Source organism: Vigna angularis, chromosome 2 (assembly GCF_016808095.1).
Source record: "Vigna angularis cultivar LongXiaoDou No.4 chromosome 2, ASM1680809v1, whole genome shotgun sequence".
Lineage (NCBI taxonomy): Eukaryota > Viridiplantae > Streptophyta > Magnoliopsida > Fabales > Fabaceae > Vigna > Vigna angularis.
The window spans coordinates 31194521-31257695 of record NC_068971.1 but is presented as its reverse complement, the minus strand read 5'-3'; the positions used below and the strand labels follow the sequence as shown (position 1 = coordinate 31257695).

The window sequence follows — 63175 nt, the reverse complement described above, 5'->3', positions numbered from 1 at the left end:
ACCCATTTTTTAACCTTTAATTATATTCGACCAAAGTTTTAAGACCAAAAACATAGTAGTTAAGCAGTAAAGTACAAAGAATTGGAAATTAAATTGTCATTAAAATAAACCAAGTAAAGTGTGTTCTCTTGTGAAGATGTAATTTGAAGAAAAATGAGTTATTAAATTTTAGTGGATTTGAAGGTAAAGTTTTTGTGTTTCTTTTAAGGGATTTAGAGGTGAAAATGAGTAAATTTAGGGATGAAAGTTTGTAAGTGAATTGATTGGTGTGATAGATTAAAAATAATGTTTTAATAGACTCTAAAATATAATATTATTATTTTTTCCTTATAGTTAAAATTAATGTATATTTTTTATTTTATTGTTATAATTATTATTATTTAATAATATAATTATTTTTGTTATTATTACTTATTATATACGAGTTCTTTGTAACGGAAATAACTATGGATATGAGAGATCTGTTCCACCACATTGAACTCACATAATTGAAGATTCTTATGTATATATATAAATGTTCATGCCTTAGAATGATATAACATGAATTTCATTGGTGAAGATTCATCACCACCACTTGTTCATAATCATTCTTTACTTCTGGTTTGTATTCAAAATTGATTCCATGCATGTTCATGGTTACACAAAACCGATTTTTTAATATCCGAAAGAGAAGACATGGTAAACTCGTATATGTGTGTTTAATTAACTTGTGCCTTCTTCATGATAGTTTATTTCTGGGTCGTTATACATGTCAACTTCACGCTGGCCATCAAGCATGATGTGCTCGTTAAGATATAATATATTATCTAAAAATTAGGTCAAAGTCATTTTGATTTTTCAGTGCCCAAGAAAGCAAGTTGGGTGTACAAGTTTAGTAAGCTTTTTGCTTCTCAGATAACAGTTGACTACTCATTGAGCTTTCAGTTTTGGGTTACCTCATCTTTTCTTGTACATCATCAATATTACCAAAACCATGTAACTTATCAAATGTTACCATTATACATAGAATGTCACAAAAGTCTCCAACGTCTCCTCCAACTTTGTAGACTTTCTATAATACATGTTTTTAGTATTAATTTTTCATTATCATCTTCAATTATTGACATAAGGTTGGGAAGCTAGATTAAACTACAATTGGGATTGTTTTAATGCACAGAAAGTTACTATTTGAAAAATGCGCATTATAATTTTCAAATTATATTTTAAGTAAAAGTTAAAACAAACGTATATCTAAATTATGCTTTGAGATTTTTCAAACGAAGAAAACACTGAATGTAGGTGGGAATGATTTTGCCTGCGCCACAAAAGGACAATCGATGTTCTGGAATATAGACTTTTAGTGGTGTCTATAGTTGATAGATATTAGGCATGTGTTAACAAATACACCAAGGCATAATTTAAAAGTAAACTTATAAGAAAAAAATATTACATTAAAGTTAACCGTTAATACCATAGAATTTAAGAAAATATTTCATCAATACACTTCTCATATTATCTGATTTGTAAGTATTTAATGAAACATATTGAGTGCGTATTGGTGTATTTGAGTAAGTGCTTTTAATAGTTTATTTTAAAAGCTCAAAATCATAACAATGGTTATTTAAATAACACAATATAGGAAGATGTTCTATTTGGGTCAGTGCTTTCCAAAATTACTTTTACTTTAAAATTGATTTTGAAGAAAGATGATTTACCATAAAAACTATTTATTTAAGATAACTCCAACTTAAAAATATTATTTTGTCAAGATGTCGGTGATCATCTTACATCAATAACATGAATTAGAAAAAATAAAATCATATTTAAACTTAAAAATAATTGATTAACCCAATAAAGTGTTATAGATTTAAAATAATCATTTCAATATTACTTTTTGAGGATTCAATGTGAATGTAAACACGTCTTCAAAATCATACTACTAAAAAGGATCATGATATTTTAACAACAAATTTTAATAATTTTTTGACAATGGGTCATGTGTCATTGCTTTATTGGTCTGTTTGAATTTGTTTTCAGAAAAATATTTGAAACGAACCAATCATAAGCCACCACGTCTGTGTTGTCAAAAAATTGTTAAAAAAGAGTTGTTAAAAAGATATTTTCCTACTAAAAAACTATGGTACTGAAACACGATCATGGTATTTAAAGTTCATTTCCAAAAGTATTGATCTTGGAAGGAACAACTAATAAAACAAAATATAAGGTTAGGAAATTTGGGATACCAACCACACCAAACAAGCCCATCTTTGTTCATCTTCTGACTGGGTTCCTTTTGTCTTTGGTCTCTTTACTAGTGGCCTACCTCACCCACACAGATCCACAGAGTATAAAAAAAGGAAAAAAAAAACAATAAAGTCTTAAAGATAACACGTATTTTATTAGTAGCTTGGACCGTTGCCAATGAACAACTACCTCTCACCTTCACATTATATTTATTTTCTTCCGTTGCTATGTTTTCAACATCTAAGCACATCACCTACATCATACATATATACCTTGCAACTTTCTCTGAAGGGAACTCAGACCCTTGTCATATTGTGTGAGGGAGACCACAGGTATGAGAAACTCCACATGTGTTCCTGATGATGCTTTCAACATTGCATGCTCTACTCTTATATTTTGATGATCACTTATTTTCAGCTCACAATATTAGTTTTTAGAATAGCCCTCTAGAGTGCTTCTGTTACATGTTTCTATTGCTTTTTCTGTAGGCTGATAAGGAAATGGCTAATGAAAATGGTTTCCAGCTTAGTGTGAAGCTAGGTGAACCAACTCTTGTTCCACCAGCTGAAGAAACAAAGAAGGGTTTGTATTTCCTATCTAACCTTGACCAGAACATTGCAGTGATTGTGAGAACTGTTTATTGCTTTAAAACTTCTGAGAGGGGGAATGAGAAAGCTGGGGAAGTGATAAAGAATGCATTGAAGAAGGTTCTTGTCCACTATTACCCTCTTGCTGGGAGACTCACTATAAGCTCAGAGGGTAAACTCATAGTGGATTGCACAGGGGAAGGTGCCTTGTTTGTAGAGGCTGAAGCAAACTGTTCAATGGAAGAGATTGGTGACATCACAAAGCCAGACCTTGGAACTCTTGGTAAGCTGGTTTATGATATTCCTGGAGCAAAACACATTCTTCAGATGCCTCCTTTGGTTGCTCAGGTAAGTTTTATGATTTATCATTGTCTTATATTTTTGTTTTCCGTTTCCTTGAGGAGTTAGTTTGTTTTTGGGTACATAACTCTCAATTGTTTAGTTATAAGCAAATACTAAAGAATCTATAGAGATATGTCATCTAGCCTTTATCAAGTTCTTGGTAGGATTTATAAATGAAAAAATGTGACTATTTTGAATGTCTCATATATAAAAGTTACCATCACTATATTTGTTTGGCCAAATTTAAGAGATGTTAGTGTTTGTGACTAAAATTGATTTTCGACTATATCTTTTCTTTTCATGCTAAGAATAGGCACCTTATCCATTCTGCAAGTACTGGAGCTTCTATTTCAGAAATAATAACAGTAATAATCCGTGTCAGAACTTTAACGAAACAATTCATTCTCACCAAGAAAATGATTGAGGAAATGGCCCGACACTTGTCATAAAATATTGCAGTTTTGAAAGTGTGAACTCTATAATCCAGGTGACCAAGTTCAAATGTGGAGGCTTTGCTCTTGGGCTGTGCATGAACCACTGCATGTTTGATGGCATTGGTGCAATGGAGTTTGTGAACTCTTGGGGACAAGTAGCCAGAGATTTGCCACTCTTAATCCCTCCAGTGCTGGACAGAAGCATCCTCAAGGCAAGAAACCCACCAAAGATAGAGCACCTGCATCAAGAATTTGCTGACATAGAAGACAAATCAAACACTTCTAGTTTATACGAAGATGAAATGGTTTACAGGTCCTTCTGTTTTGACCCTGAGAAACTAAAGGAGCTGAAGATGAAAGCAATGCAAGATGGGGCTCTTGATGCATGCACAACATTTGAAGTCCTTTCAGCGTTTGTGTGGATAGCAAGAACCAAGGCACTGAAAATGTTACCTGAGCAACAAACAAAGCTTCTTTTTGCTGTTGATGGAAGGGCCAAGTTCAACCCTCCTCTTTCAAAAGGGTACTTTGGAAATGGAATTGTCCTAACAAATTCTGTGTGTCAAGCTGGGGAACTGACAGAAAAGCCTTTGTCATATGCTGTGGGGCTCATTCAAGATGCTATCAAGATGGTGACAGACAGCTACATGAGATCAGCCATTGATTACTTTGAGGTGACAAGAACAAGGCCTTCCCTTGCTTGCACTCTTCTGATCACAACTTGGTCTAGACTTTCCTTTCACACCACTGATTTTGGATGGGGAGATCCAGTGCTGTCAGGCCCAGTATCACTGCCAGAGAAGGAAGTGATCTTGTTCCTCTCCCATGGCCAAGAGCGAAGAAATATAAATGTGCTTCTGGGTTTGCCTTCTACTGTCATGAAGATTTTCCAAGAATTGATGCAGATATAATTAACAAAGTATATGTTATTATGTCATTGTGTTATTTGTCTTAAGCTTATTATTAATTATTCTCTTGTCTATGGAAGAAGGAAGTATTTGTTGTGATTATGAATTTATTGGTACCAATCAATAATTGAAACTTTATGTCTTGTTCGTGAATTTAATTTAAATTTTTGTGATCAACATCGTTTAAGTTGGTTTTTATGTGACCCAAGTTTATTTTCTACAAAGTATAGTTGTATTGTATATATGGCCGAGTACTCTTCTATCTTAATAAGATTAATATTTTTTAGGATAACTATCTTAATAACATTAATATCCTTTTAGGATAACTTAGTCTATAACACATCTTACGTTTGCCTATCATAAATTAGGTGTTACTACGAGAGAGTTATGTGCTGTTTATCGAGAGCTAGGTGTCATCTACCAAGAACCATATATAATCTATTGAGAACTAGATGTCGTCTATTAAGAGTCTAGTGTTGCCTACTAAGAGCCAATTGCTGCCTATCAAGACTAGGCATCGTCTAAGGAAAGCTAGGTGTCGTCTACCAAAACTATGTGCAGCCTAACAAGAGCTAGGTGATGCCTATTAGGACTAAGTGTCACCTACCGATCACTGTGTTGTTTACCAGGATTACGTGTCGCCTACCTAGAGCAAGATGTTACCTATAGGACTAGGTATTGCCTATTAGGACTATGTGTCACCGACCGAGAGCTAGGTACTGCCTACCAAAACTATGTGCTGTCTACCGAGAGCTAGGTGTCACCTACCAAGACTATGTGTCACATATTGAGAGCTATATGTTGTTTATTAGAACTATGTGTCACCTATCAAGAGCTATGTGTTGTCTATCAGAACTATGTGTCGCCTACCAGAATTATGTGTCGCCTGTTAGAACTAATGATGAACTACCCAACCACAAGTTGACATGTTTGATTACTTCTATACTCAACCACAAGCCAGCCTGGATGACCACCACTACATAGTCATAAGTAGGCCCGGTCCACTATCTTTCAAACTATCAAAATTAACGACGTACTACTTTGTAATTTATTAGAATTTAGATCAAGCAATTAACTCATGAGGTAAATGGATCACTAAACTCACTCATATTCATATAAGTAAGGTCTCACAAATTATTATCCTATAAATAGTATAATCATACTCATTATTACAATATTAACGGTTATCTGACACACTCAACTAACTTAAACTTTATAATATCTTTGATCTATGACATGATAATATCGTTACATATACATTTACCTAAAACATATCAATTTAAAAGATAAATACTTTTCTAGATAAAATATAATTTTTTCATACGACCATATAAAAAATTATTAAATAAAATATAATATTTATGAAAACATGCATTTCAGAATTTCTTACACTCATTTTTTTAAATCCATTGACGGATACAATATTGTAAATTTCCACATGGCACCGGTATTAATCATGACACGTGTAAGAATTAGTTACTTGATTCAATTTATCTTGCATGATAATTTGTTTTACCAGTATGAGTTTCAATTTGCGTTCAGCCAAATTAAAATGGCATGATTCAATTCATCAATGCAAGCCCATTCAAGTCAAATTGTTTACGAATTGTGGGCCCCACGATTAGAAAGTCTCATGCGCACAATTTTCTTAGTAATGAGTCATGATTCAATCATTCAGCAGACACCAAGTATGAATCAACCGGATTAAATCAGCCACCGGTTGAACGAAAGTACTCCGGCCCATGCTTGATCAATTGCACCGTCTGACTCAATTAAATTCTTAATAGTGATGCAGGCTGTTCAATAATTGCAATTCACCTGTGAGAAAAAACAAATATATAAAAATTCAATCTACAATTATTTAAATTTATTTTATTCTTAGTTTATTTAAAAGAATTTATCTTCAAATTCATATTTTTAACTTTTTAACTCTAATTCATTTAAAATTCAATATTGATATGATAATTTCTAAATTTGAAAAATTTTGAAATTTTGAAATTAAGTTTTGTATATATTTTAAAGGTTTAATTGCTTCCTTTGTCCCCAGTTTGGTTGAATTGTGTCAAATTCATCCTCATTTTTAAAAAAGTTTCATTGTCATCCTCACGTGGTGTAGAAGTGTCAATTGAATCCAAACATTGAAAAAATTTGTGTCAATGTAGTCATCTCCGTTAAATACACACTAACTGCGTTAAGTGGCTGATTATTTGGCACTAGAGAAGTAAAACGTGGCAAATGAGTCACAGTAGTGGTAATGACGTGTCAATGAGATATTTGAGAACATGGAAATAGGTTATTGAATTGGGGAAATTAAAATCAGAATTCATTTAGGGTATTTGTATTTGTGAACGAAGTGCGATTGGGGCTTTTGAAAGCAGAACGCGTTTGGTGATTTGGAAGCGTTTGGTGATTTGGAAGTGCGAAGTGGGTTCCATTCGAAGGTCCATTCGAAGGTACGTGTACATTGCTTTCGTTGGGTTTATGGTTGCTTTGGTGTGTGTGTTTGCTTCGTGTGTGTGTTTGCTTTTGTTGTGGTCCCCCATAAACTATTATCTCTGTTTGTTGTTGTCCCCCATTATGGGTGTTGTGTGTGGTCCCCCATTGTAGGTTAAAGTCAATCTTTATGCTGTGTTTAGGGTTCAGTACAAATTTGTTTTAATTGTTTATGGTCTGTTTAAAGTGCTTTGTGGAAGTGTTGTACCCTGATGGGTTGACAGTCGTATCCTGATATGTAAATGTAGTGTTATTTTGGTCAATTAAATGTAGTGTTATTTGGGTAAAGTTAGACTGACATGATTTTTTATATTAGTTTAGGATGCCTAACTGTGATGTCGAAGTGGTCTTTCACCATGGGGGCAAATTTGTGAATGATGGGTCATTTAAATATGAGTTTGGTCAAACATCTACTTTAAAAATTGACCCAGATAGATGGAGCTACTTTGAAATTATGTCCATTTTGAAGGAGATGGGCTATATTAATGTTAAAGAGTTGTGGTATTCAGTGGGTGGTGGTACTGTGTTAGAAGGAAGGTTAGAACTATTATCTGATGACAAGGGTGCATGTCATCTGGTCAACCTTGCCATTTTGAATGGTCAATCTCACCTGTATGTTGTACACATGGTGTCAGATCCTGAGTACGTTCATATGTTGGGGGAGGGTGACAGTGATAATCGTGTAGAGGTAGAGTGTGAGGAAGAGTGTGAGAAGGCTGTTTTGGGGGAGGGTGTACAGGCTGACAATGATAATTGTGTGGAGGCAGAGGCTGAGGGAGACACTGATGGGGCTGTTTTGGGGGAGGGTGTAGAGGCTGACAATGATAACATTGTGGAGGCAGAGGTTGTGGGAGAGGATGTTGGGGCTGGTTTGGGGGAGGGTGTAGAGGCTGTTAATGATAACTTTGTGGAGGCAGAGGCTGAGGGAGAGGATGTTGGGGCTGTTTTGGGGGAGGGTGTAGAGGCTGACAGTGATAACTTTGTGGATGCAGAGGCTGAGGGAGAGGATGTTGGGGCTGTTTTAGGAGAGGGTGTAGAGGCTGACAGTGATAATTTTGTGGAGGCAGAGGCTGAGAGAGAGGATGGGGGACATGATGACTATGATGTTAGAAGTTGGAATGGAGATGAAGAGGATGTGTTGAGTGAAGATTATTTATTAGTTATTTTCATTTGAAGATAAATGACAAGTGCAATATTGTTTCTACTGCATCAAATTTGAATTCAGCTGCATTTAGCTGTCTGCACTCAGCAGATTCATGAATATGCAGGTATGAACATTGGACGCTCGTCGCTCAGGACGGTCGTCGCCAGGACGCTCATCGCCCAAGACGCTCGTCACATAGCAAGGGCACGCTCGGTTCATCGCAAGCGGACGCTCGTCGCTCCCTACACGCACAAGAGGACGCTCGTCCAGAGAATATGAAATGGACGCTCGTCAAGACGCTCATCCAGAGAACATCAAGTGGACGCTCGTCGCCAGGACGCTCATCGCCCAAGACGCTCGTCACATAGCAAGGGCACGCTCGGTTCATCGCAAGCGGACGCTCGTCGCTCCCTACACGCACAAGAGGACGCTCGTCCAGAGAATATGAAATGGACGCTCGTCAAGACGCTCATCCAGAGAACATCAAGTGGACGCTCGCCGCCCAGGACGCTCGTCGCCAGGACACTCGTCACATAGCTAGCGCACGCTCGGTTCATAACAAGCGGACGCTCGTCGCCCCCTGCGCGCACAAGGGGACGCTCGTCCAAAGAATATGAAGTCAACGCTCATTCCAAGTTCATTACTCGCATTGGAAAAAAATTTACTGTTGAAATGGTGATTAAGCCTCTGTTTTTACTGATTTCTACTGTCCAATTCTCTTAAGTAAGATTCGGTTCGGTATGTAATAAAGCAATGCAATAGCTTTGGACAATCATAATGAATTTATCACAAGTTTTCAAATTACATAAAGAAAAAGCATTTGAAGTGAATTCTGCTGTTATATTCAATGTGCATTCGAAGCTCTGATTTTATACTCAACTTTCATTGAATCTTATATTATTTATTAGTTATTTTCATTTGAAGATAAATGACAAGTGCAATATTGTTTCTACTGCAACTGATAACTGTGTACAGTAGCCATTAAATTGTTGCTGTCATCAAATTTGAAGTTAGCTGTCATCAAATTTGAATTTATTTTATTGGCTGCATGTTATATTTGGAGAGTTTACTTAGCTGTCATCAAATTGTTCCTGTCTCAACCATATCACTACAACTTAACTATTGAAAGAACATCCACCTTCTTCAACAATATCACTGCCAATTAGCTATTGAAAGCAGAAATTGAGATTTTTCATTCATTTTCAACAACTGTCTAATACAACACATTGTCTAATACAAAATAGTCATGGAATTTTAAACAAGATACAAACAAGGATCACATTAATAAACCCCATAAAACATAGCATCCATGTTAATTGCTTCTCCCATTTCTGAGAAACCATAGCAGATTTCTCCAGACTAATAATTTTCCTCCTTTGCCTAGCAATAATAGTATCCCTTTCATCCAAATTAGCTTCATTGCACCATTTAAAATAATTGCATCCTTGAAGTTCTTCGTTTCGAGTCCGCTGTTCAAAACATCCAACCACAAACATTTCATTACTCAAAAAATAAACTAATCACTAAAATGAAACTACAACCATTGAACAAACCTTGTAATTAGGGCATCCCCAAAATTGTTTGCCTTCGTTCTTCACAGTTTTCGCCACTCTTAACACAGCAACTTCCCCACAATGACATATGTTAGTTTGAACCAATCCTCTGGATGAAACGGCACGACAGCTCCCCCATGAGCAAGACGAACAACACTGATGAGTCAATGACATTGCCACTTCCTAAGCCAACGAAAAAACTTCCACAAAGCACTTTAAACAGACCATAAACAATTAAAACAAATTTGTACTGAACCCTAAACACAGCATAAAGATTGACTTTAACCTACAATGGGGGACCACACACAACACCCATAATGGGGGACAACAACAAACAGAGATAATAGTTTATGGGGGACCACAACAAAAGCAAACACACACACGAAGCAAACACACACACCAAAGCAACCATAAACCCAACGAAAGCAATGTACACGTACCTTCGAATGGACCTTCGAATGGAACCCACTTCGCACTTCCAAATCACCAAACGCTTCCAAATCACCAAACGCGTTCTGCTTTCAAAAGCCCCAATCGCACTTCGTTCACAAATACAAATACCCTAAATGAATTCTGATTTTAATTTCCCCAATTCAATAACCTATTTCCATGTTCTCAAATATCTCATTGACACGTCATTACCACTACTGTGACTCATTTGCCACGTTTTACTTCTCTAGTGCCAAATAATCAGCCACTTAACGCAGTTAGTGTGTATTTAACGGAGATGACTACATTGACACAAATTTTTTCAATGTTTGGATTCAATTGACACTTCTACACCACGTGAGGATGACAATGAAACTTTTTTAAAAATGAGGATGAATTTGACACAATTCAACCAAACTGGGGACAAAGGAAGCAATTAAACCTATTTTAAACTAAAAACTATTAGGTTATATATAAGATAACACATGTTCATTAAGTTATATTGAACTCAAATTATTAAAAACAAGTTAGAATATGTTACATTAAAGTTATGCTAAGCTCAATTATGCATGGGTTAAGTTTAATATTAAATTAAGTCAAGTTTACAAAACTAAGTTAGGTGAAACTTAAGTAAGTTTTGGTTAAGTTGATCTTAAATCAAGTTAGGTGAGGTAAGTTAAAACAATGTCAAGCTGATCGAGTTAGAGGTTAAGTTGGGTTAGGCCATGTTAGGCTAAGTTAGGTCAGGTTTAATTGGGATTGAATTATGTCCGAGGCATATTAAGATAGGTTGATTAATGTCAGATCGAGTAGAGTTAAGATAAGCACAAGTCAAGTAAAGTTTCCTCAACCATTAGTTGAGTCAATTCAATCCAATACCATGTCGAGTCGAATAGTGAACCCATGTTCAGTTGAGTTGGGATGGGTTAGGTGGGGTCATTCTGAGTTGAGGTGGGGTTATTCTAAGTTAAGGTGGGGTCATTTTTAGTTGAGGTGAGAACATGTTGGGCCTAACAAAATTTAAATTGAGTCATCATGGGCCCATGTTTAGTCGAGTTAGTTTAGGCCTAAGTTTATCGAAGTTGGCCCATACCCTTTAGTAGAGTTTGTCCATCTATAGAGTCATAGTGTGATCATGTTCATCCAAGTTGGGGTGGCCCACATTCAATTGAGTTAGGCTAGCCCAATGTTGAGCTAAGTTTGACAAGGTCTAAGATAGGTAAGGCAAAGACAAGTTGGGCCATGTTAAACCCATACATCATAACCACATCCGGTTAAGCCTATGTCAAACGTTAGGTTGAGCTGAGTTGACTCATGCTTAGGTTGATTTGAGTTAGGAGAAACTAGTGTTCACTTGAGTTGGGTTAGGCCAAATTCAAATTGAGTTTAGTCAACAACTAGTTGAGCTAGACTCAGGTTAGGCTAAGTTTGGTTGAGTCCATATCATATCGGGCTATATTAGGTTAGGGCCATGTCAAGTTGAACTGGATCATCCTCACGTAAGTTCGAGCGAGTTGAATCAAGCTTAAGTTGAGTCAAGTCAGTCTAGCCCTACATTCAATCGAGTTACCTAAGTTAGGCCAAACCCAAATTGAGCCTAGTCCAATTGAGTTGAGGTTTGGTTAGGCTTAAGGTCGATCAAGATAGACGTTTGATGTCTATGCGATCACACATCAAATTTTATCTAATTGACAAACATGATTTTAATTTAGATTTAATCCCATTTAAAATAGATTAGAAAAATCTAAATCAATTTGATATAGTTAAAATTGATCTAAATTTTAGATCTAATATATTTTATTTGATTTGGATTGGATATAGATTGAGTTTTGAAGAATCTAATTTATGTCACCCATATTGAATTCACAATGAGAGCACAAAGCGAAAAACTTACAATTGCACATCCTTCAAAATTCATCATTTGTATCTTGGAATTCTTATTCCTATTAAATCATTGGAATTAACCGAATTGTAATTATTTAGGCCACAAGAAGAACAAGTGTACATCGCTTATATTAGGTCCTTCTAAGTTTGAGGTTATTAATTCATGTCAATATCACTTTAAATTTATCTCAATTAATGTCATCACACATGATAGACATGATGAGTCCTTCAAGGGAGGATTCATTGGAGAGATACAACGCTAATGATACATGAATCCAACCCACATAAAAAATTGACACCACCTGCAACCTAAAATCTTAAGACAATAAGTTTATGAGTTTTTTTACTTGTAAGGTGGTCAACTTTCTAATTTTTTTTTATCCAATGTGGGATTTAGACTTACTTAAATTTCCAACAAGCTCCATCTCAAGGGTGAGTCCCTTCCACATTGAGACACTCCTCTCGAGTATAAGCACCCCAACCTTAAGTACCTATATGGTGACCTTCTTATACTGTCATTTTATCACAATAACGTGACGTACTAGCCTGAAACTAGATACAAGGAATCCTCACATCTAGGATTCTTCACCCATATTGTACTTATTTGAGTTAGTCACCAGGATGAACCATAAACTCAGATGTCATTGTTATGGACAAACAACAACACAATAACCAAAAATATCAAACTATGCAACAAAAATAATTCCCCCAAATTTGCAAGAAAGTATGTGAAACAACAACAATAAAAAAGGGAAGCAATAATCACAAAAGAGAACACTAATATTTTTAAAGTGGAAAAACCTTCTCAATGAGAGAAGTAAAATCCCACGAGCACAAGCCACTTAATCAAACTCCACTAAGATTAAATATAAGTAAAAAAGAATTAAATCCAAAGCATAAATAAGTGCCTACAATTAGTCTATATATCAAAACAATAATGCTCTCAAATATGAAACCAAAAATAGAGAAACCTAAAATAGAGAAACCTAAAATAGAGTAATAGTAGAAGATGGATTTCTCTAGTCACAAAACTCTAATTGACAATCCCAACAATCAAAATAAAAAACTATATGTTGTGAACATGCTGAAAAAATTTCAATTCGATTAAACCATTAATGAACCGAAAATCATAATTTTACTAAAATGTTTCGATGAATTCATACATATCTTTTTTTTTAAAAGTTGCGAAATTTACACCTTCCTCCTCACCTAAAAGACACTCTCGACTTAAGTTAAAAATACAAAATAGACTTGATTAATTTAGATTTTTTTAGACCCATAATTGGACTCCAACCAACAAAATAATAGCACCACTTTATTTTCAAATATGCAAATTCAATTGAATTCCACATTGCGTATTCAATTTTGTATTCCAGCGCAGCATAAGGGCTGTTTGATGAATCAATTCCACTTGCTTCGCAATCTTATTTAGAAGGATTTGCTGCAATTACTCCAACTGCAATTACTCCAACAACTATGCTTCACCTTCTTTCCAATTTTTAAAGCAAAAACCACCGACCGATACTCATTGAATTGTTTAATCTCCAATATTGATTCCAATAGAATATAAATCAATTAAAATAATATATTTTAGTCAAACTTAACCTATCTTCAACGAGTTTAACAAGGGAAAGAAAATTTAAATTGCGAAATTCAATCCATAATTATTTTAAAAAAAAAATCTCCAAGTTTTAAGTGTCTACTTATAATTATTTCATAGAATTTTCAAAATCTAAAATAAGACATATCTAAATTATTTTAAGTTGTGAAATGTTAGATTGAATTTAATCCAAGTAAGGTAGTATGTTTTGAGCCTAGATCGAGTAAAGTTGGTTCAAATTTAAGTTGAGACGAGTTAGTTTGAGATAGGTCGAGACGAATCAGTCCAAGCTCAAGTCAAGGTGTAAGATTCGGGGATAATAAATTTTTAGAAGGATGATATAGGCATGGACGACATTAGTTAAAATAATATATGATAAATTATGCCGAAGTCATGTGTTTGATTCTTTTTATGTGTATTGAGTGTGCTTTATTTCTTATTATTATTATATTTTTGCATACATAGTTTGTATTGTTAGTTGTGTATGTGAATGACAAGATAAAAGTGATAGTTTGTTTGATTTTGAGTGTTGGTTTGGAACTTTTGGGTGGTGAGTTTGAACCTTTGTTAGAGCAAAAATATATAATTTTTTTTACGGATGTCTATCAACGAATGACACTTGGTCTTTGGACAATCAACTGTCTTTAAATATCATAGTTGATAGGGTCAAAGGGTCTTTGGTCACATACAAAACATATTTAGTTTTTTTTTTTTACGATAATCCTGTTTTATATTTTGTTCTTACTTTCTTGTCTTTAAATTTTAGCTTTTAAATTTTAATTGATAGTAGTTGAATACTATGGCTCGATTAGTAAAAGAAAATAATGCTAAGTTCATTAATTGATCTAATTACACTCTTTTCTCATAGTACCTTTGTTATCTAAAAATTAAATATCCTTCTTAGCCTAGCCACAATGTATAAAATTCCTTGTGATGTTATAATGGGGACCATCTAAAAGACCACATATTGGATCTTTGATCCAAGTCATGGCTAGGAGACTAAAAGAGAAAGAAGAATTTAGACCTTAGAAGACTTTTCTTTTATGGAATGTTGATGAAGGATCATCATACCTTCACACTTTTGGCTAAGAAGAAAGTATAAGATAACACTTGGTGGAGTTTTTTTTTTTCTTTTTTGAAGTGTAGAATACAAAGAATTTCTTCCTTTAGTCTTGTAAATTGTAAATAAGAGTATAACTTTTTGTATGGGTATATTTTTCTTTGTAAAAATAATAGGGACACAAGAAGGCCTTTAATACATGGTCAAGTACCTCTACATGTTCAATCCAAGTCACCTAAGAAGGCTCCATCTCATAGGCTAGAGCTCATAAACACTCCAGTGCAGTAAGAATTGTCCAATGTGAGACTTAAAGCGAGTTAGGTGTTAAATGTGCACGTAAACTTTGACCTACACTAGTGCAGTTTTGGTTTTTAAAATCATGTGGTATGTTTCGATTTTTAAGAAAACAAAACATATAAAGACACCGTGACAATTTTGAAAATTTATGAACTTATAGGTCCTAGTTTTAGAGGATCCAGGGCCTATAAGTTAACGAAATTTTCAAAATTGCCACTGTTTTTTTTAATTATTTCACCACAATACAAAGTTATAGGCTTTGATTTCTACATAACATAAGCCATACATATGTTCTACATCGATTGTTACAAAACCAGGGTGGAAAGGTTGAACAAAATTTCAAAATTGTCATTGAGCTTAAAGGTTTAGGCTTTAATTTTTCTAATAACTGAAGCCTAAAACCCCAACTAGAGTTAATTTTTGGGAAAGTTTCACCTTGGAGTTCATTTCTTTGTTTTGCAAAAGCTTTTCTCTACAAACTCCATTGATCTTGATTTATATTAGCAGATATTATAATACTCACAAGGTATTTTCAAAATATGTTGCACAAAAGTTTCCTTTAATAGGTAAAATCTAAATTTTAAAGAGAGAAAAACAAAATCAAAGAATACCAAATCGAGTTCTCTCTGAATCTACAAAGGAAGCAAAAGAACTAAGAGTATTAGCAAAAGAAATTTGAAGACTTGAGGAATTATATTGAAGAATCTATTTAAAGAATTGATTAAGTCATTCCTTATGAAGAACAATAATGAAAATATTGATCATGTTAATCAAATTGAAATCCTCAACAACTATCATTTGAAAAACTATATAAAGGATACCAAGTAGATCGAGAAACAAGAGAGAAACAACAATTGTTACATTCATGTGAAATAGAATTACTAAAAGCATAGACTAAAATGAAATTGATCGCATAGAGTCAAATCTATAGAAAAAATGTCTTGTGAGATACAACTCTGTTGTGCACTTAAACCTTTGTAATATTCTTCACCTTGTGATGTTTTACTTAGAGTAGAAATTGTACTCTCCTTCTTTCAAGGTGTTTTTCACATTTTGAAGAGGTTGATACTCGTGTGACCTAAAGTGGTTCATACTTATGTAACCTTGATAAGGTGATACTCGTTGTAATCATGTGCTTTGATTAGTGGAACCTTTTAAGCAATGTGCTCGAGATAGAACTATACATACGTTAAGAGTTAACGGTTAAATAATATAAAAATCTTTTTAATGTTTGATGTATTTATTGTTATATTTAAGACTATTTGATGCACAAAAAGAGTCCATGTTTTATTCAATGTTCCCTTTCTAAGCCATCTTTATCAACATGATCGATTCGAGTCAACCTATGTTGAGTGGTTGAGTCGAGCTGACTCGAGTTGAAGAATGAAGTTGAGTCTGCCAAAGCTAAAGAGTCCAATCGAGCTATCCAAAACTGAAAGTCGAGCTAAGTTGACCCAAGTTGAAAAATTGAGACAAGTTGGTTAAAGTTGAAGAATCAAGTCGAGTTGGCCCACACTAAAGGTCGAGCCGAGTCAATCGAGCCAAAAGTTATCCAGGTCTATTTGGATTAAATTTTGAGAAGAATCGACCTAGACTGAAGGTCGTCACAAGTCTTTTACAAAATATATTTTGATGCTAATTAAAGTTTTGTAGTGGACCAAACTGATTTTAGTCTTGACCCTAACTCACTTTAAGAGGAGCCTTTAAGAATTGGAGCTTTTTCAATCCATTTATTTGGTGGACCAAGAAAAGATAGACTTATTTAAGAGCACTTTAAAATTGATCCATAGGTCATGAATCAAATTGACACTTCTAGTTATTATGTTCATAAAGATAAAAGAAAAATAATCTTTCAAATGAAAAATTACTCAAAATTATCTTAGATATTGATTCATGTTTTACCGTTTATCACACTAAACATTAATAAGAGTTATATGCATCATCAAAATCATCATTAAATCAACACATCATTCTTTGTCATGTTTCATTAACAAATTGTTTAATACTTTTTATTGATGTAATTAGTCGTTTGTTCTCATGATTAAAAGATAAATATGTCTAATTTTTATATTAAAAAATCTATATTCAATCTTATATTATATATATATATATTATTTATTTTATTTTATTTGTAAAACATAAAAATAAATCAAAATAATATAAATGATATTGAAAGAAGATATTTTTAGATACAAAAACTAAAAAATAAAACTATAAAAAATAAATAAGTAATTTAATCTTATCAATGAGAGCCATTATTCCTTAATTATTGCCATAAATGTAATAGAGTGGAATGAAAAGTTAGAAGTATATTTTGGCATCGTTTTTGGTTATCCTTTGTTGATTAGGCCATGTTTGCTTTGGTGGCAATTATCTTCCATAGTGTAGCAGATTAAAAAGGACCAGAGGGACAATATTTGATAATGACCTGCCATATTCTTGTACGGAGTTCTGGAGTTAATAGCAAGTTGCATCATGATTGAGGGCCCGTCTATACATATATATGGACATAGAACAATTGCTCTATGATATGACACATTGAGGCAAATCTTAAAAGCGATGTAGAACAATTGCTCTATGACATTGAGGCAAATCTTAAACGTGATGGAGAACGATATTGCTAACACTAGGAATTTTGGATTCAGTTGTGTGGCATTTTTGGATATTTTCATAGAATGCTGTTATTAACAGAGATTTATGTTTGTATTTCAACCACCCATCCGGTATTGAGAAAGAAGAAAATAAACAATATTTGATTCTTTGAAAATTGTTACTTTCGTTGCTTTGATCATTGATTCTTGAAAATTGTTGCTGTGATCGTTGTAAGTTTTGAAATAAACCAATTGGTCTATTTTAGAGGTAACTTGGAAGCTTTAGTGGGGAGAAATTTGTTAGTAAATAGAGAACTTTTGGTCTACAAACCACACCAAGAAATGTTCACTTTTTTTCAGAAAAGAAAGTTGTATATTTACTCCTTAGAAATTGATCCTGAACTGAAGATTTCTCCCATTTATTTTGATATATATGCTCCTTCTCCCTTCTCTTTTGCCAAAGTGTTTATCCATATGGGAAATATAATATGCACAACAATAACTTGTTTATTCATGTGTTCCTTCTTTAACAACTTGCATGCTCTGTACAATATACATCTACCAGTACATTTTAACAAAACCTAATCAACTGCATAAATCAAAAAGGAACTATCTCTCACACCCAAACTCTACTTCCATGATACTTTCTCTAACGTAGCATAATATGAAAACAGTATTACCAAACAAATAATGCAGTAAAACAATGAAGAGAGAGAGACAAGAGATCTGTGCCCATAATGGGCTTCAAAAAGAGAACATATGAGTTTTTTTTTTTTTTTTTTCATTTATTTTCTTGAAATTTGTATGTATACACAAGTGACCAAGCTCTAGGCCTACTTGTGTAAGCTTCTTCTTTTAATTACCACAGAGGGTGATGTCCCTCTTGGATGGTCTGAAAGTCAAAGCATTGAAGCTGTATATGCAGAGGTTAGCTTTTCTTGCTTTGATTGCAATCACATTAGAAGTGGTTCTGTAGCCAGGAACATTGCAAGCAGAGGATGAACTACCTATTAAGCTTGCTTGGCATGAAGACACAACTACAGAATCTTCTGCACATTTCACACCATCAACTGAAGGAATTTCCAGCTTGTACATCCCAAACTTGTTGGTAGTTCTGTTCACTGAAAGTGAAATCTGTTCAGCAGTTTTCTCTGAGAGTGCTTTGAACATGCAATCTACTTTCACCTCAGCACCTGCATGGACATAAATATGAAGAAAAAAGAGTGTAAGATGCATCCCCATTTGAACTCCTTTTGTTTTTGGGAGAGTAATTGTTTTCTCAAGACAAAAAGAAAACAATTGTTTCTTTCTTTTTGAGTTCCTCCTACATGTTTCATCTTTTAGAGAGAATCCATCGTATGGAGACACTAAACAGTATATAAACAGCTCTTTTGGGAAAGATTCAAGCCATAATTTACCACATTGCAAGAAACTAACCATTTCGTACATTGAAATCGTTCATATGCAGCTCCATGTTTCTACCAAAGTTACATTCCAACTTACAACACCACAAAGCATTTCTACTAGAGGTTTATTGAGAGTTATCACCTGGCAAAAAGTAGCTGTGTCCGGAAAAGCTGTTATTGGAGCAGAAATCGCAATATACAAAGCCCATCACACTGATTTGTGAGATGGGGAACCTGGTTTTCCCTGGAAGCTTGGGTTTTGCAGGCTCAACTTCCAAAAACTGAGTGAACAAGGGCAAAAGGAGCAAGAGGGTTGTGGGATTCATGGCCAAGTTTGGAAAAGAAAATGGAGGAAGCGTCCGAATGTGGTCTTTATGATGAGCAGCAGCAGCAGCTAGAACTATGTTTTTCTTTCAGAGCATTAGCATTTTGCTGGTAGTAGGGGTGTGGATAAAGAGGAGCAGTGGTTAGTGGAGAACCAACTCCAAGCAAAAGGTTGAAAGTAATTTTATCTTTTTTTCACAAGAAACAAAGACATGTGAATGTTGTTTGGCAAGACATGGAGTTCATGAGTAGGAGAGAGAAGTGGTGGTAGATTCTTTTGTTGGAGAAGAACAAGATAGCTTCTATTGGGGATGTTGAGAAATGGGGTTTGGTTTAAATAGAGATATACCACTCGGGAAAATGCCACCACAGGCACATAAAAAAGGGTTATGTAGTATCAACCAAGGGTTATAAGTTGTCACGGTTCTCTTTACTTTCTTATATATAAAATGGTACTAACAGTTATAGCACTTAGCAGAGTGGTTTAGATTCTGTCACATGATATTTTCTGTTCAATAAAATATCAGTTCTTAATTAAAACCCAAAAGAGAAAAAACATATTATAAAGAAAAAGGAGACATAAGATTTTGATGACAGATTTTCTCTGGAGAAAATCTCTATTTTTTTCTTTTTTTTGAAAGTTAATGTATTAGGATAAAAAGAGGAGAACCAATAAGTATATTAAAACATTCCATTTTTTAATGCACGTCATTAAAACAGTGAGGAGATTCTAGACCAAGTTGTAGTGTGTTGAGTGCATTTAAATCATGGCTCGCTCATTTATTGAGTTCAGTAATATCAATAGGAATACCTTGTGAGCATGTGACTATGGCTGACATGACATAAAAGGGTAAGACATTGAAGAAAAGCGTGAAACATTGGGGAGGGGTAGGAGCATTGATGTCGTTCATGTGCACTTCAGAACAGAGAAAGGGTCAATTCAGAGAATGCATCAATAGGTGAGATTGTTACTATACTGGTCCCATGATAAAATTAAATGGTTACACAGTACAAACCTTCAGTTTTGCCTCATTGCAAACAAAACAGTGCTTTCCTCTTTTCCATAATGGTTTCAATTTTTGCTTAGTTCAACATTAAGAGAATGAAAGGGTGGTTGGTTCAGTTGAAAATGAGTTAACCTAGAATATGACTAATTTGCCTACACAAGTCCCTAGTAAGATAACCTCCTTAAAGTTTTGTTGGATAAACTTAAGTGGTTTTTTGTAATTTCGTTCTATTGTTCTGTTGTTTCATTAAAGTTCAGTCCGTCGCGTTTTCAATTTTTACCTTTTCACACTGTAACAGTTCGGTATTGGTTATTGTAGCAGCTCGGGTCATTAGAAGTTGTTTTTGTTTTTTGGTTTTCGGTTGCACTGTAGCAACCCAATCATGTTTAGCCTTGGATGTTATTATTCGTTTCGATTTTATTTGATCCAATGTTTATTGTGTCTGTACACGACTATTTAATAACCTTTCACGATCAATGAAAGTAACACAAAAGTTTACAATGCAATATCTTTAACGTGTGCAGCGGTTCAACAAATTGATATGAGAGCTTTATATTTTGAGTGTCGAGTATGAAAGAAAAGAGAGAGTGAGTGAAATAGTAAGTGACGGTGAGTGCTTGAAAAAAGTGAGAGGGATGAAAAAAGTTGCTAAGAGGTTGCTAAGAGTATGTGATGTAATACCATCTAGCACGTTGGACCTCTAACTAGAGTTATGTCTAAAAAGATTCAAGAAGATGAAAAATTATAAAATACTTTACTTTTATGGAAAATCAACTACTAATCCTTTTTTTTTTCTAAAATGATCATTCACTCTTGTTTTGTAGGGTTTATTAAAGTAAGGAGATCATGGACTAATTAGCCAAGAGTCTTGTTAGTCAAACTAAGCAAAAGATCAAAGAAAGGACCTTTTTCTGCATAGCTTCCAGAATAGAAATACAAAGGAGTGTTGCTTCCGAATTCAAGTCGTGCCCAACGCATACAATTGGTGTGCCCGCGCTTACGAGGCATTTTTCACATGGTTGATTGGCTGGTGAAGCAGCGTGGTTTTTGTGGTTAGCCAGCTGGCCTACCCAACTAAACATTATTGAATTTTTAGAGTGAAAATGGGTCAAACCTTGAGACCTCTTACAACTATAAATAAAGGTGTTTGGTCTTTGTAAATTGGCATTTTTGAGCTTAATGAATTGCTGCAGATTTGACTTCTCTCACTTTCCTCTAGCTTCCTTCCTTAGTAGAAAGGTCTTATGAGCTGTGAGGCTTCATACACACATCTCTCTTCCACTCAAACACATCAAACACCTCCATTAAACCCGTTTTTCCGTTGCATTATTCTTCATTGATGTGTGTCTCTGGTTTAGAGCTTCTTCTTTCGTGGTTCATGCTTGAAGGAGCTTATATCAAGTGGTATTAGAGCATAGGTCATCCACACTTCAAGAGCTAAGCCATTCTTCCATGTTTTTCATCCTTGATTGTTTTATTCTTGCTTCTGTTTCAGTTCACTGTTTTTGTTTTTTTAATTTGAGTTTCTAAGTTGATTTCGTGTTTTCCGTCATTGATTTAATGTTTGTAGTGTGTGTTCATGTTTGTTTATCATTTTAAATGGTGAAGTCCATTTGTTTGAGTCATTTCTAGCCTTCAATCTCAATTTCAGTTTGTCATAGTCTTGTGCGATTCTGGTTGTAGTAGTTCTTTTATTTTCAGATCAGTTAATCTGTTTTTGTGTTGATTTTTCGATTTTAATTGAGATCATATGCAAGTGTAGCCATATATCAACCAAATGAGGCAATGAGAACATGTTCTAGCCTTGGTGATATGTTTAAGCATAAAATGCCAAATATGTTTAAGCCTTTTGAATCTGTTTTCAGTAGGAGATTTTGATTCTGGTGCTTTGTACAAGATTGTTTAGTGTTGTTGAAAATTGCTAAAGGTGTAGCAAACCATAACAAGCAATGAAGTGCAATATGCATAGCTTGGTTGCTCAAAACCAGTAGCCTTTTCTTTGTTTTAGTTTTAATCAAGCTTTTCATCGTTCTATACATCTTTGCCTTCTTCAATCTGAGTTTAATCATGCTAAGCTTCATTGTTCTAGCTTAGCTCAGTGCATTTATACTTCCTTGAGTCAATTTTAGTGTTGCTTAAGCTTTTGAATCAATCAAACTTGATTTGGTGGTGTGATGGAGTAATTTTCTGCATTTTTAGCCATAAGCAAGGTCTGATTTCGAATGCTAGCATTTTTGTGTTGTTTGACAGTTTGAATAAGTATAAAATGATGTTTAAAAGTTGTTAGCTGAGTTCAATTAGTGATATTTTGGCCTAAGTGCAGAATTGTTTTCTAAACGATTTTGAGTAAAAATTGGAAGTGAAGTAGTGAATTTGTGTTGCAAGTTGTTTTTAACTCATTTTAGAGTTTAGACACATCTAAAATCGCTAAACAAAGTTGCTTAAAAGGTTAGTTTCGAGTTTGAACCACTTCTATGCAAAATTGAATGTCAAACCACCAAAGTTGCTATAATGTAAAAATCATTACTTTTACTTAATTAACAAGAAAAAGACAGATAAAAATAAATCACAACAAAAATCAAAAGAACAAACATATTTATTCATCTAACCTCAGAATCTAGTTAAGAAATTACAACAGAATAAATCCTAGAGCCTTAGCACTCTAGGGAATGTTGAAATAACATAAAAATAGAAGAAGATCGATGGCGGAAAACAAGAGAGAAGAGAGAAAGGATAACCCAAAGGGTTCCTCTAAGCTCTCCTAATGTGTTTTCCTTAGTCTATTTATATAGGAATTAGACCGAGCTTTATTTTGAGTTTTTCTATTATTATAATCTCCTTTCTGATAATGTAATCTCCTTCAATTATCTTCTAAATAATCTAATATCTTCAAGATATATTTGATTGTTGTGGAAATCTAAAAATATTTGAGAATATCTTTTCTAGATTCCAAAAGATTTGACAAATATTATCTTTTGATATTTACTTATATAGTTAAATAAAGTAATTATTTAACAATATCATAAAATATATTAAGATATATTTTTCCTAAATTATCTTTTATCATAAATATTTATCAATTATCAAAGCCTTTTTGTAGAAAAAATAGAGAAAATCGCAAGATTTAATTTTTGTTGTATGTTCTTGGCTTAGCTAAATTTGTTCACTCTTTCATGTTATGTTTGGATTGACTTCTTATGGTCTTGATTATTTGCAATTCTTGGATTTATCTGTAAAGTGTCATGAAACTTTAACCAATTTATTTCCATCCCTCAATAAACTCAACTTAGCTGTTATTGCAGTAACACACCTCAAAATATCCAAACATTTATATATGCAACTAAAATGTTATTTTTTAAATGTTTTTGTAGCTCATGCTAAATAAACTCAATTTTAACAAATCTGATTAAAATATTCTATTAAAATACAAAAACTAATTAAGAATCCAATATTAAAGGTTAAATGAAGGTTGAGTATGCACTCATCACCAAGATTTGAACTACTATGCACTATGTTGGAGTTACCGAATTTGCATCAAGAAGAATTATTATAGTGTAATGCAAATTCTAGAAGAATGTATAAACTCCTACGATAGAAAAATTGAAATGTAAAACAAATTCTATAATATTTAAAAGAAAACTAAAATGGAAAGAAAAAAAATCAAGAACATTCCTCATAGTAAATGTCTAGAATTTTTCACATGAGTTGTGACTAGGATTTTCGAGAATAATTTATGGGTATATAAATACCTATGTACTCTACAATTTGATGTAAAACAACATTTACCATAATGACAACTACAAAATAATCTTTCCAACAACTACTTTCACATTCTAATATCTCCACATTTTCTCAACCCATCAATTTTTCTTTTCACAACCTCAAATTACTAACACTAAAATTAGTGTTGGAATTTTTAGATAATTTAATGAGATTTATCATATTAGATGCTGTTAGAAGTGGACTTTAAGCCTAACTCAACCCCACAAAATCGGCTTGTAGGGTGAGGTTTGCACCCACTTATAAACTATGAATTGGCCTTATCTCTAATCGATGTGGGACTTCCACACCCCCTTCACGCCGAGGTATAGACATCTCGTGCGTGATAGTAGAACTTGGGTGGTCCGATAACGGCCCGATAGCGGGTGGAATAGAAAAATAGAATACCCACTTAGAACTCGCTAGGATAGGCACTAACCTGACTCTAATACCATGTTAGAAGTGGACTTTAAGCCTAACTCAACCCTACAAAACCGGCTTGTAAGGTGAGATTTGCACCCACTTATAAACTATGAATTGGCCTTATCTCTAGAAATTTCACAACCCAAATCTCCAGAAACTTCTCCAGATTCCTCAAAAATCAATCTAGGGCTACGAGTGATTAAAACACCCAATTGTTTCTCATTGAAAACCCTAGAAAGCAAAGTCAAAACATAAAACATAACGATGCGAGAGTACAGAGTAGCCATAAAAGAAGAAGAAATTGTAGGAAGGCCAAAACATAAACCATCTTATCTGCAGGACTATCATTGCAACATGTTATCTACTTCTTCCGCCACTCAATCATCCACAGGTATCTTATGCTGTTAGATAGACAAAAGGGATACAACATCAATTATCTTGTGTTGAAACACCTCAACAAAATGGAGCATTCTCAATGTTGCTAGATAATCAACCAGACTCTGATACCATGTTAGAAGTGGACTTTAAGCCTAACTCAACCCCACAAAACCGGCTTGTAGGGTGAGGTTTGCACTCACTTATAAACTATGAATTGGTCTTATCTCTAGTCGATGTGAGACTTCCAACAAATGCCATGAAACATTAAACGAGGATCTTTCTATTTTTCATAATATTATTGGTGATGATCATTTGTCTAGTTTATCCATGATGTTGGTTTTCCATTCTTAAAGTGATTATGTAGATTCATTTACAAATGTGATGCATGCTCTAATTCTTATACACATGTAGTGCTTGTCGTCACAATGAATCATACTTATACCCTGATTTTATGTAGGTATTACAAGTTTTAATAACTTGATTTGATGATTCAGATTTACCTTCAACAACATCAGATTGCATAGACTCAATAATAACAAGTATAAGTGCCTCTTAAGGCAAGTATCTTTTAACACATTTTTCCATTAGCTGAAATCTAGGTGAATCTCACCCGATAGAACAAACAAAATCTATTAAATATATCAGAGTCATATTTAATAAGATTCATCTAAATTTCAGCATATTAAAATGAATGTGTTAAAAGGAAGTATATTGCTTTGTGTTTATAGGATAAAAACAATGGCAAAGTAAGCATGTAACAATTAGCATCAATCAGCGATGGCATGTAATCAAAACAAAAAGACATTGAATGGAAAAGTTGGTAGCATAGCATCGATCAACACCGCCATGCAGACGCCGCAACGATGGCCCTATCCTGCCACCCAAGCAGTAAGCAGCCCTTATCCTCCGTCAACCTATACCCTTCGCACGAGTACAACCCGAGCAAAATTTTCGACTGAGTCACCGCGTTTGGACTCAGTGCCACGCCCTTGAACCCCTTTCCTTCCATTATCTTCCGCCACTTCTCCAGCCTCTCGTGCCGCTCAAATCTCTCCGGGCCCTCGCACGATACGATGTTCCGTATCTCCGGCGCGAATATGTACTGCTCCACCTTCGCCCGCTGCGCCGAATCCGCCGGAAACGTTGCGTCCAGCGAGTCGAAGATCGCCGAGTAGTAGTGCAACGCCTCGAGAAACCGGCCCAGAAAGTAGGGTCCGTTGTGGCTCGCCTCTTGCTCCACCAGGGTCACTATGTTCGGTGCCTGGTCGCGTATCATGGTGAGAAGGTTCCCCAGATGATTCCCGGGGACGCGATGAAGGCGGTTGACTGCATTTACAGCGAGAGCCTCCCCCACACGGCGGTGCAGCATGTGGGGTTTGAGATCCTCGAGCTGTTCTCCGACGGCGTGGAATTCAAAGGGGATGCGCAGGGAGTGGGCGAGCTCGGTAAGGCAGCGGCCGGTTTCGCGGACGGCGTCGAGAGAGGGACCAACTCCGGTAATGCGGAGGAAGGGAGCGGTGGTGGGGCGGGCGGCGAGGGCCTGCATGAAGGCGGGCCATTGGTAGCCCTGGAGGATGTCGAGGTCGATGACGTGAACACGCTCTTCGGTCTCGAAGGCTTCGAAGATGGCCTGGTTGGCGGTGAAATGGGCGAACTTGACGTAAGGGCAGGCCTGGTACACGATCTGGTAGATTTTGAGGACTTCCATGGAGTTTGAGGGGCTGAGGGATTTGGAGGGTTTCGGGCTGAGGGTGGCATTGAGCCTGGCGCTGAGCGAATCGGTGAAGCATGCCGCCACGCGCTGCATGGAGTCGCCTAAGGGAGTGACGACTCGGTTGAGGTGGTGGAGGTACCTTCTTGCTAACATGTATTCCTCTTTCGCCACAGCCTCTGCGCAGGCCAGAAGCAGGTGCACCAGTTGAAGGCCGCTGTCTTGCTCCTGTAACGTTCATATCCCAAAAGAAGAGCGTCACAATCCACTTCTTTTCAAACACATGATCAGTTTTGATGAAGTGGGGGTGAGGGAAGATTTTGTTACCTGCTCGATTCCGATTGGAATAGGCACCATGAGACTGTCTTGCTGGCGTTGTTGTTGTTGTTGATGCAGTGCTTGCTGCTTTTGCCGTTTCTCTTGGTAGCGTTCTTGTTGTAGAGCCTGTGAGAGGGAAGCACTAGCCATGGACCCCATCTGATGATAGATGTCACTCTCTTGGTACAGTTGAGAAGAGCCACCACATTCTTCATCGACTGAACCGTGGTACCTTGAGGAATCGGGCAGTGTTAAGGTATCCAATATGGATGAAGGGATTTGAGTAGACAAGTCAAAGCATTCAGATGAAGTTGCAATGTCAGAAGACACCTTGGTTGATGAATAGCCTTGATAGTCTTCCAAGAACTCTTCTATTGCTGGAAGGGAAAGGTTTTCAACATGCTGCATGTACTGATTGTTTGGTGAGTTGAAGACCCTGTGAAGAGGGCTAAGTCCTTTCCCTTTGTGGCTGCTGTTGAAGGCTCCAACATGGGAAGATGAAAACTTTGGTGGGGAACACCCTGAGAGACTCTGACCTTGCATTCCATGAGCATAGTTGTAGCTGCAATTGTAAGAAGAGAGTTGCGGAGAGGGAACGTTCCTGACTGGGGAAGAGATCATGAAATCAGCATCTAGTTGGTCAGCGAAAAAGGATTCCCACATTGAACTATCTGGTGACTGAACTTCTACATCTCCATCCAAGTCAAATTTTAGTGAAGGAAGGTTTAAGCTTGGTGGGGTTAGGCCAGTTTGGTCAAGATCACCAGATGATTGAGTGGCATTTTTCTTTGAGTCATTTGAAGATGTGGCTTGGAGTTTGGTTCTAGAGTTGTTCTCACTCTTGAGGGTTCCACAAAGTGAATTGATCATTTTCTTCACCTCCCTCCCAATTGTTTCAGTATCTAGGATTCTCACAACGAAAACTGTAATTATTTGAAACTACCACTTTTGCTTTTTCTATTTGTGTCTAAATGGTATGAGGTAGTAGCTATAGAGAATGGATGGTTTATGGAAAGAGCGAAGTCTCAAATTTCTTCCTTCTTATTGAGAGAAATAGGGCAGAAAAGACAACACCGAATACCAATAATTTGTGATTGGAGGTTTGTCTTTGGTGGATTTTCAGAGGCCTAATTTTTGTCATTTTTGCCAACCTTTATAAATGTTTACCACAAGGCTTTGGAATACTTGTGATTACCATAGAAGACAAATTCTTCGGAGGGCCCCACTTTCTTTGGGCCGGCCCATATATCTACAAGGTTCCTTTTATACTCACCTGCACAATCATTGGAAGCATCGGTTCATAATCTTATAAAAACATAAAACAAAGACCTATCATAAACAACAAGGTTACCTTTACAATTAAATAAAACTATAGCATAGCAGTAATAAGTAATATCTTCATACTATTCATTATTTTATTCAAATAGTTAAAAACTATTTTATAATTTAAATATTATAATCTTATTTGTTTTACGTAGTAACTTTATTATCTACACTGGCTTTCATATAAGTTATCAATCGGATTTTTCAACACAGTTTTTAACAAAAGCAGTGCATGTTGTATATGAATAAAAGAATAAGCAGTTAAATGCTATATTCATAGGATTATATACTTTGATTACTTTAATTTGAAATATTTTAGAATAGTATATGTTTTTTAGATTAGAAATTTAAAATTTTATCTCAAAATCTTTGTAATTTTAAATTACCGTATTTTTTTTTATATTCTCTCTTTAAGTCGGTTTTTATATGAAAATTTTTAAACAACATTTAATCTGAAACAAAGTTAACATTCATACTTTTATGTTGATGTTAAGAGTGATGCTCCCTTCATCACCCCCATCTTCTTTCTACACCTCCCCAATTTTTTTTAAATTCTAAATTTACCCTTTTTATTTTTTACTTTTACCAATTTTACTTTTTATTTTTTAAAATCCTAATCTCAATCCCCTCTCATTTTCACTTTCCCTTTCACTCTCAACCGCAAACCCCCATCCTCCATTGTCACTTTCACTTTCTCTCTTTCTCTTAATTTCCACTTCCGTTAACACAAAATTTGACAGGAAGAAAAGAAGATAAACTGAACTAACTATTTTTTCTTTTATTCACTTTTTATATTGTACTCAACAAACATATTTCTCTTTCATTGCACCATTATAAGCACAAATGTAATTTTAAGCATAGATTTTCAAGTTTGGTTATTTAAAGACAAAGAAGTGAGGAAGAAATTTTTAGCAGATTATATTATGGAATCATGATACTTCAAAATTCATCAGAAGTTAAAAATGTTTTAAATTTATACCATGCAGAATTTGCTTTTTCTGTCAAATTTTGTGTTAACGGGAATGTAAATTAAGAGAAAGAGAGAAAGTGACACTAGAGGGTGGGGACTTGCTGCTGAAAGTGAAAGGGAAAATGAAAATGAAAGGGATTGAGATTAGGGTTTTAGAAAATAAAAAGTAAAATTGGTAAAAGTAAAAAATAAAAAGGATAAATTTAAAATTTAAAAAAATTGGGAAGGTGGAGGGAAAAGATGGGATGGTGGAGGGAGTATCACTCTTATGTCAATTAGGATTTTTTATTGATGTTGATATGAGTGTTTTTTTTATCTAAATTATTATATTATTGTTTTAAATCACTATTTTTTTTTGTTCAATATTGATTTGAATTTTATTGTCTACTTTTGATGGACGTGAACTTGATTATTTTGATTGATATTTTTTTGTACTTTTTGTTCTTTTTTTTACAATGCTTAAAATAAATGTTATTCTCCATCAATTATTTGTTTGTATTTTTTAAAAATGTTGTTTGAAAATTTTTAGTCAATTATAACTTAGGATTTTTGACACTCACATAACATTTTACATTTAGTGATAAATGAAATATTTTCAATCAATTGTAATAGACTTATCTAAATAAAATATTTAAATAATAAAATAATTAAAAAAACTACCAATTTAAATTTAATGAACTTGCCTCGAGTGAGAGAATGATTTTGTTTAAAACACTAGAGGAATCCTACATTGATTACATAGAATGGGTTTCGAAGAAATCGAGTATATTTAAAAATCAAGTTTATCTAGTTGTATGGTTTGAGAACAATGTATTTTTATTATTTTATTTGATTTTTTGCACAGTTTTGTACACATGCATGGTCAGATTTCTTCTTCACTCTTTTGCTTTTTATTTTCGTGAAGCCTGGAAGGAAAGGAACTCTAAAGCAAGTTTACTCATTGTTTGAAAACGTGACTTTGGTCACTGTTAAAGCCCAGAGTGGGCACGTCTTTAGACCAATTAGTTTTTCTAGAGAGAGTTACTTCTCTTTCTTTTTGTTTAAGTTAGGGACATCGTGGGTACTTTAGTACCCTTCGAAACATAGATTTTCATCCTTAAATGATAGGGTTATTTTAGGGAGGAAAGGGTTAAGAAAGAAAATTTTGGGTGAATTATTATGTTCAATATCACGAGTAATTAGGAGCACATTTCGGGCTAGTTTTGGGAGTGTGGTTAGAGGATATTTCTAGGTTATATTTAGGGTAAACATAAGGGAGTTTAGACATAGTGACAAAGTGAGAAATGTAAGACCTGTGTAAAATAAAAATATACTTTTATTTTACTATATTTTGTGTTACTAAATAATTAATTATGATATGTTTGTGTAATGAAAATATTAAGAAAGTGAATAAAATAAATTAATTAGAACTAATGTTATCTTAATTTTAGAAAATTGTTTGAAAGAATGGTTGAGTAATGTTTCCTAGTTGTTTTATTTTCATTGGTGGGGAGGTGTGGGTCTTATAGTGATAAAATAAAAAGAAAAATGGTGAGAAGGCATTGTTGGGTGGAGCACGTGAAAGTGTAAGAGGCTTGAAGGGAATTTTCTATGCTTTTGGCTTTTCATGTTTATGATAGGAGAGAGAACATAGATTTATACTTGTGCTTCCTCTTTTTGCATGATTTGAGTTTCTGAAGGTGACATTGTCGGCAGTAGGTGTTGAAATATTTTTCCATAGCTTGGCTTCTTTTGTTTTGTAGGGTTTTGGATAGATTATAGAGTTAAGTAAAAGAAACATATACTTAAGTTGCATGGTGCGTACAAAACATGAGCAGGACTTAATGAGAACCCTACCATCTTATATAAACCATATTATGTGTGAGAGAGTGGGAAAAATCTACAAAATAGTAGGCTTGGAGGATAGTTTTGGACGGGTGGAGAACATTGTTACTACGCAAGGGAAGGAAGGCATCTTGTTGGTCTTTGCTTTGAAACTCAAAGGATTTTGGAAACTCACTGGAACTAGAGGTAAGGGGGGAAACTAGGATTTATATAACTGTATGCATGTTGGGGTAGTTAAAAACTAGACTATATATGTATGTTTGATGGTGCATGTATATTGTATGATGGGTAGAAGGTAAGGGAAGCTAGATTTATTTCTTTGATTGTTGAAATAATCTGTATTTGATGCAAATCTGGGAAGAAGGAGATGAAATTGGGGTTTCTGGAAATCTGGTGCGATTCTGCAGAATTCTGCAGAACGCGCGTTCGTCCAAATGGCTCGACCAATTAGTGGTCGGCCAAAATATTAAGAGCGTTCGGTTTTAGTTTCTGATGTACCAGCGTTCACGTTCGTCCTTGGGTGATAGTGGTAACATATTAGACGTTCGTCCTAACAGTGCTCGACAATGGCGATCGGCCAAATAACCGTTCGGTCTTGTATCCTCCAGTAACGAGCGTTAGCGTTCGTTCTGGGCTTGTTTTGGTGAGCGTTCGGCGATCGGTCTCGTGTATGGGTGACTGTAGTGTTCGGCTGAATTTAGTATTATCAGGCTTGAATCCTGAGCGTTCGGTTTTTTTGTTTTAGTGATTTAAGCGTTCGATCTAAATTTGATATTCTTAGGTTTGAATTTGGAACGTTCGGTTTTGGGTGTATCAGTAAGCGTTCAGTTTGTAATTTGATAATCTCAGGTTTAAGATCTTGAACGTTCGTTTTGGTGAATTAGTTATTGTAGCGTTCGGTCTTAAATCTGATGTTCTTATGTTTAAATCATGAACGTTCGATTTTGGTGAATTGTGGATTTTAGCGTTCGGTCTTAAATTGGATTCTTAGGTGTGAATCTCGAGCGTTCGGTTTGATGTATTAGTGATTGTAGTCGTTCGTCCTTAATTTGGATTCTTACGGTTGGATCATAAGCGTTCGGTCTTTGATGATGCTTGATATTTGAACGTTCATACAAACAGTTAAGTTGAAGTGCTCAATCTTAGCGTCCGTTCGAAGAGCGCTCGGCCAAATAGTGCTAAATCATGGTGCTCGGTGTGTAGCGTTCGGCCTGTTTATGCTTGATCTTATAGCGTCCGTCCAAGTAGCATTGGGTGAATAGTGTTCGACCAAATAGCGTTCGGTGAATAGTGTTCGTCCAAATAGCGTTTGGTGAATAGTGTCCGTCCAAATAGCGTTCGGCGAATATGTATGAATCAGTAATTTCTTTGGTAGTATTTTAAAACAATTATTGAGAATTGTTGGTTATTTTCTTGATCTAGTATCAGTTTATTTATACATGTTATTGAGAATATGTATGAATTCGTGATTGAGCACGTTTATTCTGTTGGAGGTGGTACATACACTATGTTATTTACTTGTAACTTCGTCTGTCTTTTGAGCATTTTTGCTAGTCTCGCGTGAGACTGAGATTCGAGTGTCACCTTCTTCTGCGCGAGGAGGTGAATGTCTCGCCCAATGACTTCGGCTCGTGTTGAGTATAGTGTACCGTTACGCGTAGTATCGATGTTTTTACTCGTTAGTCCTTGAGGAGTCGGGGAGATAGGTCTGAAGTCGCGATGGAAGACGACTCGGGTCGCCTGTTATTGAGAACAGGTTATGACGACGAATTACAAGTAAACGACATTGTTTATGAAGGACTAGTCTGCAATGTCATGTGTGTCGAATTATATTAAATCATGGAAATTTTTATAGTTTATATGAAATGGGTTTATGATGTGATATTTCTGGTTACTCACCCTTGCATGTTGTGGTTGTGGTTTCTACCTACGATGATCGTACTTGTACGGGAGTAGATGGTATTGCAGATAAAGCTGGATTGGAATAGCTCTTCGAGAGAGACGGGAAATAAAACTTGTTGGGATTTTTATAATGTTTTCTTATTTATGTTCGTTTGATTTTGTTATTTTAAGAAACAATTAAGATTTGGTTTGTTGTAATGTATGAACTTATGATGTGTGTATGGTTTGTTTATGTGTGGTATATTTTAAAAAAAAAATAAAAAAAATAAACACTTTCATAAGATTCATGCTTCAAGATTATTATTATTATTATTAATATATCCTATAAGGGGTGTTACAAGAAAAGGATGCAACTCTAAGCTACTTTCCAAGGCAACCAGAGTGAGTGTGCAAGTGAGAACCAAAGCAGTGTCGAGGAGCCACGAATGCTCTCACGAGGGAGTGAGCGTTTTGGGCTTTGCTAGGAACCCTAGAACATTCTAAAATATGTAGAAACCAGGTAAAGGGGGATGACTTTGCTTGTTGTTGTGCATGATGTTCAATGATGTTTATGGTATCATATGCATGTGGGTTTGAGGTATACTTGGCTTCTCTTGAGTGTGACGATGGGTTGTAGGAACAATGACCACCATTTTAAGTATGAGATTGGGTGCGTTTCCATTTGTGTCTCGAATGTTTTCCTATTAATGGTCATGTGATGATTTTGCCAAGATGCGATAAGTCTTTGATAGGTTGTATAATAAGCATATATCTAGTTTTCGGTTGCTGGCTAGTGAATAGGTTTGATGGAGGTTAAAACTGTTAGTTAGGAAGGTTGTTGCTAGAAGGTGTGGTGCAAATCAACAAGGGTGTTGTTTGATTCGTCTAGCATGGTGATTGCGTGAGATGTAGGAATATAAGGGGACATGTGTGTTAGAGTATTTGAGAGTTACTTGAATGGGTTAGTTTCCTTACTTCTGGCCATACATAGTTAGCCTCGTGGGTAGGAAAGGAATAGTAGGAACCATAGATGTGAAGAAGGTCAGAGAGAAAGGTTAAGTGAAGCTCTCGGAATCTGGAGAGAGAGAAAAAAAGATAAAGAGTAGATTTATAGTGGTAAGGTGGTGTGTACATGACTTTTAAATGATGCAAGGAAGGGATGCCTTTGTTTTGCATAGGATTCACATTGATTCATGTCGTGTAGCTTTAGGATTGCTATTTGGGTTGAGTGAAAGGGACCCACATTGATTCACATCGTGTTTAGTTTTGTCGTTTTAAAACTAATTATTTGGATTGGTTAATGCATATTATTTAAAATGTATATGGAATTGTGATGTAAATATAAGTTATATATTATCCTTGTATTTTTGGGTGCGAACAACGTCGCGGTGGTTGGTGAAGGCAGCGGTGATGCGTTGCAAGGGGTACCGGTGATAATAGTAGTGATGCGTTGTGAGGGGTATCAACGACGGCAGTAGAGGGAATCGTCGTCCCAATCTTGTGATTTAGGGTTTTCTCGTTTTGGGTTCTGATTCTTGTGATCTGGGTTTGTTTGGGGATTTGGGTTGTGAATTGGTTGCCCTGATTTCTTCTCTAAAGATTTGGTAATGCAATTTTGAGATTAGTGTTCCAGAATTAGGAAATTAGGGATTCTCTAATGTAATTGGAATTGAAATTAATGAAATTAGGGTTTTCTGATCTTATTTATATTTTAGCAATTTGCGAATGTGGAGTTTCGTTTTCGAATTGGGGGTGGTTCTGAGTTCGCATTTTGGGTTTTCCTTTGCTTCACGTTGGAGGGTTCTTTCTCGCGGTTCTAGGTTTCCATGGTGGTTGTTGGTGGTTACACGTGGTGTCAATGGATGCACTAGTGGGTGTCGTCATGGGTGTTGCAGTGGCTGGCCATGGAGTCCATCAAGGGCTTGACTTGGGCTAGGGTGTTTTTGAATTGGGCTAGACTAATTGGGCCGTAAGAACTATTGTTGGGCAGTTTTGAGATTGAAATTGCAGAGACCAAAAAATAATAATAATAATAAGACAAAGAGAATTCAAAATAAAAACTTATGTCTTTAAAATTAAAATAATGGAAAAATAAAATTAATTAAAAATGAAATTGGAAATAAATAAAATTAATTGGGTTTAAAAAAGGTAATTAATGAGGTTATAATGATTAATTAGATTAATAAATGATTTTTAATTCTTTTTGGTTTGATAATTGAATTATATTTATTCATTTATTTTGTAACCTATTGTTGGAGAGAAACCTATGAGGGGTTCATATTGAGCATATTGGGTTTTGAGTGAGACTTTAGATAATGATGAATAAATAAGGTTAGGTAGGGAATGAGAAGGTATGGAATGAGAATAGTTGTTGTGTTTAGGAATATTATGAACTTTGATTAATGATTGGAATGGATGAGTGTTGGAGTTGTACTAGAACGTGTGGTTGATCGATGAGCATGAGACATGAGAGAATGTGTCTACTTGTTGTACCTAATAAATCTTGAGACTATCTATCGTGTGATACGGGATAACAACCCTTTTTGTCCTTGTGTGCAAAAAAAAGTGGATGTTCAAGTGTTAAACCTTCTTTGTATAGGGGGGACGATGTTTCGCCTAGTCCTTATGTTGTAGGGAAACATGTCTTTAGCCAAGATGGAGGGACGACTCGAGCTGACTTATAGGGGAGGCTACATGTGGCCTGTAGGGAAGGCTATAGGTGTGGTAAGGTAGAGTACAAGAGTTTGACGAATTCTTTCATGATGAAGTTCATAGATTGGTGATGTTCATGATGAGGATGAGGATAGTCCTGATGGAAGTACATGTGTTGATGATTCGTGATAACGATGTGTTTGGAGACAGTATTAATAAAGATAGCATTGATGGAATAGTTATGGTATGATTGTTGAGGGTGTTGGTGCCGATCATTGATAACCTTTTGGCAAGTGTACCAAATCGTTCCAAGTAATAAAGAGTAAGTTCAGAGTATCGTTCTCCCAAGGGAATTGTGTTACATTATCTAATGAAAATTATTTACCAAAATCAATTTAGTAACGATGGAAATTTTGATTCATGTCAAATAATATACTGAAATTAACAAAATATTAAAATTTGAAATTAAAATTTTAAAGTAAGCTTCGTTGGAATTGTGTTTCATGAATCATATGAAGATAAAACTCTGTTCAATATTTCATTATTTCATTCAAACATTCACATCAAGGCATACTAGTCCTAATCCCTTAGCAACTAGTTCTAAATTAATATATCAAAGTGTTAATCCCTTAGTCAATTTAACATACAATTTGCATTAAGTCTGATGCTAAGAATGACTAAGTTATTGAGTATATCCCTAGATCCCAAATCACTTAGGTGCTCTATCTATGTCCATGTTCAAAGTTACTTTCCAGTAATCAGAGATATTTAAATAACATTATATTTTCATACAATAATAATAAATTCAAGAAAGAGCATATGAACGAACAATGATATATTGAACAGGAAAATTACATCATAGTGAGTTCATTACATCCAATTCTAACGAAAGAGAAATCTAGCAACTCATAGTCATCTAAAACGTACGCATTTGAAGCAATCCCTTACAACAATGGTGTCTTGATGCCTTGGAGTAGTCTCCTAAAGTCTGAAATTTTTTACGCTTCTTTGCTCTCTGTCAGAAGTTACCAATTTTCTGTCTATTTCTCACTTTAAAAGCCAATTGAAAGTAATTATCTCGCTAGTTCGTTAAGCGCACAACTATTCATGTGCTAACCGAATATTCAACTGCATATCTTTAACTGTCCTTTATTTGCTCAGCGAATTGTGCCGGTGTGCTGAACGAATAAAACTCTTTTTAGCTGAGCGATTTAATGCTGACTTAGCGAGAAACATCTGCCAACACTCCCTTTTGATGTATAAATTTCTATACAATTTACTACACACTTTCCTACTTCCTATTACAACTTTTGCTACGAGAACACACATTATTTCATGAATAAATACAAATTTGAGCTAATTAATAAGTCTAAAAACATGTATTTTTCATACTTATCAATCATGATGTAGGAATGATTAAGTTAATAAGAATAGCATTGTAAGTGAATGTTTGTTATTAAGTTGTGCTTGCTTGTTATGTATTATTGTGTTGTTATTGGTCGTGCTATGGTAGCTTACCCATATTTGTTTGTGTTGTGGTTGTGTGTGTGTTTTACGATAATTGTATGATCTTTGGTTTTACAAGAGCAGATGATATTGCAGATACTCCAAAGGCATGATAGAGACGTGAGAGTGGGAGCAACTTTGGTTTATTTAAAGTTTTTGAGTTATATATTTTAGAAATAATGTAAATGACTAATTTTATTTCTTGGTTATTTTATTAATTTCAAAACTTTGTAATTGGGTTATATTTTTGTTAAAGTCGAGATTTGATTTTAATTCTACACGTTTAAAATGTCAAAATTTTTAATTAGTATCGTTTTTTGCATTAAGAGGATTTTGAAACATTTTATTTTAAATACGATTTGTGACACCTTGGAGCATTGCATTTTTTTGTATCAAAGTCAGGTTTTTGGGAAAAAAAAAATCTTTTGAAGATTGTGGAGAGTGAGTTAATCTAGTTTATGATATTTAACGCGGATTGTTGTGATATCTGGTGTTGTGTTTGATATATAATTAATTGCTCACACACAGTTTGGTTTCATACTTAACATGAATAGTTTGGTTTCATACTTAACATGAATGTAACCCTTCCATATATCAAGTCTTTTAAGGTTAAGTGATGTCTAGTGTGTATTTATGTTATTTGGTGTTTTCGAGAAAGAATCAATACAGAAATAAGCTTAAAAATGAAAATTGACTTATGGTTATTGTAAGAAGCTAATGTTTAATGATACTAGGACAAAGCCTATGAATAAAAGAGTTATACAAAGTTGAGATTCTGTACTCTTGATATGGTGCATATATGCTTCAAAAGAAAAAACAAAAAGCTTTAAAACCCAAACAACTACTCACCTTCGAGTTTCACATTATAATAATCTTCACTTAAGCTAAATGGCTTATAAAAATCCGTCTTAAGACCTCCTTTGTAAATAGCAACAACCACAGACCACAATTTTCAAAGTAATTGTGCTACAACAGCCTTCGTCGTCATTGAGTAGAAGAGAAAAGTGGAAATTTTCACATTTATGCGAGTGTAGGAAAGAAATATAGGATGCAAAAAGCAACTACCTAACAAAATTGGGAGGAGTATGGGCTACCATACAAAGCCCGTGCAAGAGCCCTTTAGAATTGAATCACTATCACATATCCACCCATAGACCTTATGCATAAATTCACTTTTATTTACAATAATAAATCTTTCAAAGGATCAAACTTTTTCTGGGGAGCTTTCTAGATAAAGCATTTAAGTTTGAAATTTTAATTTTATATTTTCAAAACAGATAATATTTTAATTTTTTTCGAAAATGTTATTTTGTAACGAACACTTATTTTGAGATCTTTGAAATAAATAATTCAAAATTTTTAATTATGCATTTTAAATTATTTTGTAACATTTTTATTGAATAGTAATATTATGCTTGCATTTGCATCAAGTCCATTCCTATTATTACTGAATCAAAGTTTGCCCTCTTTTATTTCATTATTTAAACAAATATTACTCTTGGTTAATTAAATAACGTTGAGTAAGTACTCAAATTAATCCAAAACCATTCTTGTCCTAACTAATAGGTTCTTGTCTTGAAACTTTATGCAATTAAATTCTTGATTGTTCATATCATTTGTATTTGTATACCAGTCTTTCTCTTAATGGAAAGTTAATAACAATAAAATGATTGTTGATATGACCTTGCTTTTTCTCTTCTTTTTTAGTATTGTTAATTTGGTGCATTGCTTTGATACCATGTAACTAAAAGTAGGGATTATAGAATTTAAAATGATACTTTGACACATCTAATATACTCTGCAAGGAAGGTGTTTCTCACTATTTAGAGAATGAACGTCCAGCTCCATGGGTAGGAAATGAATATTTATTTGCATAATAATACTTCGTGATAACTCCCACATCATCCAAAAAGGTCCCTCTAAAATATAAATGCTTTCTAAATCCTCTAAAGTTTAAACATTTTTTAGTACTTGTAAGTATTCTCATATGAAAACCTCGTATCAACATTTTATTTGTTATGATCACTTACTAATTTTTAAAAAGTATGTTTAAACATTAGAAGAACAAAAATAATGCAAAATATTTGTGGAGGATGTATTTAATAAATTTGAAATTTTACATACTCAAAATGTATTTAACTCATTTGATATAATGATATAGACTGCTCCTAGTTGATATACCAAACATCTATCCTATAGAACATGAGAAAATCATCACTAACAAGCATTGCTACACAGGAACGCCCTCCAACAACACTCAACTATGATGGGGTTGGGACTGTTATACATATTATTGACTTCCCAGCTATGCATATCCATGTCCTTTGGATATCCCACCAAGCAACTAATGCAATATCAGAAGCTTAACTCTTCACTGTTATGATGTCGATGATGATGGCTTCTCACAAAATTGAACATGCACATATATGTTTTCTGGGCAGCTCATCAACTTTTTTCTCTGTTTGTGCCATCAAAAAGAAAATTTTCAACATTTTTGGGTCATAATATTTGGTCCTAGTTAACTTTAGAACATTTCCTAAGTACCTTGTACCTATATGGAACTGCTCTTTGAGGTATATATGTATGATTGTAGAAAACAGTAACACAATATATACCAGAATGAAATATACCTGTTTTTGCTTTAAGCAAAGGTGGCTGGACCACAACATGCATGGTGATAATAACTCCTTTGGGAAGCTCGCCTAAAGGTACTCTACACTGGCCAACCGTTCTGTTGTTCTCCAAAATTCTGCCAGCACTTATCAGTTTTATATCATTTGCTGACTTTGGTATAATTTTCTTGTCTAAGGACAACCAATACAAATTTTAATAAGTGGTTAGAAACAAAACAACTAAATAAGGGAGGAGAATATAACACCAAAACAATAGGAACTCAGGGATAAATGAAATATAAGAGACTAAATGAGAGCCTAACTGAAATTGCTGTCCAATTGATAGTTAATAGAAGAACCAGAAAATCACAATCAATCTCCTGATTATATAGCCAAACCAAACTACTCATCCTAATTCTAGTGAGATCAAAAAATATTTTCACAATGATCTGATCTTTTTTTCCTACATTTTACCCTTTTTCTCCCCTTCCTCCTCCCCTTACACTTAACTGTTCTCTCTCTACCTTATATGTAACATAATAAATCTGTCCAGATTTGGATACAGATCACCTAATTATGCAATTTTTTTCAAGCCATTCATTGTTTTCCTTTTCTTTTTTTCATTTTTCAATTTTTTATCCCCTCCAAATTATTACTAAACTTAATTTAATTTATGTAAAGTTTGTTAATGAAAATATTAATAAATAAAAATATTAGATTTATATTTTAAAAAATTTTAATTATTAAAAAGTCAAAAAATATCTCAGATGATTCGCAAATTATATATAATATTAATAAAAAAATTAAATATTAATTACAAAATTTTTAACTTATAAATACTTTTGTTTAATTTTAGATTAAAAAATGTAAGTATTCATCACAATCAATTATTTAAAAACAAGTAAAATAATAAATTAAGTGGTTTTTAGACCATGTTCAAGAAGATATAGAGAACTATTTAATAAAACTAGAATCTCAAAAAAGTTCAAACAAAAAAAGATACTATAGATAAACATCAAAACATAAGAATGCAACAAAGTAATATAAATATCACAAAACGTGTTAAAAAGATTCGAGGACAGGTTCAATTTAAAAGTGCTCCGCATAAGCTTTTCAAAAGCTCCTCCTACTAGCTTTTCTAAAAGCACTTTATTAGTTGTTCTAAAACAAAGCAACTTACTTTTCTAAGAGCTTTTACCTAAAGAGTTAAATTTTAGCCTTTTAAGGAGAAAAAAAATAAAAAATAAATCGGGTCAAAGTTACCTAAGACTAATTGTGTAAGAAGGATAACGGGGAATCCAGCAAGTTTAATAAGATGTAAACTAGCAAATGTCTTGGAGGTAATTTGAGGATCATGTTATGCCACAAATCAGCCATTTTAAGTATCCAGGATCAATCAAACAAACTAACGGAGAGATTGATTGGGATGCCACATATAGGATTCAAGCTAAACAGATGAAATGGAAAAACTCCAAGTACAATATATAATTGCAAAGGGCATATCAAACTCAGGAAACTTTTTGCAAACAGTCATCATGCTCTATGGGAGTGGTTCTTGGTTTAGGAAGGACCGCCAGCCACAAACAAGAAAACAAGTATAGCAGAGATCCAAATGTAGAGGTGTATAGTGGACATACAAGAAATGATAAGATTAGGAACATGGATCTAAGAGAAATTTAGAGTAGATCCAACTGAGAATATGTGAAGTGAATGAACATAAATGTAATTGCATTCAAATTCAAAGTAGATAATACATAAATGCATTGAGAATGCGGGGTGGCTGGCAAATGCATGTGCGGCCAAGATTTGGTGGGAAAAAACTGGTAAGAAAGAGATATTTGCCAACCGTGAATAGAGGCCAGAGTCGTCCCCCTATTAGGCAGCTACGTCATGGATTTGGCAGCTGCTATTGACAACTCTGGTTTTGATACAAGATTGTAATTAATGTTAAGATAAAAAATAAAAAAACCACAGGCACTCGTATATATAATAAACTACAAAAGTCATGATGAAGAGAAAACAAGGAGGAAAAAGACGATCTCAGTAGCCAGTGATCACTATACCCATTAACAAACCTTAACTCAATCACTTGATCACAACCAAAAATAGTCAAGACACATTTTCTCCCTGTATTTACAAACTAACAGTTCCAGACAACATTCTAGCATCTCCAGGTGTGGACGAGGTTTATGATAATAAGTGTAAACAAACATGTGACCATTTCTTTAGTTCACTGTTTGCAAATCCAACCCCACAATTCAAATGTACATGCCTACACATGAGGGTTTTAAACACTCAAGACGTGAGGCATTTAAAAAAAATCATATCAAGTTGTTTACAGCCTAATAACTATTTATGGTGCCAAGGTTTAAAAAAAATAATTCTACAACATTTCAGCCAGAGTGAAGGTTTTGAGGCTCTCCATCCACTACCGCAATTGCAGCTGCACAAGGATTGCAAGAAAACCACAACCGCAATTTAAAAAACCTTGACCAGTACTTCCCATAACCCAAAAATTCAAAACCCAAAATGAAAGAGCTTTCTACGTCTTTCATCACAGCATCACATTTCCTAATTTTTAAAACCAGCATGAAACAAAGAATCCACTTCACCCAAATCTTCTCCCATTCAAAGCAAAAAACAATTTTTTTTCAAAGCAAGTCCTTCCACACACAGAGAACTCCAAAACTAACGACCCAATTCAGGAACAGAGAACACACCTCTTAGAAAACAGAATCAAGCAACACAACACTTCCAACAACATCACCAACACGGCGTTTTCAAAAGAAAAACAAAAAATAACATAACAACAGCCCTGTTTGCACAACAAAAGAAAAACGCACGGGAAACTCGCAGCAAAAGCGCAGAGCCACTGACTTCACGAACGTTCAATAACTCGGAAGCAAAGCCTTAGTAGTAGGTTAATTGAAGGCAACACCATCGTCGGAATTAAACTAAACAACAAAGTAAAATTGACGATGAAAAACGAAGAGAAGTTAACCTTTGGGCCAATCTGCAAAAATCCGGTCCTTGAGCACGGATACGGTGGAAGCAGGGGAGTAACGGAAGGGTCCCATATCGGATCCATCGTAGAGACGGAACTTGAGCTCAACTACTTCTTCCTCTGGCATCTCTCACTCCCAATTCCAATCGCTGATAATAATTTCAATAATATGCTTCTTTGGAAACAGAATAAGAATAAGCTTCAAATAGATTCAGGGAATTCATACAATAAGAAGCAAAAGAAAAATTGCCAACGTCGCACCAAACCCTATCCCCCGATTTTCACGCTCTCTCTCTTTCTCACCCCTTTTCTTTCTTTTGCCATATGTATTCATACCAATTTTTGTATATATTTTCTCATTCTCTCTTTGTGCAATGGAGTAATCACACTAACTTTCTTTCATTATTTCTTTATTATCTTTTCCTTGCATTTATAAGATACAAATTAAAAATGCTGTTATATACTTTTATAATATATGTGTGTGTATATATACACATACACATACACGATCTTATTGTTTATAAATATATAAAATATCATTTTAATAAAAATGCAAATATATACTTTATTTTTAAATTTGACAATATTTATGTGATTAAAAAACATAAAACATTTTTATGCTGTGAGTTACCTAAAATTAATTTTAATTCTATATATGATTATTTAATATATAAATTATAAACTGTTTTTTAAATATAACACGTCCTTTTGATTTTAGTCTTTATTTTAAAATTTGATTTTCGTATATCCGTATCCTTGTAAAATACATTGATTTGGTTTTTAATATCCCTTTAACCATTTTTTTTAAATTAAAGGAATAAGTTTATCTTTTTTTATTTTCCTTTAACCATTTTTTTTTTAAATTAAAGGAGTAAGTTTATCTTTTTTATCATTTTGTTTTCTTTTTTATTTTCCTTTAACCATTTTTAAAAAAATTAAAGGAGTGAGTTTATATTTTTTATCATTTTGTTTTCTTTTTTATTTTCCTTTATTTTTCTTTTACCTATTCTCTGGTCACCTTTTTTTTCTCTTCTCACCTCCATCTTCATCTTCGTCTTTTTATTTTCAATTGCTCCACGCTCATCCTGTCCAAACTCATCTAACTCTCTAGAATGCAACTCCTTCAAAATAAATAATAAAATATTGAAACTTACATTTCTATTGTTTTGAAAGGATGATGATGTTTCTATTGTATAAATAATATATAATACATAATATGTAGGAATACATAAAATAGATAAATAGTCAATTTAGTATGAATATTAATTATATTTTATTTTTAATGCAATAAAAGAATTTAATAAAAAAATAAATATTAATGTATAATAAACTTTTAAAGAGTTATAGAGAATTTTAAATTAGTACATAAAAGGTAAAAGGTAATTTTGTTTCTAAATTAATTATACATTAACATTAACTTTTTGATAAATAAATATGACATAACAATTATTAAATATCAAACACATATTCAATTCTTCAAAATTAATGAAACTAAAATTCTGTACTAAAATTATATATTATTTAATATACTAGAAATGAAATATATAAATAATGAAAAAATTACTCTAACAAACTTTTTTAAAAACTAATGAAAAAAGAGCAGGAAGAGATTAAAAAAGGTTAAAAACAAGTATCCATTTTTAATTTTAATAATTAGGGATATATATTTTTTAGTAAAATTCATAAGATAAGCATTTTATAGTTTAAGAATTCGAAATCAACGTATTGAATAATATAAAATTTTGAAAAGTGTTAGTTTTATTTTTGATTTAATAAAAGAAGAAGCAAATGAAAGGGTCAAAATTTAAAGAAAACATTGATGGAATGAGAGAAAGTGAGAAAATGGATGATGGGAGGAAGGATGGAGATGTTGGAGGAGGGAAAGGAAGACAAGAAATTGACGGAGAAGATATATAGAAGTTGGTGAAGTGGAAGTGCTAAAAAATTGAAGATGGAATTTGGATGATCAGCATGGGGAGATGTTGAATAAGACATGTCACACATTTTTTAGGGATAAAGTGGGATATCGTTTCTCATGTCATAAAAACTGTTAAGGTCGGTTAATATTCAGGAACGAATCAATCTTTCAAATAAGAACTAAAATAAAAATTGCACAAAAACATAATTAATCTTAAATTTAATATATATATATATTACTATTTTATTATAATCTCTATTGGTTTTTAAAATATAATTATTATTTTATAAAATGGACAAATTTGATTTAAATTCATTTTAGAAAAAAGTGAACTAAGAAAAAAAATATTTGATGGTTTATTTTAGGGTTCAGGGTGACTTTTTATAATGATTTTTTATTAATTTAAAATATATCAAAATTCTTATTTTTTTTTTTAACTTAATTAATGTTATTTTTAAGTTAAATCATGTCATTTGTCTTTATTTTTTTAGAAAAATTTTAAATCGATCTTTTATGTATCTCAATTTAATTTTTATTTTGAAAATTTTGATGTAATTAAATTCTTTCCATCATTATTGTAATAACAACGTAGGATATGTGTCGTGATATTTTTTATCCTTTTTAATTTTAAATTAAAAAAATATTATTTGTTATGTCATGTGTCAAGCTGATGTCATACAACTTATAAATGGCAGTGTGATGTGATAGTATCAATATCATATATCATGCTAAATGTTAAATGTCGAGTCTCAATTTGGTTTATATATTTTTATTTTGTTCTAATCCTAATTTTTTTTAAAATAAAGCAATTTCGTCACTCTCTAAATTGAAATCAAATTTAATTTTTATATTATACAAATACTTTTACTAAAATTGATATTTTTGTTAAATATTTTTAACAATATTAAATTTATTTATATTTATATTTTACATTGAATTTTATTTAAAATTGTTTTTAAATTTATTGTTTTAAATTGTTATAAAATTATAGTAAAATTTTAAATTTAAATTTAAAATATTATTATTTTTAAACCAATTCAAATATTTGTATAAAAATTATGAATTTTACACTTTAAAAATGCACAATTATTTAAAAGAATTGAAAAAGTTAATAAATTTATTTTATTTTATGAAATGTAGTTGGTAAACAAATTTACCATATTTTTTATTTGAAATTAATTTTGAATCTTTATTTATTAACATTATTTTCTATTAATAACTTTAAAATAATTTTAAATAAAATTTAATATAAAATATAAATTTAAATAAGCTTAATCTTGTTAAAAATATTTAATAAAAAATCAATTTTAATAAAATATTTTGTATTATGTAACATCCCAAAAATATAGTATAAAATTATGTAAAAGAGTCACCAGAGATATGATAAGATAGAACAATGAAAGGCCAAAATATAAAGTAAACTCTTACAGTTATCTAAAATAACCATAAAATTCAAACTTTATAATAGTTAGTCTACTACAAAACTATATATAATGTTAATATATCTAGTTTATGCTGCTGCATCACCTCCGTCCAAAGTCTGGTCCAGAGAAACTTCATTTCCCTTTGTTCACACCCACAGGATGAACATTGCAAAGGAACAACACCCCACATACAAAACACAATCACAAATAGAAGGGTAAGCTAGATATAAAAAGAATTCATACATTGATATAACATACAATAAAAAAAACTTATAAGTATACCTACAAGATAAACTACTTCAAACATCCTAACATATTAGGACCTAGACTTGACCGTCCGGACTTAGAATGATTGTCGAGCTTTGGCGGGTTGTGCACTTGTGGTGGCCTCTACTGCTTTGCAAAGTCATTACCAACGAGTTTCACCCTATCACACTCACAAGGTTAGTAAGTTCTGGGCCTTGAGGAATACTGGAAGCCCCCAAGACTACGACCTCCTGCTACTCCTCACGACATGGATCAATTCTCTCTACATGAGAATGAAAGACCATTGGGGTTTTAGGATAACCCCTAAGACTGAGCTTCTGCATTCATTCTAAATAAACTTGAATCTCACCAAGAGATTTCCACATTGAAACTTACATTCATCACTTTGAAGTCACATAACTTTACTTTGATACATAACTCATGACAATAATCAATTATATAACTTAATACGCATTCAAACATAGATCAAAAACTTCATTTAGATCAACTAAGGCAAAGAAGTAAGAGTAAACTAAAACCTGAACCAGTCGATTAGCGCACACCCTCGTTGAGCGACCATAGACTACTTTCGCATAACGACATCGCTCGCTATGCGAATCCACTAATAGTGCCCCCAACCTATAAGCAAGTCGCTGAGCAACCCAACTTGCTGAGCAAATTAAAATACTAGGGGTACCAGACCCCAACCTCTCGCTTAGCGCCCCAATTCACTATGCGAAAGTCCAAACAGTGGTCCAGACCCTAAACTCACTCGCTAAGCTCACCCATTCGCTAATTGAATTAAATTGACATGGCTCCCAGACCTCAACAATTTGTTCAACGCACCTTCTCGCTGTGCGAATCTTCAAATAGAGGATCAGCCTCTACAACCACTCACTGAGCGAGTAGAGTCGCTCAACGAGTCTGCATAATCTGCAGCACAAAATCTGCAGAATTACGCAACCTACTCCAAGTTTACCAAAACCAATTATTTTTCCCAACTTCTAACCCTCCTAGATTGTTTTATACACCTAATTAGACTTGAACAAGTGTTTCTAAACCTTACTACTATCATTCTAAAGTATTTCCTAAGCAATTCACTCTTCAAAACTTACAAATCCACAACCTATGGACCTAATTCATGTTCTACCACTTTTAACACATTTTTAAGCAATGTAGGGACTCAAACAAGTCACATTTGACTTGCCTAAGTTGTTCCAACAGACCAATTGAGCATCTAACTTCTAATTCTCATTTTCACTACTCCACTTCCTCAAAACCAACTCTAAACCACTAAAATGTGATTATATTCATAACCAATCAACTCTAATACAAATTTCTAACCTTTTATACACCCAATAGCAAATCAACCATCATCCAATTAAGTTATTTATCAAAACCATCAAGATTCATTCATAACAATGAAATTGTACACTTTATAACTTACTAAAAGCCTCAATTTATTTCAATTAATGCAATAAACTTAGAATTAACATACATACTTGCTAAATCACTAAATTAAAACAATAATCTAGCTTCCCTTACCTTAGAGAAACGTTGCACAGCTCTAGAAAACCTTGACCGATGCTTGTACCGCAAGGAAACTCTAGAAAAACCTACAAATCACCAATTGGTGATAGGAAACCAACCTTAGAACCTAAATTGAGCTACGAGTCAAGAAAGAGAGATACAATTCTCATGCAAAGACAGAAATTTTGCATAATCACAAATTTAGGGAAAACCTAGAAAAGAGGAACAAAACTTACCGGTTCAAATCAAGAAATTGATCGGTAGGAATTATAGCCCTCAACGCCAGGATCGCCTAGACACTTCCTGATCGTCGAATAGATACTCCAAGAGTGAGAAAAGTTAGAGAGATGTGAGAGAAAGGGAAGAGAATAATGTTTTAGAGAGATAGAAATATTTTAGATAATGAACTGAGTTTTAGAAAATTTTATTTATATTATAAGATTATTTTATAATAAAATACTCGGTCTCATTATTTTAATATACCTATCTACTCTAATACTCTATTTTCTAGGTTCTTAGATATAACATTTATATAAAAATTAAATTTGGTTTCGATTTAGAAAAGAACCAAATTATTTAATTTTAAATTAAATTAGGACTAAATTAAAACAAAATAAAAATACAAGTACTAAATTAAGGCTAAGAAAATGATACCTTAACCTGATAGAACTTGTGACGTTGTCCTTAACAAATCACATTATCAATGTCACGTATGAGTTTAACATGTGACAAATTTTTATTTAAAAAAATTAAAAAAATTTAAAATTTTTTAATACAATACTAATAAAAAAATTTTAATACAATACTAATAAAAAATGATATGATTTCATCAAATTTTTTAAGACCTGGACCAAATTAAGAAAAAAGAAACTATTTGATATTTTTCACTAAAAATGAAAATGACTTAGATGATTTAACCTTATTTAGAAAGAAAAAGATATAACATTCATTTAGATTAAGATTCTTTTAATTTAATATATTTTATTTTATTTAGCTTTTACGAATCTCAAATAAACCTTAATTAAAATAAGAAACGAAAAAAAAATGTAAAACAAAAGTCCTCTTTTTAGTTATAAACATTTCTCCAACCGATTGTGGTCAAATTCAACTATGTGGTTTTTATGATTCAGCGAATTGGGACGGCAACCTCCTTGGTCTTCGATTTTTGTCCGCTGAGTTTATTTTCTTCTTTTTATTAAGGGAAGAAAAAGTGAGATTTGGCTTTCGAATCTAGTCCTTGTCCTTAACGGAATAAATGAATGAACGAGAGCAACTTGCATTCGGCAATTACTACCAACCAAAGAATCTTTCGTTTTTTTTGTGTGTCTAAACATCACAAACTAAAACAGGTAAAACAATCAAAGCCAGATTTTAGGGTACGTTTGAAGTTCTCAATTGTCTTATAATGATTGGCCGAGTAAAAAGCGATGGAGGGTTCGGTGTGAAAAAAAATATATGTACGAACAAGAAATCTAGCAAAAGAAATATTTAAATAAGTATGTGTGAATAATTCTGATTGATTTTTGTTAACTGCAGGTAAGAAGGGTGAACAAATAAAGAATGAGACAACTCCGTTAAAAATTGATAATAAAGAAGGTTGATTAATTTTTTTTTAGAAAAAAGGATGAATTTGATTATACGAGAAAGTGTCATTAATAATTTTGACTAAGTTAATGAAAAATCACATTATTTTGATAAATCAGTTGATAAAATCAATCAAACAAAAGTAGAGTTTAGAAAAATATCAAAGAGTATAGCACACGTCATTTTTACGTTGTAAATTGTATTTGTCTACTGATGGAAATCAAACGTCATGAATTTGTTAGAATTAGTAAATGTTGACAAGGCCTAGCAATAGAAATATTAAGAGTTGTATTCCTTTGAGGAACACATTCCTTTGTAGACTTATATGATTATTGCTAAAAGAAAAAAGTTTATTTGAAAATGAGAATTTGAATAATTTAATGTATGATTGTTCGATCACTGGATGGTTAACCTTTAGTTAAATGTGTACTATATGATGGATTAGTCACTCGTAGACTAGATGATCAATCTTTAGTGAGACATATCAATAAACTATTCTTGTGATTGGGTAGTCGCAGAATTTGACTAAACGAACAATTGACATGGAGATTAATTTTAATGTTTAATAAATTAGGATAAAGTGTGATTATCACCAATTGGGTCGTAATTAGGTTGTTGTTAAGCAAAGACCTACTCTGAAATTTATAAATATCGGTTTGAGGTAAGGAGGTAGGTGATTGTATTTTTACTGCAACATTAAATTGACTTTGACATCAGAGCATCTTCTGCAGGTGCTCTTCAAGAGTATTAGATGAACGACTACAAGAGACTTAGAGTTAAGGACAACATTTGGACCCTTTGGACTATTACCTAGGCAATGGACGTTGACCTCGATCCTACACCCCAAAATATTTTGACGTCCATCATGGAGCCAAGTATTCAACAACCAGCAAAATGTTACCAATGAGGAGCATTGGTGTCTTGAAGATATTATGGTTTTGATGATGCTACAAGATGAAGAACTTGAAGATTTTTGTTGTACTTATTTTAAAAGCATTTTGTAGAATTAATTGTATAGGAATTACTTTGTTGATGTAAGAACACTTAGAAGTTTTTCTGTTTAGAGAGTCTTTGCGCAGATAATCGATTATTGGGTGAGATAATCGATTATCATGAGCCTGTTTGGAAAAGAGTTGCTCGCGCAAATAATCGATTATTGCTCAGGATAATTGATTATTCCAGTCTGAGTCAGTATTGCCTAAGTCGCGCAAATCATCGATTATTCTCCATGATAATCGATTATCACTGGCAGTTGAGAGTTGTCTTTTCAGTTTCTAACCCTGCACGAACCTGGGCTTATAAATAGAGGTCTTCACAACTCTTAAAAAAAACCTTTCATTTTGAGAGTATTAGAGCTTTGTGCCTAAGGGAAGCTCTCTGAGAGTGAAAAGGGATCTATGCCATTTGAGAATACAGTTTGTCTGAAGAAGTTCTCAAGTAATAGAGTTTCTTAAGTCAAGTCTTGTGAATAGGAGAAGCTCGCGCTTAGTGTGTCTAAGGTCGGAGCGATTCTCTTCAAGTTGGCTGAGCAGGTTCTTCCGTTCGTTTGTCGAACGAAAGGTGTTCTCGTTTCTTAATCTTTACTTCATATCTTGTAATCTGTACAAACATTATTTTAGTGAAAAAAAAAGGTTAATCATTATTCATAATGATTAACGACTGGACGTAGAATCTTTTGATTCGAACCAAGATAAAATTTCTGTGTTGATTTTCTTGAACTCTACACTCTCTAAACTCTTAGCACATCAATTGTTTGATAAAAGTTCTCTAAGAAAATCATTTTTTTAAACCGACTATTTTAACTTGATTTATTGACCGCTACACGCTTTCCGCTATTTTATTCCGCTGCGCGACTCTATAACGGTACCGATTGTTCCGACAATTGGTATCAGAGCTTGCTTTGATAGTTTTTCAAATTTTTCGAAAATGAGCGGTCACAACCAAGTTTATGCTGAGGGTGCTTCTATTGATAGACCTCCTTTGTTTACGGGGGAAAATTATGCGTTTTGGAAAATAAGAATGCAAATATTTTTAGAGTCAATTGACAGGGGTATTTGGGAAGTTGTTTTGAATGGTCCTTTTATTCCTACTATAAATTTGAATGGTGTAGTAGAGGAAGAAAAACCATATTTTCAATGGACTGCTGAAGAAAATAGACGAGCCCAATTTGACATAAAAGCTCGCAATATAATATCCTCTACTTTGGTATTAGATGAATTTTACAAGATTTCAGTGTGCAAAACGGCTCAGGAAATGTGGGAAGTACTTCGAGTAACCCATGAAGGAATCGAGGATGTGAAGCGTGCTAGGAAAAACACCCTGATACAGGAGTATGAGATGTTCAGGATGCAACAGGGTGAAACCATCGCTGATGTGCAAAAACGCTTCACACATATCGTTAACCATCTTTTTGGTTTAGGTAAGAAATTTGACACTGACAAATTAAATGTTAAAATTCCAAAATCTTTGAACAGGACGTGGCAGCCAAAGGTTACTGCGATAATTGAGTCTCAGGACTTGACGTCCATGTCTATGGCTGTGCTTTTTGGAAAGTTGAGAGAGCACGAGCTCGAGTTGAATAGACTGAGTGCTGAGGAAGTCCAAGGAAAGAAGAAAACGTTGGCCTTCAAAATTGCAAATTCAAAAGGCAAGTGTTCTGAAAAGGATGAGGAATCGGAAGATGAAGACTCAGATGACGAAGATATGATTCACATGTTTAGAAAATTCAACAAGTTCATGAAATCTAAAGGCAAGGAAAAAATTAGAAAGGACCAAAAGAAGAAACAAAGATCTTCTTCAAATTACAGGTGTTATGGTTGTGGAGAAAAAGGGCATGTTAATGCAGATTGTCCAAACATCAAAAAGGATGAAGAAAAGAAGTTTCTCAAGAAGAAAAGAGCTTACATTGCTTGGGAGGATAATGCATCAAGCACTTCTAGTTCAAAGGTCTCCAATGAAGAAGCCAACTTGTGTTTGACGGTTAATATTGATGACACTGCAAGCCAAGTAAGTTGCTCTAGCCTTGACACTAGTGAATTTGATGTACAAAAGGCTTTTTCTTGAATTGCTTAATAAATATGAGAAATTGAATGCTGCTCATAAAAATTTGAAAAAGGAATTTAAAGAATTGCAAATTAAATATGAGAAGACATTAGATGAGGAAGTAAGTTTGAGAAATAAAATTTGCAACTTGGAAATGAAAGAGTCTTCAAATGTTGAACATCCTGTTGAATGTCTTTCATGTAAGAGTCATACGCTTGATATTGATATTTTTTGAAAATCTTCTTGAAGTTGTAACTGGAAATAATAATGTTGAAATGCCTATAACTGTTAGAAAGGTTTATAAAAACAAAAGTGTTCTTAAAAGTAAGAACCAAATTAAAAGAACCCGTAGGGTATGGGTTGAAAAAGGAACTGTGTTATAGAAACCCAAATGATGTCACATGTTTTTACTGTATGAAAAAGGGGCACACTTCTAACAAATGTAGAATTAAACATTTTGATGTTCTAAATGGAAAATATGCTTGGATTCCTATTATAAAGTAATTTCTCTCTAACCTCAAAGGACCCAAATGAGATTATGGGGACCAAAACTCTATAGTTTTGTTTTGCAGGTTAATTTTTCAAAAGGAAAAGAAGGATTTATGGTATCCTGGTAATTTTTAAGAGCTTTGAAAATAATTTATGAATGCTAGATGTGTCTTAGGTTGAAACTTGGCCTAAAGTTGCATTTTTCGGAAATTAACGTAAATAATCGATTACCAAGGGATGATAATCGATTATCAAGGTCATTTTCACTCTAACGTACAAATTTGGCTCGCAAATAATCGATTATTTAAAATGATAATCAATTATCTTAAGTTAAAACGTAAAAAAAAATTAAATTTTTTCTTGGAATCTGTTCTTGGTTTTAAGGGGAATATCACTTTTAGGGGTAGCATAAAGATTAGATGTTTGTCTGATTATGATAGAAAATAGAAAAAGGGGGAAATCTATTTTTGATTAACATCTTATGTCTTGTGATAACTGGTACCTATTTAAGGGGGAGATATATGAGTTTGTTTGATATCTTGTAATTTATCTTTGCTTTACTTCAATTACACTTTTTTTTTTCCTTATAATATTTGAATGACATCTGGTACTCAAAAATTTTATAATAAATGAATTGCATAAATTCTTTTGTTGAGGGGAAGCAACATTTGAGGGGGAGTATTTATCTTTACTTTTTGCCTATGATCAAAAAGGGGGAGAAAAATTCCAATTAGTACAGTTATTACTAACATCTTTATATGTTTGTAAGTCTAAAATCTATGCAGGAAATTAGAAATGCTTTTAATCAAGAGATTTTTTATCATCATCAAAAAGGGGAAGATTGTTACCAGTGAGGAGCATTGGTGTCTTGAAGATATTATGGTTTTGATGATGCTACAAGATGAAGAACTTGAAGATTTTTGTTGTACTTATTTTAAAAGCATTTTGTAGAATTAATTATATAGGAATTACTTTGTTGATGTAAGAACACTTAGAAGTTTTTCTGTTTAGAGAGTCTTTGCGCAGATAATCGATTATTGGGTGAGATAATCGATTATCATGAGCCTGTTTGGAAAAGAGTTGCCCGTGCAAATAATCAATTATTGCTCAGGATAATTGATTATTCCAGTCTGAGTCAGTATTGCCTAAGTCGCGCAAATCATTGATTATTCCCCCAGGATAATCGATTATCACCTTTTTGAAAACCCCATAACGGACACAAATAATCGATTATCACTTATGATAATTGATTATCACTAGCAGTTGGGAGTTGTCTTTTCAGTTTCTGGCCCTGCACGAACCTGGGCTTATAAATAGAGGTCTTCACAACTCTTAAAAAAAACTTTTCATTTTGAGAGTATTAGAGCTTTTTGCCTAAGCGAAGCTCTCTGAGAGTGAAAAGGGATCTATTCCATTTGAGAATACAGTTTGTCTGAGGAAGTTCTCAAGTGATAGAGTTGCTTAAGTCAAGTCTTGTGAATAGGAGAAGCTCGCACTTAGTGTGTCTAAGGTCGGAGCGGTTATCTTCAAGTTGGCTGAGCAGGTTCTTCCGTTCGTTTGTCGAACGAAAGGTGTTCTCGTTTCTTAATCTTTACTTCATATCTTGTAATCTGTACAATCATTATTTTAGTGAAAAAAAAAGGTTAATCACTATTCATAGTGATTAACGACTGGACGTAGAATCTTTTGATTCGAACCAGGATAAAATTTCTGTGTTGATTTTCTTGAACTCTACACTCTCTAAACTCTTAGCACATCAACTGTTTGATAAAAGTTCTCTAAGAAAATCATTTTTTTTGAAACCGACTATTTTAACTTGATTTATTGACCGCTACACGCTTTCCGCTATTTTATTCCGCTGCGCGACTCTGTAACAGTACCGATTGTTCCGACACAAAAGACCCTATGGTGACTACTAGGAACATGACGAGCAACATGGTAGCTGAAGAATGTAAGAGTCATCTCAACCAAATGGAGATGATGAGAACGTTGCAACAACAAATGAAGGAGATGCAAATGAGTTATGAAGAAGATCATATGACCCTCAAGGATAAGAATGCAATTAAGCACCATGAGAGCGCTTGACATTTTATGCCCCGAGCGTCAACACAACAACAACAATAGCTTCAGCCTGACCCATCCAGGCTTAGAGAAGACTCATGTCGAACAACCCATTAGGGTAGCACGGGAGCAAGCAAGGAGAACTCGTCAATGCAGATGGTGAAGATAATGAACATGGCCAACTTATTGCCCTTCACGGTGGCCATGATGGAGTCTCTTATGCCTCCACTCCCCCTGGTTTTCGAGAAGTATGATGGGTCGACTAACCCAGGTGAGCACCTGAGAATGTTCGTCAACCAGATGGCCTTCTACACTACTAGCAATCAGGTGTGGTGTAGGACATTCTCCCTTTCGCTAAAGGGAGAGGCGTTGGCGTGGTTCAACTCCCTACCACCCAACTACATAGATAACTTTGTGGCCATACACTCACTCTTTAACGTGCAGTTCACCATGAGCGGGTCATCATCTAACCACTCTTGCCTTGGTCAACCTTAAGCAAGATAAGGATCTTCGCTCCTTCATGGACCGTTTTGGGAAAATCGCTTGGAAAATCTAGAACTTAAGCCATGGGTTTGCTCTTACTCATGTGATCATGACCTTGAAGCCTGGGATCATGACCTTCATGCTTGGGTCATTCGTTGATAACTTATGCATGAAGCCAACGAAGACCATGGAAGAATTGAAGGAGAAAGCAATAGAGTACATTCAGGTAGAAGACATGCAGGACTTCCATGAGGCTTTGGCGAGCAAGAAGAAGGAAGGAAAAAAGCTTAACAGTAGCAACAAAAGGGGGCGAGCCTCAACCGAAGGACATTCCTCATATGACACACTTCCACTAGTACACCTCGCTGAACGCGTCAAGGGCCAATATACTTGAGGAGGCCTTGAGCATTGACCTAATCCCCCCTTAGAGGATGAAGGTCACACCTCTAGGGGCAGATGCAAACAAGCATTACCTCTACCACAAAAACATGAGACAAACCATGGAGGATTGCACTACTCTCCGTGACCATGGGTGACCTGGATCCCAAGACTAACATCGAAGACCAGGTGAAGCCACAAGGCCAAAAATGGTTATATAGTCTTATAATTGTTGTTTTCATTTGCTGAACATGTTTTAACTATTCTTATACGCATGTTTAGCATATCATACATGTCATATGTTGCATATTGATCAAAATCGTTTTGAAACTCATTATATATGCTTTATTATGAAATAACACCTCTGTGCAGATATTCTAAAACATTTTTCACATATTTTGTTGCTTCATTAGCTGATATCATACACTACAATAGTACTTTGTGCTTTATCTAAATTGCATACAACATCTTAAGTATTAGCAATTGCACATGATATCATTTGCTATATTCATTTGAATTCAGTATAAATACTTTGATATGTTATATACAATTGTTATATTGTTTCAAAGTGATAAACTGAGTTCTGACACACACACTGTGATCAATCATTTACTGCTCACATTCTAGTATAGTGATACATCTCTTAATGATAGGGGGAGCATCACACTCTTTAATGGTCTGTAAGAATTATATTTGATGTTTCTTTTAGCACTTATTTTCATGTTACTTGTTCTACCATTTTTTGTTAATGCCCAAAGGGGAGAAGTAACTGGAAAACATGATTCTTGTTGTGCATCATAAAAAAAAAGGGGAGATTGTTGATAGAGAGAGTTATATCTAGCTATACCCATCTCACATATATGTTTTTGATGATGAACAAAAGAAATGTTTTATGGTTTCTTGCACAACAAATGACATAACAATTGATTGATCATTATTGTGTTTGTGCTTGAAATGTTTGATAGGTGTATTCATTGTACGTAAATGAATCATAAGTTTAAACGTATTGCACATTGCATTTCTGGTATAAATAATCGATTAGACATTGTATATAATCTGTTAAATTTCTATATATTTCAATACATGCTTAACATGGACAAAATAACTGTGTAGTAATCGATTACATTAGTTGTATAATCGATTAAAACACGTTGTTATGCCAACATGCGTTTGCTGAGTGCATTGATATGTTTGGAATGAAAAGTGTTTTGAAAATTTGCTTAAGTGTTGAACATAATCGATTACTTAAGTTTCCTAATCGGTTAAATTGTTTATCTTATGAAAATCATTTTCATTTAAAGCCTTAACTGCCTATAACGGTCATATTAATTGGTTTTTGGCTTGTATGATTTACATAATCGATTGCATGTGTTGTTTAATCTGTTAAATTCTAAACATATGTAAAACTATTAAAGTAGAAGGAAAAGCTTAACAGATTACATTAATTGCATAATCAATTAAAGTGTGTTAGGATTTTAAAATCCTATAAATAACTGTCTTGCGCACTGTTTCAATACAATTACATGAACTTTCATTTTCATAACTAACTTGTTGATTGAATATTGATTGCAAGAGCGTCTAAGAACAAATCTTGAAGAATCAAAGATCTCATTGGGGTTAATCATCAAGATTATTGCAAGAAAGCCGAGTTGAAAGAGTTCTGACCATATCTGCACTATTGGTGTATTCCTTGAAGATTAGTTTCTACATTTGCAATCAAGTGGATTGTGTTCATGTGCAGGTTATCCAAGAGGAGAGAACCGTGGTGTTCTTCATTGAGAGTTGGGATTGCTCTCAAGGTGTTTAGGGAGTTGGGATTGCTCTCTGTTTTGGTAAGATTGTGAAGTGTTCACATGTTGTTGTTTTAAGTGATATTGAGTGGGAAAGGAGAGTGCATTGAGAGGTTGTTGAAGGTTCTTGCTTGTATACTTTATCATTATAGTGGAATCCCTTCAACTAAGGTTGTTGAAGGAAGACTAGATGTAGGCTTGGCCGAACCAGTATAAATCATTGTGTTGATTTTTCTCTCCTTTCTCTTTTATTGTTGATTCATATACTTGTGTTATTGATTTCAAGAAAACTCAAAGATTTTGCAAAGCTTTTCGAAAGAACAATTTTTAAAGCAAAATCCAATTCACCTCCCTTCTTGGCTTGAGATATAAGGCATCACTTTTCTAACAACTTACATTATTGAACATTATATATGGTTGACGATATAATCTTACTAATTGCATAACTTTTGTCAAGAGCACAAACATGGTTGTCTTGTAAATCTAGATGAGTTATTTTTTGTCACTTACAAGAAAAAGGACGATGCCTGGCTAGACACACATGCACGTGAAACATATGCAGGTTGTCAATAATTGGTTTAGTTTAGTTTTTTCTATACAATTCTAACGTTTTTCAAATGTTATGAATGAATAGGAGAGATATCATCAACATGTGCGGGTCATGGAGTCAGATAGTCTACAAGACATACATCAACAACAAAGATTCAATGTTGGAAAGATGTTGTTGGAGGGAAAAGTAGAGACACAGTTTATGGCACTAAGACTTGACTGTCAACGTTCATCATGGTGTGTCATCCTGCACTCAACCTTCTACTTTAGCCTGCACAATTCATTCAACACAAGGACAATTGCTTGAGACAGAGAGGCTTCAAGAAGAAATAAAACAAGCCACTATGATAGTTGATGAAATTGATAAGAAATATACTCTCATGCAAGAACAATTGAATTTGATCAAGCAATAGTTAGTCATGGTGTTGGAGAAATAGAATGTAGACACTTCAACATGCATCAGTCATGTGCATCCATGTTATTATGAAGACATGAATAATAGCCCATCCCTTAAAGATGGTACACCTTTGCTCTTGTTCTAATTGTGTATACTCATAAACTAGCTTTACATATTAATGTCTAACATTTTAGTTTTTCATTTTATAGCTTTTAGTGTGATCCTTCTTTTCCATTGTGGATTATGGCTTGGATCTAAGTCTTACTAGTTTCATTAGGTTGAGTGGTATAATTTAGAATGTAATGACAATGCACAGGACCAATTATAAACATCTTGAACTTGTATTATGATATTATGTGTATTTTGGACTTGGATGGATTATGGTTATTGCTGCAATTTGATCCTTTAATTAGCTAAGTAAGAAGGTAAGTTAATTTTATGTTTTCAATTGCAATTTTGAATGAATTAAATCATATGTTGGATTGCTTGAAATGTTAATGAATTTGCTGAATCAGGTTCTGGGATGTGTTGCAAAACAAATTTTCATTTCTAAAATCATAAGTATTTGGATGACCTTAATCGACAATAACAAAAAACTATTTTTCGAAGTCGAATGATAGATGTAAAAAGGTTTTACATTGATGGTTTTGGTATCATACACCATGTCGTCACGAAATTGGCGCCATATTCTTATTTGTGTGAATTTGTCACATCTCATTTTCACCGATATCATTTTTCAACATTCTTGTAGTGTTATTATGACATTTATATATGTTACTTTAATTTAAAACTAAAAGTTATTAAATTAATTGAAATAATTTAACCTTTTACTTTATGTATAACGTCCCTTATAAATTATTAAAGCTTTGATAATACAATTTTTGTTTCAGTTCAGAAAAATAAATAAACGTAAGTTTATTAATATTTCATATAAAAAATCCGTTAAAACAGGCATTAAACATTTTCAAATGATTATATATATATATATATATATATATATATATATATATATATATATATATATATATTAAATATTACATAAAAAATAGTTATGTATGTTACAATTAAAATATAATGTTAAAAAACTTAATCATCTAATGTTTAAAAATCTTATATATTATAAATAAAAAATATTTATATTATTGTATAATCTTGAATAAAGTAAAATCAAGTGAATACAATTTAAAAATTATCTTTTTTATATAAAATTTTGATTGTAGAACATACATGAAAACATAAAGCTAAGAAATAAATTTTAAAATATAATTAGCCAGCTTTCCTTTTAAAAAGGTCTAGAGATGTTGAATTAAGTAGTTAATTGTTTTTCCATGAAGATTGTGGGTACACTTAATTCATATATAACATTTCTTTTTAGTAAAATAGAAAAATCTTTATACCAACCATCAAAAAATGCTCAAATATTATATTCATAGATAACAAAAGAGAAACAAAGAAGAGAATAAGAATGTATGTATGTATCAAGAGAAAAAGCCAAAAATAGAAAAAGAGATGGGTGTGAGGATTGAGGAGACAAGAACTTTCTAAAGAGAAGGGTGTACTTAACAATTTCAGGGTGCCCTTAATATTCCTAAGACAAATTTCAGTAGTTAGAATCCAACTGAATGGGCTGTAGTATGATTTTTAAGATACAAATTCGGCCTATTGCTAATTGTACTTCTCCTATGTACTACTGCACCAGCCTTTTGATTTTTCTTTCCAAATTACCCTTAAAAACTATTTTATCATAATTTGGTAGAAATTTTTGCTTTAGTAAATCTAAACAATTTTTTGAAGATGACAACAAAAGTGAACTTTAAGAAAACCGAATTGTTTTGACAATTAATAAATAGGACTATATTTTTAGTTCACTTTAGGGGAATTGAGTTGCATTTATTAAATAATTTTTTTTTAAATTGAATTATAATTTATCACATTAAGAAATATTTTAAAATATTTATTATTGGGTATAAAATATATAAATAATTAAAATATTTCATAATAGTACATTTTGATTAGATTCATCTAAATTATAATGTAATTTAAATCAATGCCATAAATAATTATATAATTCAATTTAGACTTGATTTTTTTTAATTTAGACTTAAATTTTATATTCTAATTTTAAGTAGATTTCATTCTATAAATTTCATTTGATGACATGTTTATAATTTTCACAAGTGAAAAGGAATTTTAGATATTAATATTTGTATAAAATAGATAAACTTGTATTTCATCCCGCTTAATTTTTAAAATTCCATTTTAATTTTTGATTCTTTGATCTTTCTAATTATAAAATGCATAAACTTTTATCTGAAAAATGAATAGTTTTTAAAAGCAACTTAGATTGAACTTCAAAATATTTAAATAAACTAAACGCATATATCTTTACAAAGTTAAATAAATAGATGAGTCTATGACTCTAAGAGAAGATGGGTAACTGGTACACCTGAGAAATATTTAAACTTTTTAACATTAAAATACATTCATCATTTTTAAAAATACATGTTTCTTTATATATATATAAAAAGAAAGTAATAAAAAATAATATGATGTTTATCAAAATATCATTACTTTTTTTAAAAAATAATAAAAACATTTTCCTATACTAAGCGGCGTTGCAAACGGTCAAACTCAAAAGGACAGGGAGAACGACAACAACGTTGTACACACTCGATGTCGTTTTTCTATCTCACAACTCATCATCATCACTGTTCTCTTCTCTCTATATCAAAAGAAAGTTTCCCTTTCATGCGCCCCCATTTACCAACACAGTAAAAGGACCACACTTTGAGCCATTTTAGGACAAAGCAAAACACAGACAGAGTCGAAAGCCCAACAAATAGATTAAACAATGAATAAACACACCATAGAACATAAACAAAACAGTAAAACTAACCCATATTTTTTTCATTATGCTGCCTTTTATCTTTACAAAGCTCAACACAAACAAACCATAACAAACCCAAATACCACCCAACCCAACCCAACCCAACCAACAAAACCAAAAATCATAAACAAAACATTAAACTGAGAGAAAAGTAGAATCATTGATTAACATGTCAGTAAGAAGGTGGAAGCATAAGTGTATCCAAAATGGAATGGAAGAAGGGACTCTCACAAAAGACCACTTCATGCCCTTCCTATGATGGTGAAGATAACATATAAAAACTGTGTGATAGAACTTTTTTTTTTTTATATATATTTTGACAGACAACTAGAGCCAGAGAGCACCAGCTTCTTTCAGAAGAGGGACAAGGGTGCCATTGATGTGGCAAGCCATGACTCTGTCCATGGTTCCGACAAGCTTGCCGCCAATGAACACGACAGGAACAACAGAGGGAGAACCTAGTAACCTCATCAAGGCTCGTTCCAGGTCCTTGCCTCTGGGGTCCTCGTCCAACTCATGCACCGTTGGGTTCACCCCCATGCCACAGAAGAGCCTCTTGATGGCGTGACACATGCAGCATGTGCTGACACTGAATATGACGACCGCATTTTCCGACGCCAGCCTCTCTATGCGTTCTAATGGATCTCCCACCACCGCGTTCCTTGGTGTGACGTAGCTTCCCCACGAAGTAGCTGCTTGGTAGTGCATTTTTGAAGAGAAAAAAAGAGTGTTTCTGAGGTGCTAGCTAGCCACAGAGAATGAATGAATGAAGAGAGTTTGGTAACTTGGTTTGGTGTTTGTGTTTGAGTGGGGATATTTATAGAGGTGAAGAAGTAACAGTGGCTGATGGGGTTGTGCTATATTGTGCTTTTTTACCTGAATATTATTATTATAATATGGAAAGTTGTTCTCACTCTCATCAGTAGTCGTCACCTTATGCTATGTAAGAGAGAGACAGAAAGAAGAGAGAGAATTTTGTGTGATTATAGTAAGTAACTACTTATGATTAATGGAAATTTCTATTTTTCTGCTTTAGAGTGTCACAGTCAATAATGAGGTTTATTTGGTGAAGTTTGGGAGAGGCAATTCTTCCCAGTGATGATTATGTTAGGGAAAAAGGTTGTCTTTGCTTGAGAGTTAGGAAGACAGTGTGTTAGCATAGGCTAATGAAAGTGTATAAGAAAACATATTGTTAATGATACAGTCTACCCTTTTTACACAGTAAATAATAATGAAAATAAAAGAGATGTTAATTGAAGAGAGAAAGAGGAAGGGGACAGAGAAGACAGGCTTTAAGAAGAGAGAGTTGTTGGGTAATAGACGGCTGAATCCGTCCTAGTTGTCGGCCCTACACTATCGAAAGGCATGAAAGTGGCCATTAAGAACCTCTCTTCTCTTCCTTCTTCTTCTGTGCTGTTCCTTCCATTTCACACTTTGCTGCATGTGCATTTGCTTTTCCTCACTTTCTTTTTCACTATCACACTACTCTAATTCTTCTACCCAAATCTTAATCTTTCAATTATCTATAACCTTTCTCATTCAATTACTAAACATATATTTAATTAAAAAACTTGTTTTTTAGTATTAAAAATAAATTTAAACTATAAAAATTTAATTTGTAAAAACAACTTGATTTCCACACATTCCATACGAACAATACCGTTATAAAAAAGTTAAGTTTAAACTTAAAAAATAAATTTTTAATATAATCACATACTTTAATAAAAACTACTTTACAATGTTCCAATTTGGCA

The 63175-nt window shown here is 33.5% G+C and overlaps 5 protein-coding genes and 1 long non-coding RNA gene across 6 annotated transcripts; 2 read left to right on the top strand and 4 right to left on the bottom strand.

Moving 5' to 3' along the window:
• Positions 1–2432: 2432 nt before the first annotated feature.
• On the top strand, positions 2433–4600 carry LOC108328434 (omega-hydroxypalmitate O-feruloyl transferase). The gene is made up of 3 exons (XM_017562302.2): positions 2433–2555; positions 2712–3158; positions 3640–4600. The coding sequence occupies exons 2-3, from the start codon at positions 2724–2726 to the stop codon at positions 4495–4497; spliced, it is 1293 nt and encodes a 430-aa protein (XP_017417791.1). The 5' UTR covers positions 2433–2555; positions 2712–2723; the 3' UTR covers positions 4498–4600.
• Positions 4601–18034: 13434 nt separating this feature from the next.
• Positions 18035–19581, bottom strand: LOC108328203 (major pollen allergen Ole e 1). Its single transcript, XM_017562028.2, has 2 exons — positions 19094–19581; positions 18035–18738 (listed from the first exon to the last, which is right to left on the bottom strand). Exons 1-2 carry the CDS (start codon positions 19275–19277, stop codon positions 18401–18403), a joined length of 522 nt encoding a protein of 173 aa, XP_017417517.1. The 5' UTR covers positions 19278–19581; the 3' UTR covers positions 18035–18400.
• A 481-nt stretch (positions 19582–20062) lies between these two features.
• On the top strand, positions 20063–21490 carry LOC128195461 (uncharacterized). The gene is made up of 2 exons (XR_008247029.1): positions 20063–20234; positions 21107–21490. It is a non-coding gene; the product is annotated as an uncharacterized LOC128195461 (long non-coding RNA).
• A 4168-nt stretch (positions 21491–25658) lies between these two features.
• Positions 25659–27741, bottom strand: LOC108328870 (GRAS family protein RAM1). Its single transcript, XM_017562754.2, has 2 exons — positions 26881–27741; positions 25659–26781 (listed from the first exon to the last, which is right to left on the bottom strand). Exons 1-2 carry the CDS (start codon positions 27739–27741, stop codon positions 25678–25680), a joined length of 1965 nt encoding a protein of 654 aa, XP_017418243.1. The 3' UTR covers positions 25659–25677.
• An 11357-nt stretch (positions 27742–39098) lies between these two features.
• LOC108326763 (membrane-anchored ubiquitin-fold protein 3) lies at positions 39099–43026 on the bottom strand. The gene is made up of 3 exons (XM_017560317.2): positions 42641–43026; positions 39658–39831; positions 39099–39485 (listed from the first exon to the last, which is right to left on the bottom strand). Exons 1-3 carry the CDS (start codon positions 42768–42770, stop codon positions 39430–39432), a joined length of 360 nt encoding a protein of 119 aa, XP_017415806.1. The 5' UTR covers positions 42771–43026; the 3' UTR covers positions 39099–39429.
• An 18536-nt stretch (positions 43027–61562) lies between these two features.
• LOC108328667 (glutaredoxin-C1) lies at positions 61563–62219 on the bottom strand. Its single transcript, XM_017562559.2, has one exon. It carries the CDS (start codon positions 62127–62129, stop codon positions 61749–61751), a length of 381 nt encoding a protein of 126 aa, XP_017418048.1. The 5' UTR covers positions 62130–62219; the 3' UTR covers positions 61563–61748.
• Between the last annotated feature and the right edge of the window lie 956 nt (positions 62220–63175).

What these genes read in the sequence shown, in the direction of transcription:
- LOC108328434 (XM_017562302.2), top strand. Translation starts at nt 2,724, where the DNA reads ATGGCTAATGAAAATGGTTTCCAGCTTAGTGTGAAGCTAGGTGAACCA. An exon ending in TGCCTCCTTTGGTTGCTCAG is followed by an intron (nt 3,159 to 3,639) that starts GTAAGTTTTATG and finishes TCTATAATCCAG; the next exon opens with GTGACCAAGTTCAAATGTGG.
- LOC108328203 (XM_017562028.2), bottom strand. Translation starts at nt 19,277, where the DNA reads ATGAATCCCACAACCCTCTTGCTCCTTTTGCCCTTGTTCACTCAGTTT. An exon ending in ACACAGCTACTTTTTGCCAG is followed by an intron (nt 18,739 to 19,093) that starts GTGATAACTCTC and finishes ATGTCCATGCAG; the next exon opens with GTGCTGAGGTGAAAGTAGAT.
- LOC108328870 (XM_017562754.2), bottom strand. Translation starts at nt 27,741, where the DNA reads ATGATCAATTCACTTTGTGGAACCCTCAAGAGTGAGAACAACTCTAGA. An exon ending in TTCCAATCGGAATCGAGCAG is followed by an intron (nt 26,782 to 26,880) that starts GTAACAAAATCT and finishes TGAACGTTACAG; the next exon opens with GAGCAAGACAGCGGCCTTCA.
- LOC108326763 (XM_017560317.2), bottom strand. Translation starts at nt 42,770, where the DNA reads ATGCCAGAGGAAGAAGTAGTTGAGCTCAAGTTCCGTCTCTACGATGGA. An exon ending in TTTTGCAGATTGGCCCAAAG is followed by an intron (nt 39,832 to 42,640) that starts GTTAACTTCTCT and finishes GGTTGTCCTTAG; the next exon opens with ACAAGAAAATTATACCAAAG. An exon ending in TTTGCTTAAAGCAAAAACAG is followed by an intron (nt 39,486 to 39,657) that starts GTATATTTCATT and finishes TGGCACAAACAG; the next exon opens with AGAAAAAAGTTGATGAGCTG.
- LOC108328667 (XM_017562559.2), bottom strand. Translation starts at nt 62,129, where the DNA reads ATGCACTACCAAGCAGCTACTTCGTGGGGAAGCTACGTCACACCAAGG.